This window comes from Hemiscyllium ocellatum, chromosome 25, assembly GCF_020745735.1.
Source record: "Hemiscyllium ocellatum isolate sHemOce1 chromosome 25, sHemOce1.pat.X.cur, whole genome shotgun sequence".
NCBI lineage: Eukaryota > Metazoa > Chordata > Chondrichthyes > Orectolobiformes > Hemiscylliidae > Hemiscyllium > Hemiscyllium ocellatum.
Window position 1 is genome coordinate 33,198,419 of NC_083425.1, and position 72,089 is coordinate 33,270,507.

Below are 72,089 nucleotides of genomic sequence, written 5' to 3' on the forward strand. Positions count from 1 at the left end.
GAGGTTTACAAAATTATGAGGGACTTGGATAGGATAAATAGACAAAGTCTTTTCCCTGGGGTTGGGGAGTCCAGAACTAGAGGGTGTAGGTTTAGGGTGAGAGGGGAAAGATATAAAAGAGACCTAAGGGGCAACTTTTTCATACAGATGGTGGTACATGTATGCAATGAGCTGCCAGAGGATGTGGTGGAGGCTGGTACAATTGCAACATTTAAGAGGCATTTGGATGGGTAGATGAATAGGAAGGGTTTGGAGGGATACGGGCCGGGTGCTGGCAGGTGGGACTAGATTGAATTGGGATATCTGGTTGGCATGGACAGGTTGGACCGAAAGGGTCTGTTTCCATGCTGTACATCTCTATGACTTTATGACTCTTCCATCACTTTGCTGATGATCAAGAGTCGTGGTCAGTAGAACACATTTGATCTGTCATGTTTGGGAATATGACATACCAAGGCACTTTTCCACATTATCAGGTAATGCCAGGATTATAGTTTCAGTGGAACAAGTTGGTTAGGGGTGTGTTTAGTTCTGGAGGACAAGTATTCAGTGCTATTGCCAGAGTATTGCCAGGGCCATAGACTTTGCAGTATCCAGTTCCTTCACCTCTTTCTTCATGTCTTATGAAGGGAATTAAATGGGTTAAAGATGCAGCATCTATGATGTTGGACCTCAGAAGGAATCCCAAAATCCCACACAGCACTACTGGCTGAAGACGGATGAAAATATTCCAGCCTTGTCTTTGGAATGCATGCCCTGGTTTCTCCAATCCTCTATCTTCTCTTTGGGTTTAATATTCTGCCACTATTCACGGCTGGTTGTGGGATCATTTAGCCTTGTCTAATTCTGCCGACCCAGTTCAGTTTCAGTTTCAATGACTACTCCACAGGATGTTGATAGTGGGGGATTCACAAGGTCACACTAGTTGTTGATAGTGTCACATGTTGGGACTCCATAATCACCATCAATCTGACATTTGATGCTGAAACAAATATTTACATTGCAAAATCTGTAGTTATGTTCAAGCCGCATAATAGTGAAACAGTGACAAACTGACTAAGATCAGAATGTGGGTTTACTGAACCATAATCCTCAGCGTTACCCTCACAATGGCATTATTGAGACAACACTTGTTGGTGGGAGAAAAACTGCATTGTATTCTCCTGCACAGTCTCAACTATCCTCAGCATGTCTTGACAGTACAAGATCATCAACTCAGAGGTCATGGAGCATGCCAATTTCATCAGGGTAGATGAATTACTCAACCAATGATTGACTCAGCCACATTCATGATGATAGCCATATAACCAAACGCCTTCTGTACAATGGGAAAGCGAGGTCTGCAGATGCTGGAGATCAGAGCTGAAAATGTGTTGCTGGAAACACAAAGTGCCTGCTGCGCTTTTCCAGCAACACATTTTCAGCCTTCTGTACAATGAACGGAACACTAAGTCACAACCAGCTCAGCAAACATTCCTACAAGAAAACCTGCAAGTGAGATATTAAGATGCTGGACATTGGTACAGAAAACTAGAAAGCAGTTGTCAAAAGAATGATGCTGCTGCTCCTTTAACAAGTTTAGGTTGTGCTTAGTTTGTTTTTTTCAAGAGGTCCTAAAGACCCAGACTCTGGAACGTCTGGGTTTGATGTACTTGAGAATGCTTTCAAGTTTAAAAAAAACACTTGTACAATGAAAGGTGAGTGGCCAGTTTTTCTTTGGTTTGGTTTGTTTGTTTTTAGCAGATTACTGAAAGAAACACAAAAAAAAGAGAAAAGAATATAGATTAATCTAACCTGTCTGAAAACCCAACAGATTTTCGCAGTTTAATGATGCTGTTCTAAATACTTGCAACAATCCCCATAAGCAGTCATTGGCACAAAAGTTTGCCAAATAATACGCTTGCATAAGAAGTGCACACACACTAATAGCTTTCATGTGTTAAGAAAATACTGGTTTGGCTAGAAATCATACTTTCTCTCGCCAATAATGAAAACAAACAAATGACGGAAAATTCAATCAGTCAGGTAGCTTTGTTGAAAGTTGTTTAAACTGATAAGTACTAAAACAAGCTCAAAATCTAGCTATTAAAAGGTTATGGACCATTGCAGGGTTTAAAAATAAAGTAAAAATGCTGCAAGGAAAGCATGTGGGTCTTGGGGAAGAAATAATAAAGATTGCTTAAATCATAAAATCCCTACAGTGTGGACACAGGACATTCGGCCCAATAAATCCGCACCAAATCTCAGAACAGCTTCCCACCCAAACTCACCTCCCTATCCTATCCCGCTAACTCTGCATTCCCCAAGGCTGATCCACCTAACCTGCACATCCCTGCACACTGGGCAATTTAGCATGGCCAATTCACCTGACCTACACATCTTTGGGCAGTGGGAGGAAACCGGAGCACCCAGAGGTTTTCCACAGTAGACACAGCAGCATGTGCAAACTCCACACAGATAGTCACCAGAAGATGGAATTGAACCCAGGTCCCTGGCACTGTGAGGCGGCAGTGATAATATGGAAGGCAGGAGTCGTTAAAAGACAAAGTGTGATTCTGAAAATAAGTGAAAGGGGCCATGGGACAAAAGGATGTCCAGTGATGAAGTCAATAGCAAAATTCCAAACTGTATTAGCTGTTTAAAAAAAATAGGAACTGTGTTTGGCTGTGAAGGTACAAAATGTGATGTCGAGACTGAAAGATTATCTTGTCACACTTCTGTGCTGCATTATCAGGCCCAGAAACTGAACCAGTTTTGAGGGAGGGTTGGGCCTGGGATGAGGTGGGGGAGATTTGGAAGCTGTTGAATTCTATGTTAAGGCCGTATGGTAATAAGCTCCCATGGTAGAAGGTGAAGTGTTCTTTCTCCAGTTTGCATGTGACCTTGTGTTGATGATGGAGGAGGCCCAGGATAGACATAACATCAGGGGAGTGGGAGGGGGAGTTGCAATGTATGGCCGTTGGAAGGTGGGGTCAATTGGAGCATACAGACCATAAATGGTCCCTGAACCGGTTCCCGAATTTGCACTCTGTCTCTCCCATGTGGAGGAAACCACATTGGGAGCAACAGATGCAATAAATCGGTTTAAAGGATATGCTCGTGAATCTCTGCCAGACTTGGAATGATTCTTTGGGGTCTTGTATGAAGGTGAGGGGGGTGCTGTGGGGGCAGGTTTTGTACTTCCTGCAGCCACCGGGGAAGGTGCCAGGTGTGGAGGAGAGGGTTGGTGGGGAGTATGGACCTAGCAGAGGAGTCACAGGGGGGAATGGTCCTTGCAAAAAGCAGCAGAGATGGGGAGGGAAATATCATTTTGGTGGTGAAATCAGCCTACAGATAGCAGAATGGTACAGAGAATGATCTCTGTCTTATCAACTGCATGTCAGCCCTTTCTGAACAATTCAGTTTATCCCATCCTCCAGTATTTTCTCACATAAGCCCTTTTGAATTGAATTTGATGTCAGAAAATCCATTAATGTAATATATAAGGAAGAACTGCGGATTCTGGAAATCTGAAACAAAGACTGAAATTGCTTCCAAAACTCAACAGGTCTGGCAGTATTTGTGAAGAGAAAGCAGGCTTAATGCTTCAAGTTCAGTGACCCTTCTTCAAAACTTTAGTTCTGAAAATATTGATGGGTGTAAGGCATTGGGGTGGAAAGTGCTCTTCCAAGGTCATGGTTACAATGTACATTCACAATTAACAAACATAGTTTAAATTTTATTCAGCATCCTAAAGGTAATAAAACATGCCAAATCACTTGAAAGGAGAATTATTAAACAATATTTGACAAGCAGTCCTGTAAGGTAATGTATCAAATGATTGAAGACTGAATCAAAGAGTTCGGGTTTCATGGGAGGCAGAGATGCTTAGGGGGCGAACTCTCAGCTCCCAGACACCAAGATAAGAACAATTCAATTTGGAGATGCTCCAGAGGTCAGAATTAGTTAATTGTTGGCTTGTAGACTTCAAAATGATTATAAATATGAAAGTGCAAGATCATGAAAAGGTTTGAAAACAGGGAACAGAACCTTAAAAACAAAATATTGCTTGGTCCAGAGACAATGTAGGTCATTAAGCAGTCTAGGGGAATAGAACCTGTGACTGACATAAACAGTAAGCATTACTTGGCTATGTTCCAACAGCTACGGTTCCAATAACCAGTCAAATACTTCAACTGCCTTTCCCATCATATGAGAATATGCATAATAAAATTGTAGTTTTACTTCTTCAGGCGAATGCAGACTTGTTTTCATGACATCTTAACAAAGAGAATGAGCTACTTTCAGAATTCACACACACTTACTGGCCACACACACTTGGAGATTTTTGATGGAATAGGATCTTTCACTGAATCCAAAATGTCATTGATCAAAATATAAATTTACCTTTTACAGTCCACCGTACCAAAATTTGACACTTCAGCTTATAAGTAAGGTCCATCCTCCTCATTCCACCATTATTTCTGATTTACAAGCTTCCATTTGTATCATTTCCTTCCCTCACTACAACACTTCCTCCACGCCTTGCTCATTTCTGTTTCTCTAGAGCTGACAACTGGAGGGACAGTGGTTGAAAAGCCATAAAAAAGAATTGATGTTTAAAAGAGCACCCATCCACCAGCTCAGATACAGAATTGGTGGGTGACATAGATAGCAGTCAGACTGCAGTCACCTGCATCAAAATGGTCAGTCTGAAGCTCGCCCTGCTGAACCTACAGCTACTCAGGGGCACTCTCCAGAGCTAAATGTAATCTCACCACCCCCCCACCACTGCCCATTAAAGCTGGCAGCCTGTCACCAACCATGCTGCAGTCTTTGGGTTCGCTTGGCACTGGAGCACTGAGACCCAGAAAGGCAAATGGAAGATAGCCACTGAACACACAGGAGTGATTAAGTTCTGTTTGTAAGGAATATGGCACGTTGAAGTTTATAAATTTAATTAGGAGTGTCTATTTTGAGATGTATTTTAGTTTTGCATGGTGGCCACGCAGATTCTGTGATGGTCAATGACAGAAAGGGAAGGTTGCAGATGGGAAGAGGGAATACAGATTGAGTTCATTGCTTTCATGGTTTGATAAGTTCTTCACAGTTGGATGTGTCAGGGTTGCAGCATTTAGAACCTATTCAAATACGATGAGATGAATTTTCCCATCTTCTGGCAAAGTGGTTTTTTCAAGGCAGATTCATGGCATCAGATTTGCCATAGTCCATGATGACATTTCTCATTGAATCTTCTGCTCTTTGTTTCATCAAATAATGTGACAATGCTGTCACTTTAACAAGATTAATTTGTCCTTGGGATTTTTTAAGTGAGGTCATAAAGGCAGAGGTGCTGAGCGATCTGTAAAGAGACGGATTTAACAATGGCAGTGGAGTAGCCAGTTCTCCCAGTTCAGTTTGTTTAGCTGTAACAGTGAGAGGCTGCTTCATCTTGGGATGAAGGGTTTGTCATAGAGAATGATTACGATGGAGATTAGAGGGATGAAAGGAGATTAGATTAGATTCTCTACAGTGTGGAAACAGGGTCTTTGGCCCAACAAGTCTACATTGACCCTCCAAAGAGTAACCCACCCAGACCCATTCTGCTCTGACTAATGCACCCAACATTATGGGCAATTTAGCATGGCCAATTCACCTGACCCGCACATCTTTGGACTGGAGGAAACTAATGCAGACACGCGGAGAACGTGCAAACTCCACACAGACAGGTGCCCGAAGCTGGAATTGAACCTGGGACTCTGGTGCTGTGAGGCAGCAGTGCTAACCACTGAGCCGCCATGCCACCAAAAACAGATCTCTGAAATTTACAGAATATGAGAGGTCTGGATAGAGTGGACATGGAGAAGGTGTTTCCACTAGTACGACAGACTAGGACATGAGGGCCCAACCTCAGAGTGAAGGCACAACCCTTGAGAACTGAGATGAGGAGGAATTTCTTCAGCCAGGGGTGATGAATCTGGAACTTATTGGCACAGATGGTTGAGGAGACCAAGTTATTGAGTGTGCTTAAGACAGGGACAGATAGGTTATTGATTATTGAGGGGATCAACAGTAACGGGAGAAGGCAGGAGAATGGGATTGAGAAACATATCAGCCATGATCGAATGGAGAGCAGCTTCAATAAGCTGCATGGCCTAATTCTGCTCCGATATCTTATGATCTATTTTCTACACTTTTATTTTATTGGAGCCATCCTCTGAAATGGTCTTGCATGCCCGTCAGTTCAAGGAGAATTATAGATAGATAACAAATTCTGGCCTTGTCAGTGATGCTCATGTAGGGATTAAAAATAATATTTCCAGAAATTGCTTTGCTTTGCATAGGAGAAATGTATCACCGAAAAAAAGTAACTGGGCAACCAAAGCACAGATTGAACAAATCCGCAGGCTGTAAGTCCACAGAGAAATTAGACAGCTGCGTATTCTGGAAAGATAGGTCTGGTGGATGGAGCTAGTAGCCACTGGATGTTTGGGCACTGAAGAAAGATTGGAAGGATCTTGAGAAGGTCATTATATGATTCTGTGGTAGTAATTCTTGTCAGGATTTGAACATTAAGAGGAATATATTGAGTCCTTAGAAGACACTCACTTAAGATTATCCAAAAGTTCAAATACAGGGGAAGTAAAATTGTATACTTTGGTATGCATCCAGAAGGGAAGGACACAAGGTCATGGACATAACTGACAATGTGAATAAATAACTGACTGCATGACATTAAAACAAAAGTGATATTTCTTTATAACGCAAGGAACATTTACAGGAAAACTGTGCTGTTATATGAAAATAGAATACAAAGCAGACAGGTAGGTTTTAAGAGGGTTTTTTTATGGGAGGAGTGAACAGTGATGAGACAGAGGGACTATGGAGAGAATGTTGATGCATGTAGGCAAAGCAGGTAAAGGCATGACTGTTAATAATGAAGCAAGAATACTTTGGGACAATGTAAACACATCAAAAAGGGGAGACAAGTTAAAATATTTGTAGTGATTTTAACAAGATCAGACAGGTCATAGAATGTGAGTTCCATAGTTGAGGCTATTAACCTGATCCAGTCAGGAAGCCTTGGCTGACAAAATAAACAGGATTGTCAGAGGTTCTGTTCAGTCTGAGGTCAGTTTTGAGAAAACCAGACCAGTGTCAGGTACTATTAACATATAAAAAAATGGTGCCTTGGTGACCAGATACCAGTCTCTGTGGAGTTATTTCAGTATCAAATAACATTGAAGCAGGAAGTGAACTTTTTCAGTTCAAGTTTTAGCAGAGGTGTCATGAGAACCAGACAAATGGCATGGTTTGGCAATTTGAATCTTTTAAGGAAACCATGTGCCTTCACTAACAGGGTTCTTGCTTTTAAATCACTTTATCTTGGTGACTGTAGTGTTTTTTAACAAGGTCAGCCAACTGGATCTTGGAATATGAGTTCCCTAACTGGGGCTGTTAATCTGGTCCAATCAGGAAGCCCTCACTGACAGATAAAAAGGTCAGTGTCAGAGATGCCCTCACTCTGGCACATGGCTCTGTACGAGGCAGTGCTATTGTGAAGGACTGCTCATGTGTAAACAAAAGGTGACTAGGTGATAGGATACAGCTGCTGTGCAGATATTTCTGTGTCCCAGGGCTCAATCAGCTGAATGGATGAGAAGGGATGATTCTATCTAAAAGGTCAATTTCAACACTGTTTCATAGGAGGAGAATGATGAACGTTAGCAGCCAGCTCAACAAGCTAAAGTGTTGGTTTCTTAAATATTAAGCAGAGCTTGATCGTTCCAATGATGCAGTGTTGACATGTAGATGATCCCTCTGAGAACTAACATTGTGCTATATAATTGGGAATCTTACCATCTGATAATGTTAGATTCCAACTGAAGAAGATCTTTTGTTGGAACTCTTGCTGAGGTTGGATCCACACATAAACAGAATTACCCTTCCAATAAATTTCTGACTTCCCCACACATTCCTGGCCATTGAGCCCGTCTATGTTGATCACTATAAATCTGACATCAGCATACATCCTAAAAACCCTGCATCTGATCCACTGATCTCTCCATGAATACCATCTGTGCATCTGATCTCTCCCAGAACACCACCAGTTCATCTAACTGCACCAATATCCACCTCTACTCTGGTGTTTTTGTCCCCCCAGCACTATCAAACATAACTGTTCCTTGGCAGGAGGCTTCTCTACAGCAATATTCCTGATGAAGAGCTTATGCCCAAAACGTTGACTCTCCTGCTCCTCAGATGCTACCTGACCTGCTGTGCTTTTCCAGCACCACACTTTTCAACTACAGCAATAGGGAGCCAAGTCTATCATTCAAACTAATGTTTCAAGTCCGGATGACTTATTTATCAGAGCCCTCTCTCCGTGGGTGCTACCTGACCTGCTGTGATTTCCAGCATTTTATGTTTTTGATACAGATTCCAGCATCTGCAGTAATTTACTCCTATCCTCTGCCAATCAAACTAGCTTCTGGGGAGAAAGGTGCTGTTAACCTTTCTTGAAATCACACACAACGCACAGGAAAAATTCAGGGGAGCCCAAAAATCTGGACTGTTGACCATAACTCAGACCCACCCATCCCATTTGGAAATCCTACCGCAGTAAATAATAGGCCCTTTATGCTTCACCATATATCTCACATAAAAATCTCTTTGATCGAAACTGAAGTCAAATACTAATTCTTCACCTCAGCCGCACCTCACCCACATCAATCCTACTCACATTGTGTATTTCAGTTTTTATTTCAAAACGCTTTTTGACAGCTTGCTGTATGAACAGCATCTTAAGAGATAATGGATAGCTACACTTATGCCTTTGCTGAAATTTTAATCAATTATTGACCTGTATAGTAACACTTTAGAAATCAAAGTTTAGCAGGGAAAGTCAACAAGGATAGTAATTGGCTGTTTGTTCCATTTCTTTCATTTTCAGTCATTGGCTCTATGATTACTTGCCTTAATACCCAACGGCAATAGGCTGGGCAATAAATACTGGCCTTGTCTGAGATGAAAGAATGAAAAGATAATTCAATCAGCCCGAAACAGCTTCAAAGTAAGACTGGATCTGCAAGTTTAACTGGATAATCTGGGAAAGTCCAGATAAATGAATATTTGTGCAGTGGTAAAGAGTAAGATGCTTTTTTTTGATCAATGATATAAACAGTTTAGTCTGAATACTATTCCAAAACATGGAAAGTCCCTATAGCTTTTAGAGTCAATGTGAATGAGTAGATTATCCTGGAAAATTAAGATTTAAAGGTTTAATAAGTTGTGTAATATCAGCAAGAAAACCAACTAAATCTGATAGCTCCCAAAAGCAGGTGAAGGGTATGAAGGGCTTATGCTCGAAACGTCGAATTCTCTATTCCTGAGATGCTGCCTGGCCTGCTGTGCTTTGACCAGCAACACATTTGCAGCTGTGATCTCCAGCATCTGCAGACCTCATTTTTTACTCGAAGGGTATGAATACTCCACTCTATTCACTGATACAGGCAGCTTGGAGATTCCTTCCTGAACCTGATTATTACCAAGCTTGCATCATACAGTAATGCTACTCAGCCTGTTGAGTGACTGCACAGATGCTCTAAAACCATGCCATATGTTTCAACAAACCTAAAGAGCTAAATATGGTGCTGCAAAAGTTTAATGACATCCCACAATTAGTTAAGGACAGGGAATTCAACTAAAAATTCCAAATCCCACCAAAAGCACGATTAACTTCAGGCATTATTGAATGCAGCACACTTCAGACAGTCAAAGATCTGTCACTCGCAATTATGGGTATACTTCACCTATACATGCTTAGCACCATTGCAAGCATTCCAACCACACCAGCCTGCTCACCACAAAAATCATTCCTTTTGACAGTCAGTATGGAAACCGCAAAGACTCATGCCACCTCTGACACAGGTCCCTGCTCCTCAGCTCCCAAGCTGAGCTGAGTGGCCCTTTTCCAGACGTACACCAATGGCTTTGTTCCCTGACTTGAGCAGAGAGGTTGCACCCCAAAATGAGAAGACTGATCCCCCAGAGCCCAATTGTCCAAGTAATAAAAGCCTGATATGACTCCACCTTGAGCCATGTTGACAGCCTTATCAACTGAATGTGTGGCATTGTATGGACTGACATACTTTCTTCTAACTTATAGGACATGCTGAACTCTGATAGGGGGCAGCAGGAGCTACCTGTAAGGGACAGGTACACTTGCATGTGCTAAGCCCTATTGATTCGATGCGATGGGACTTGGTGATCAAGGAGGTGGTCATAGCCTGCAGCAGGACTGAAAGCTCTGAACATGACAAAGTGCTTATAAGAAAGGTCCATCCTCCTCATTCCACCATTATTTCTGATTTACAAGCTTCCATTTGTACCATTTCCTTCCCTCACTACAACACTTCTACCAGGCCTTGCTCATTTTTGTTTCTCTAGAGCTGACAACTGGAGGGACAGTGGTAGAAAAGCCATAACAAAGGATTGATGTTAAAAAGAGCACCCATCCACCAGCTCAGATATAGAATTGGTGGGTGACATAGATAGCAGTCAAACTGCAGCCACCTGCATCAAAATGGTCAGTCTGAAGCTCGCCCTGCTGAACCTACAGCTACTCAGGGGCCCAGAGCTAAATGTAATCTCACCACCCCCCCACCACTGCCCATTAAAGCTGACAGCCTGTCACCAACCATGCTGCAGTCTTTGGCTTAGCTTGGCAATGAAGCACTAAGACCCATAAAGGCAAATGGAAGATAGCCACTGAACACATAAGAGTGATTAAGTTCTGTTTGTAAGGAATATGGCACATTGAAGTCTGTAAATTTAATTAGGAGTGTCCATTTTGAGGTGTATTTTAGTTTTGCATTGTTGCCACACAGATTCTGTGATGGTCAGTGACAGAAAGGGAAGGCTGCAAATGGGAAGAGGGAATTCAGATTGAGTTCATTGCTTTCATGGTCTGATAAGTTCTTCACAGTTGGATGTGTCAGAAAGACAGTGTCTAGACTACTTACTTCCTTTATCCTCTGGCCCCTCCTCTCTCTGCCTGTCAACCGATTATCGTAAAGCTGCTTGTCAGGACAGTGGCACAATGAGGGTGAGGTTAGAACATAGAACAATGCAACGCAGAACAGGCTCTTCGGCCGTCAATGTTGCACCGACCTGTGAACTATTCTCAGCTCATCCCCCTACACTACCCCATCATCATCCATGTGATAATCCAAGGATTGTTTAAATCTACCTAATGTCGCTGAGTTAACTACATTGGCAGGTAGGGCATTCCATGCCCTTACCACTCTCTGAATAAAGAACCTGCTTCTGACATCTGTCTTAAATCTATCACCTCTCAACTTGTAGTTATGCCCCTCATACAAGCTGATATTGTCATCCTAGGAAAAAGACTTTCACTGTCTACCCTATCTAATCCTCTGATCATCTTGTATGTCTCAATCAAATCCCCTCTTAGCCTTCTTCTTTCCAATGAGAACAGACCCAAGTCTCTCAACCTTTCTATGCAGTGTGCAGCATATCCTGACATCAGATATTGCAGGGCTCCACTAGAGAGGTTCAGGCAGTGGATGTTTCAATTCAGCGTGCCAATGTTCTCTCTGCTCCATCACATCTCATGTGACAATATATGTTTCATTGAATGCTTTCTGCCTACATGTGCATGGATTCCACATTGGAATCATCAGTAATGCCATCAGTGAATAGATCTTTCTGCCAAATTACCACTTATCAATTTGCAATGGTGGCTCAAGTCTTGATGACATGGTGTCTGATGCACTGAGTATGATCCATCGCTGGCCGGGCTTTGGGGGATTGGAATCTCATTCAGTTATGATACATGCAACACATACAAAGTAAAATGTGAGCAGACACTGAAATTCTGCCAGTGTAAGGAAGTTGGCAATTCTTTTAAAACCCTATCATAATGGAATTAAATCTTGTTTGCCCTCTTCAGATAGTAACTTTCCTTACATAACCGTGGACAGCAAACTGCGACATGTTCCAACTCTGTACTGGTCCTGCACTGAAAAAGGCCAACACATAAAAAATCATGGCCACTGTGACTTCAACAAAGTGGCAGTCTCTATGTTCTGAGTTTGCCTGTTTGTTTGCAGTATGTGATTGATTTCAGTGAGGGCTTATTTACTGAAGTGCAAAAATGCTAAAAGTAAAATCCCACACATGGTTTGTCACTGGAGTTCTGGAGTGATTGGGATGAGGTCAGCCAGGTGGACTTCATAGAATATGTGTTCCCTGATTGGGACTGTTAATCTGGTCCAATCAGGGAGCCCTTTCTGACAGATAAGAACAGGAGTGTCAGGCTGGCATGGTGGCTCAGTGGTTAGCACTGCTGTCTCATAGTGCCACGGATCCAGCTTTGATTTCAGCCTCGGGTGACTCTCCGTGTATAGTTTGCACATTCTCCCTGTGTCTGTATGGGTTTCTTCTGGGTGCTACATTTTCCTCCCACAATCCAAAGATGTACAGGTCAGGTGATTTGGCCACCCTAAGTTACCTACAGTGTTATGTGCATTAGTCAGGGGTAAATATAGGGTAGGGGAATGGGACTCGGTGGGTCGGTATGGCCTTGTTGGGCCAAATGGCCTGTTTCCATACTGTAAGGAATATGAAAAATATATATAAAATGATCACACAGCATTGCCTTTTGTGAAGTGCACTGCTTGTCACTGGCCACTCAGGTGTTTCCTTTCTTCCTGGTGGTGGAAATTGAATAAAGATTTGTGCACCTTGTGTCTTTCACTGTGTCTCACACCTGCACACACACAACATGGGTGCTGGGGAAAAAAATAAGCACTATCGCAGTTGGGCGGTAGTGTGGGGGTTAATATTTAAAAAAACAGAAAAAAAAACAGGAATGTCAAGCATCCTTTTCACTCTGAGAGCTGGTTGTCAAGGACTTCCATTTGTAAATAAATAGTGACTTAGTGATGGGATACCGGCCTCTGTGGAATTTTGTCAGGTTCAGTTAGATGAATTCCTTCTTGAATGCCCAGCTGAATATAGTGTCCTGGAGAGAGCCCTTCTCCAATACTCTTCCTTTGTTTCTGCATGTTTATTTTTAGCAGATTGTTCTGCTCTGCATGAGTTCTCCTAATCATACTGATGGTCTCAGTCATGCTGTATTCCAGACAAACATTTACTTCTGCATTCAGGCCTGGAAGAACTCAATTGTGTAGAATCCTTAAAGTCAGCACCAAGTGTTACAATACCTGCCATTCCACTCATTGTACTTACTTACTCACTCATTGCAACAGTGAATAGCAATCACTCAGCAAGTGAATTGGAGGTGGCTGAAGATATGTTTAAATAGTGCTGGAGACAGAGGTTTAAGTGCAAATATTACAACTTGCAGTTGTCCTCTGCCTGAATTTAAGAGAGAATATTAACAGAATTCTAAACTACCAGCACCAAATTCAAAGTCAGAATTACATGCTGCTGGGTTTTTACAAAGCCTGAGAACACCTTCATTAATGCAGTGTCCACAGTGACTCACACCAGAAGTGTGTTCCATGGGCACCACTTTGGATCTTTAGAAGTACCAACAGCACCCAGAAAGGAGATGTTACACATCCAAAGTTTGTACCTGAAGTATTTTCACATGCTGTTTTTGTACTAGGTCATGAGTCTAGAATGATTAATGCTCGAGATTGTATTGGGCTCAATGAATTTATTAGTGTCACATGGTGCTGGGTAGAGAATCAAGGAGTCGAGCTAAAGATCCCAATCTAACCATTCTGATTGCTAACATATAATAGTCTATATTTTATTGAACAGGCAAATGTCTCGACTTGTTAAGATTCACAGTTGTGTCATCCTCTACAGATGATAAACAAACTGGTCCTTAGATTCAATATTATTGAAGCCCTGATTAATCTTTCATTAGTTTTATTTTATTCTTTCATCAATTTTGATTTGGAGCTTTGAACTAGGAACTGACCTAAAGATGACTTTTGAACTGTGGGTAACAGTTTGTAATAAAATAATAACAGAACAGACAAGCTTTTGTTTATAGACAGTAAGGGGTAGGCCATTCTGCCCTTTGAGCCAGCACCACCATTCATTATGATCATGGCTGATCATCCTTAATCAGTATCCTGTTCCTGTCTTATCTTATCCATAACCCTTGATTCCACTATCCTTATGAGCTCTATCCAACTCTTTCTTGAAAGTATCCATAGACTTGGCCTCCACACTCATCTGGGGCAGAGCATTCCAAACACCCACCACTCCCTGGATGAAGAAGTTTCTCCTCAACTCTGTTCTAAATGGCCTACCCCTTATTTTTAAACTGTGTCCTCTGGTTTGAGACTCACCCATCAGCGGATCGCCCATTCATGATGCCAGGCCAGAAGTTAATTGTACATTGCCTACTGATCAAAAAGTACTTCAGGCACATTGTCACTGGGGAAGAGCATGATGTCAGAAGTTGACTATTGAAGAGGTCAGTACAAGGGAGTTACTTCCAACAAGTCTGGAGAAGCCCTTGTGCTCAAACAGATGGCAGATGTTGAATGAGAACTGGGGCCTCTGGAAGACATGGTCACATAGCCAGGCAGTGGTCAGAGTTTGAACTGGGTTTTGGACTGTGTTTCCAGAAAAATGGAATTTGGCTGTTGGTTCTACAGCATTAAGTTTGCTGCCTAACCTTCTAACAGAAGGTCAGAGAATTTAAAACTAAATAAATATACTGCCTTTATTTGATTGAACATCAAAGGTGACCTGAGTCAACATCTTCAGTAAATCAACCAGGAAACTATCATCTGCGCCTGTAGAACAACCCAATGTGTAATCACTTACATAATCTGGTCAGTCTTGTTATTTTCTTTTATTTATCCTTTAGTTATGTTTGTTTGTCTGTCAAATATGAAAACAAAGATTTCTGTTCTTATAGTATAGATCAATTAGCTTACTTTGTCATTTTACTTTGGTCTGCCATTGTATTGTTAATAAATTGCTAAGCATTTTGTTTAAGGTATTAACCCGTGTCTAAAACTGATTATTCACAAAGTCTAGGTTGGTTATTCAAAAGCCTGGGAATGAACTATTGGGGTCAATTTTGGGGGTCTTTGAAGTTTTAATTTTACTGTCCTGATTTGGTTTAGCTGCCTGTCTCCATGTGCTAACAATGTGGAAAGGAGAACATGTGGCAACCCTCTAATCGACATACTGTTCATACGATCACATACATTAGCCCATTTCCTTTTGGAGGCCTCACTGTGAATAGTTTGGTAATCTTAACTTCAACAAACAACGATGTCACAAACACTTGTGCAATAACATTACTGAGCATGGGAAATTCTAATATATTTTATCTCACTTGTGTCTTGTATTACAAATTCACAAACATTACATCATTAACTTAAAGGATTTATATCTTTGGGGGAAAATGGGATATTTGATAATTAGTTGAAATAAGATGATTGTTGAATATCTTCTTAACAATCGTTGGCCAGTTTAATTCGAGACAATTTGATGACTGCATTACTAAACATACAAAGTAACATTCCACGAACACATTAACCAATGCAAGTGGAATTACTGTGAAGTACTTTGTGAACAAAGCTGATTATTATGATAATTTATTGTGATAAACTGGATTAAAACAAGACAGATATTTTTGCATCAAATGGCAATGTTATTGGCTACAATTCAAGTCACATCAGCCAGAATCTTTTCATAATGTTATTAGTGTTATATTGGTTTAATCATTTCTGCAGCTACATCAATAAAATGAAGTCAACAATGGGCATGAATATTTTAAAATTGACTGAAGTCCTATTTCTTTTATATTTGTGACATGAAAATTGGCACTTCAAACTTAGTCACTTAATACTTAACTGGCCTGCATCTCCACATATTTATAAATTCCTATATTGCAAAGGATATGTTCCTTCATTATCACAGTCAACATCCAACTCCCAAAAATGGCAAAGTTCTCAAGAATTTATCTTGTAATGTCATGACTGGAATTTTGTGAGGCTTGCATGATGTGATCTGTATTGAGATTTGCAACATAATAATGTGGGAAGTCTATCGAAGCTGAAATAATTGCACAGAGGTCAATGTCCTGTCACCATGTCATCCCTTACATACGTGTACACAGTACATACATGCTGACCAAACAGCTCAAAGCCAATCCCTAGAATGAGGAGACCATTTCAATCTCAATCTGTCAGCCAGGGCTCCCTAATTGATCCAGCTTAACAATCCCAATCAAGAATCCCATTGTCAAAGAGATCCACCTGGCACTCATTCCAATCACTACAGAGACCTTCTCAATACTTGAAGCAACTTATTGCATCTTTCATGCCTTTGCCAGATATCAGATTTGACTTCTCACTAGGCAGTAGCAAGTTGTCTATTTAGGAGGATTATTATTTGTTAAAGGCCTTATCAATTGAACAGCTTGCTTCTATAACATTCAGTTTTCTACCTTCCAAACATATCCAACACACTAAACATCAAGAATTCTTGACATGAAGTCAGAATGGGTACATGGCAACTTCAATTTTCCATTGGCTGTGACTTAGTCTTCATGATGCTCAGCATGAATCAATATCTCAGGGCACATTCTATGGGCACCAATCACATGCATGTCTCATTCATGGACTTTAAACTCGACAGGCAGGAGGCTGGGAGAACACAACAAGCCAGGCAATATCAAGAGGTGGAGAAGTAAATATTTCGGGTGTAGCCCTTCTTTGGGACTGGGGGTGGATGTAGGCGGAGCTGCATTTGCTTTAGCATCCAGTAGTTGAGAACCTCCCAGGGTCATCATGGCACATCTCTGCTCCATTAGAAAACACAGAACTGCATTGTGAAGGGTAGCAGCAACTAGCATGGATGGCTGATGCCGTGACACTTTGGTCATAGGGACAGGTACCCAGCTCACCATTTAGACCAGGCTGCATCTCAGGGCTGCTCATTTGATTTCTTTGTGCTTACCCATCTACTGCCTACCTACATGCTTCTAGTATCCCTGCCTTGCCTTGTTAATCAGTACAGTCAAATAAACTGCCAACTTTCCTCACTAGGCAGCAGAAAATAGACTGTTTTCTAAACGGGGAAAGGCTTAAGAAATCTGAAACATGAAGGGAATTGAGAGTCTGGGTTCAGGATTATTTTAAAGCTAACATGCAGATTTAGTTGACAGTCAGGAAGGCGAATGCAATGTTAACAATCATTTCCAGAAAGCTAGTCTCCAAGAGCGGAGTTGTACTGCTGAGACTGTACAAAACTTTCTTCAGACCCCATTTGGAATATAGTCAGCAATTTTGGATCCTGGATCTAAGAGAGAATGCATTGGCCCTGGAAGGAGGTCCATAAGAGGTTTGCAAGAATGATCCTGGGTTTGAAGTGTTTGTCATATGAGGAGCGGAGGAGGACTCTGGGTTTATGCTCAACTGAGTTTGGAAGGATGAAGGGCCATCTCATTGAAACTTACAGAATGCCGAGAGTGGATGTGGAGAAGATGTTTCCACTATTCAGAGAGACTAAACTTGAAGGCACAAAATCAGATTGAAGGGATGACCCTTGTGAACTGAGAGGAGAAGGAATTTCTTCAGCCAGAGGGTGGCGAGTCTACGGAAATTATTGCCACAGAAGGCTCTGGAAGCCAAGTCATTGAGTGTATTTAAAATAGAGATATATAGGCTCTTGATTGGTAAAGGGATTTCTCCATAAAGGCAGTAGAATGAGGTTGAGAAGCCATGGTTGAATGGGGGAGTACACTTGGTGGGCCAAATGACCTAATTTTGCTCCTACATGTTATGGTTTAAAGAAAGTAAAACTCAGCTCTCTGTGGTTAAACTTTATTTGCTTATCACCCATTGTACGTATTGTTTATTTGCCTGCAATTTTAATCTATAATTATATGAGATTGTCACATACCCCCTGGAGATTTAGAGACCAGAAACAATTCTTATCGAAGGATACAGCTGTCATATCAGTTTCCTGCAGCCATTCTCTTGTGGGATCCATGGTTACTAGATTCATGCCCAAAGTTTTGATAATTAACTAACTTTTAGGTTTTGTTTTAGTTTTAGAATAGAATAGAATGCAGAACAGTCAATTACTTTCACTTGTATTTTTTACAAAAATATCATGAAAAGTGTTTAAGTTTTCATGCTCTGGCCTCTATATTGATAACAGAAGTCATATATTTAAAAAAAATTAAGACAATGTCCATCTTTATTTAAATCATGGCTCATGGGTTGCTAAGGTCAAGGTCAGTGTTACAACACTGCAGAGATCCAATATCAAAGCCTGCTGTATCTCGGGCCATCGGTATCCTGGGCAGGACCACCACGCTGCCAAAGACACCACATAGCCACCTCAGGACCCCACCTCATTACTGAAACTACTGCTGAAGTAACTGTTCAGAATTTTGTCTTATCAAACCTTTTAAACAGTTTAGTTTGAGTTTCTGTCAATGAGACAATAAAAACTGAAGTCTGCTGCTTACAGCAAAATGATTTTAATGACCTGAAGGATATATAAAACTGCTGGAAAACCTGTGTCAAAAATTGTATCTGGTTTGATTTGATATGCATAATTAAAAGTCAACTTGAACTCTACAAAGAAAAAAATTGAATTCAGCATCTCTAACTAAGTACCTCAACGATGTCTGACCCATTTCCTGCCTTCATCTCCTCTCTTCCCTCCCACAACAGCGATAGGTTTTGCCTCATCCTCACCTACCAGCCCACCATTAGCTGCCATTCTAAAGCACCATTAGCTGTCATTGCTGCGCCCTCCAGTCAATTCATTTAAGATGCGTCTGGACAGATGCATGAGTAGGTGGAGAGCAGAAGGGTACAGATGCATAGGAATTGGGCGACAAGTTTAGACAGTAGATTTGGATCGGCTCAAGCTTGGAGGGCTGAAGGGCCTGTTCCTGGACTGTAAATTTTCTTTGTTCTTCTTTGTTCTTTGTATCATGTTCTACATTTAGTTTTAAAGAGAGAAGAGTGTGTCTAAAGTTAGCATTTTAAACCTAAATAACGATAATTGTGTGAGCATGAAAAGTGAGCTGGCTGAATTAATTGGCTTAACAAGCGAGAGAATAGATCAACAGAGGAGCATGTAAAGGGATATTTCAAACTATTTGAAATGGATATATCTATATAAAGAAAGGTTTTAAGAGGAGCACACATTACATGAAATAACTCTACGAAAGTCGGTATCCCATCACTAAGTCACCTTTTCTTTATACATACATAGTACATGACACAGACCCAGCTGGCACAGTGCTGGCTCCTAGAGTGAGCAGAAGCCTTGATGCTTCTGTTTATATCTGTCAGCCAGGACTCCCTGATTGGGCCAGGTTAACAGAGTCATTCAGTGAGACCCACATGTTAGAGCTCAATCTAATTACTATACTACCCATGTTTAAACTAAAGAAGTTAAGAAAAGTGTGACTGGAGGCTGGTTTTCATTGGTGTACTATAGGGGCCAGTATTGGGTCCCTTGTTGTTTGTGATATATAGAAACTATATAGTAGGAAATGTGTGGGGAATGATGAGTTAGTCTGCAGATAACATGAAGATTGGCCATGTGATTGATGTGGAGGAAGAAGGTCTTAGATTACAGGAGGATATAAATGGATTGGTCAGATAGGCATGTCAGTGGTAGTTGGAATTTAACCCTTAAAAATGTGAGATGATGCACTTTGGAAGACGGAACAAGGAAAGGGAATATTCAACGAATGAGAGTACGCAAGAAAGCTTAGAAGAGCAAAGGGATTTTCAGGGGCTTGTCTGCAAATTCCTGACTTGAGCAGGACAGGTTAGTAGGGTAGTTAAGAAGGCATACAGGACTCCTGTCTTTATCAGATTATAAGAGCAGGGCGGATCTGTTGAAAGTGGTTAAGCCTCAGCTGGAGTACAGTGTGCAGTTCTGAACACTGCAATAGAGAAAGGATGTGATTGCACTGGAGAGGGTGCAGAGGAGAGGGCACCAGGATGTTACCTGAGATGGAGCAGTTTAGTTATGAAGAGATTATGGATAAGCTTGAGGTTTTGTTTCAGCACAGAGAAAGCTGAGCGGGGACCTGATGGAGGTGTATAAGATTATAAGAGGCATGGACATGATGAAAGAAATCAGCTGTTTCCCTTAGCTGAAGGCTCAATAACGAGCGGACAAAATATTCAGGTGAAAGGGAGGAGATTTAGAAGGGATGTGAAGAAATGAAAATTCACCAAGAGTGTGTGGGAACCTGGGAGTGTATTAAGGCGAGAAACCTCACAATCTTTAAAAAGTCCTTGGATGAGTGTGCAAAATATTCAAAGCTATGGGTCAAGTGCAGAAAAGTGGGACAAAAATTTATAATAAATTTAGTCAGAATGGTTGAAGGAACTCTGCTATGCTGTATAATTCTATGATTCTATGGAAGCATCAGATTTAAGGAAAAGGACATGTGGTAGGTCAAATGATTAATCAGAATGTAAAGAACTGAAGAGAAAGACTGGAAGATTAATCAGGAACTTGAAATTAGACTATGAGAGGAAGCTAGACATTGAAACATAAATAACAAGAATATCTACAGACATTTGAAAAAGGAAAAAGGTAAGTGAAGTTAGTATTAGTCCTCTTGAGAGTCTTAAAAAGGAGTTGACAGTGGGTAATAAGGAAATGGCAGATGAAATAAATAAATGATTTGTTTCCATCTTCACATGGCTGTGAAATTCACATGGACACGATAAGTACCCAGTAACCATTGTAAATGAGGAAGTTGAAGGGAGAAAGGAACTGGTGAAATTACAGTTATGAGGGTAGTGGTATTGGAAAATTGGTACAGCTGTGGTCTATCAAGTGTCTGGACTCTGATGGTCTCCATCCCAAGGCCTTGAAACAGGTTACTAATAAAGTAGTAGACATGTTGAAGTTGACTTTTTCAATGTTTGTTCATTGCAGCAGACTGCAAGGCAACAAATGTAACTCCTCTGTTCAGAACGTGGCTAACTGTCAATTTTAGTGAGTTTCTCTGTGTTGACACTCTAAGAGGTTACCTCATGTTTCCAGCCTAGACTTGCCTCATTACCAAGGCACCACACTACAAGATGTCCACATGTTATATCCTCTCACCCGTTGCAGGTGAGGATACTTACCACTGCTAGGACCTCCTTGGCTTCGGAGTGCTTCTGTAAAGCCCAGCTGTGCACCAGGTTAGCTGCTGTCAGGCCAGAGTTGCCCTGCATGATTCCTGTCAACTGACCTCGATACATCAGACATAAGGAGGTTGGCATTCAGCTTTGTTGAAAAGGACCAGGATGTCAAGATAGTTGGGAAGATGAGAGGATGCTGTCCGCTTGCCTCAGGACTGGCAAAGGAGACCATGTCACCAGGTGATGCCAGGTGATGTCATCTGGTATGAAGTTGCCACCCAGATAGGTGTTGTTTCCTTGGTCAGGAGGAATGCCCAGCAGTACAGGGACAAGGTCAATGACCTTCCTTGTTCTGCAAGGGAAGGTAATACTATTCTTGTTTTCTGTCACCTCGCACTTACTCTAAATCTTCTACTACACACACACCTCCCACCAAGGCTTATGTTCTACTGGTCTCACGTGCAACATCTTCCCTCACCCACTCTCAGCCACCCCAACAACTAAAACCACCTTTCCCCAGCAAAAACAGTAACCCTGCGCAGCCCCTACACTGCCTGAGAACTGCTCCTCTTAAACACTGGGGCGTGGACATTTGGTTAAAACAAATGGAATGTGTTTGCTACAAAAGCCTCTACCCTCATGGTGTAAAAATGAGATTAATGTAGCATAATGTTGTACAACAACATGTCCACCCCTTTGACTGATCACTGCTGACCCCATGACAAGCTGCCTCACGGTGTGTCTGCCATTAAAGACAAGACAGACACCCTCTGAGCCTTTAAACAGTGGTTGAGGGGCAGGAAACAAAAGGGCAAGACAAGGCAGGACAAGGTAGAGATGCTGTGAGTATCTGAACAGGTGGAAAGTAAGTGAGCACCAAGAAAGCAAGTGAGGCTCCCTGAGATGTAGCATGGTTCAATCTTTCAGTTCCAATCTGGTCCTGATGCCCAAAGGGTCTTGACAGTAGCTTTGCAATGAAATAGGTGCCACTGCATTGCAAAGTACAGCATTGAAATACAGCATTTTGTTGTAAGTAGATCAGAAATGTGGCATAAGAACGCAAGGAAGCTCACGTGTGTCCAATATCAAGGCACATGGAGGTAAGGTTTATGACATACCTGCCCTTGGAGCATGCCCTGAGATGTTGGTGACTGGTGTCCAGGATGGAAGCCAGGAGAAGCAAACACCAAGTTTGGACTTTGATATCTTTTCTTTGACTCACCTGCCTATGAATTGCAGAGCTTGCTTTTCAAGCAAGTTCAAACATTTTAGTCTGAATATTCCAGCAGCGGATGCATGCCATCTTTCTCTATGGGAGATGAGAAAGCATTGTTTTCGGATAATTATCTGAATTAAACTCCATCTGCCACTTCTCAGCCCATTTGCCCATCTGTTGTAATCTGAGGTAATCCTCTTCACTGTCCACTACACCCCCAATTTTGCTGTCATCTGCATACTTACTAACTATACCTCTTATGCTCACATCCAAATCATTTATGTAAATGGCAAAAAGTAGAGGACCCAGCACCGATCCTTGTAGCACTCCACTGGTCACAGGCCAGTTCTGTATCCAAATGGCTAGTTCTCCCTGTATTCCATGAGATCTAACCTTGCTAATCAGTCTCCCATGGGTAACCTTGTCAAACGCCTTACTGAAGTCCATACAGATCTTATCTACTGCTCTGCCCTCATCAATCTTCTTTGTTACTTCTTCAAAAAACTCAATCAAGTTTATGAGACATGATTTCTCACGGATAAAGCCATGTTGACTATCCATAATCACTCCTTGCCTTTCCAAATACATGTACATCTTGTCCCTCAGGATTCCCTCCAACAACTTGCCCACCACCAAGGTCAGGCTCACCGGTCTATAGTTCCCTGGCTTGTCTTTACTGCCCTTCTTAAACAGTGGCACCGCGTTTGCCAACCTCCAGTCTTCCAGCATCTCACCTGTGACTATCGATGATACAAATATCTCAGCAAGAGGCCAGCTTCCCACAGAGTTCTCGGGTACACCTGATCAGGTCCTGGGGATTTATCCACTTTTAACTGTTTCAAGACATCCAGCACTTCCTCCTCTGTAATCTGGACATTTTGCAAGATGTCACCATCTATTTCCCTACAGTCTACATCTTCCATATCCTTTTCCATAGTAAATACTGATGCAAAATATTCATTTAGTATCTCCTCCATTTCCTGTGGCTCCACACAAAGGCCACCTCGCTGACCTTTGAGGGGCCCTATTCTCTCCCTAGTTACCCTTTTGTCCTTAATATATTTGCAAAAACCCTTTGGATTCTCCTTAATTCTATTTGCCTAAGCTATCTCATGTCCCCTTTTTGCCCTCCTGATTTCCCTCTTAGGTATAGTCCTACTTCATTTATACTCTTCTAAGGGATTACTCAATCTATCCTGTCTATACCTGACATATGCTTCCTTCTTTTTCTTAACCAAACTCTCAATTTCTTTAGTCATCCAGCATTCCCTATACCTACCAGCCTTCCCTTTCTCCCTGAAAGGAATATACTTTCTCTGGATTCTTGTTATCTCATTTCTGAAGGCTTCCCATTTTCCAGCCGTCCTTTTACCTACGAACATCTACCTCCAATCAGCTTTCATAAGTTCTTGCCTAATACCGTCAAAATTGGCCTTTCTCCAATTTAGAACTTCAACTTTTAGATCAGGTCTATCCTTTTCCATCACGATTTAAAAACTAGTAGAATTATGGTCGCTGGCCCCAAAGTGCTCCCCCACTGACACCTCAGTCACCTGCCCTGCCTTATTTCCCAAGAGTAGGTCAAGTTTTGCATCTTCTCTAGTAGGTACGTCCACATACTGAATCAGAAAATTGTCTTGTACACACTTAACAAATTCCTCTCCATCTAAACCCTTAACACTATGGCAGTCCCAGTCGACGTTTGGAAAGTTAAAATCCCCGACCACAACTACCCTATTATTCTTACACATAGCTGAGATCTCCTGACAAGTTTGTTTCTCAATTTCCCTCTGACTATTGGGGGGTCTATAATACAATCCCAATCAGGTGATCATCCCTTTCTATTTGTAGATTGATCAAAACCTGGGCATAAACATAACACATGAATTCAACAATGAATTCAGGAGAAATAAACCTCTTTATCCAAAAACCTTGTTTATAAGTGGAATTTGACCCTACTTTGAGTAATTGCAGTAAATTGCTGTGGTCTTTAAACAGGAGTTGGATAAACATGATTGCAAAATGATTTGCAGAATATCCTCAGGTTAAAGTGCGAGCCATGTTGACTTATGTAACATGCAGAAGATAGTGATAAAAGCAGTTAATGTACTGTTTGTATTTTTGTATACTGTGGTAGAAATGACAATAAAGTAATTATACATGTTTACTGTGACACAGTCAGACAACTATCTGATGAAGAAGAATGCTTCGAAAGCTCGTGATTCCAAATAAACCTGTTGGACTATAACCTTGTGTTGTATGATTTTTAACATAAACAGACTAATAACTATCATATAAAAGCTAGACATGAGATAGCAGGACAATTTCTGCTGAAACAGCAAAGGTAAGAAGAGATTTACTGGAAATTGTTTTGAAATTATGACTGCCTTTAATATTGTGAATAGGAAAAAGAAAGATTCTATTTGTTGAAACATAAGAGTACATCAATTTAAAATTATGATGAAAAAATTAAGGAGATGGGGTTGCAGAAAATTTTCAGGGCTGGAAGGATTAGTTGAGAACAGAAAGAGTGGAATTTCACCGTGCAGGTCAAACTTTCAACTTAGAAAAGAAACCTGCAAAGTTTAGCATGTCCACATGCAGTAAAATGTTGTAAACAAATCCTTTTGCGCAATAGCAGGCAATGGATTAGCTCGAGGTGTGGAGTACGTGGTGTTATTTTATCCTGGGATTGACTCAGGGAACCTCCTACTTTGTTTTCTCCACCAGTCACTTGTGACTGTGTTCCTGTCTTGGTTTCAATGGCAAGTTGCAGGGATCACGTCTTCCATTAAACATGAAAATGAAATCTGTGCCAATGTTGCTCTGTGCTATTAACAAGTTGGAACTAACTTTCTACTACCTGCCAATTTCAGTGGCTGCGACCCGCCAGTTCCCATTCACTCCCAAACTCACAGGCTTCTCTGTTAATATCTCCATTTCCATCAGGGAGGAAACACAAATTCAGCAACATGCACAAGTGAGTTGTAAAACAACAGCTATTGTAACACGGGCAAACTTCCATCACAAATTTGTATTTGGTAAAGGTGTTTCTGTTTGGAAACAAAGAACTGGCTGTTATTTGCATCATTAGAATATTATTTGCAAATGATTTAATCATACATTACAATAATGGTAAACGTGGCCTATTGATATTCAACTTCCAACATCTGATTTTAGCATGTCAGGTCCTGGTGGATTAAAAATGTGTTTTGAAATGGAGCAAGTACTTACCTAAAATGGCTGTTACGCGCACGTGAACACAGACTGAGACAGGTCCATGTGAAATAACCAAAACCAGACTGATTTCAGATTATCACTTTGTCTCAAAACTAAAAACAGCTGATTAAATCAGTGAATTCATAGTTTGATGACATTAGAGGTCAAAGGGCTGCCTGATCTGATAACTCAGAAGGACAATGGAGCAGATTCAGGAAAACAAAAATGGACCGATATCAAAGAAGTTGTTTGAAGTAAAAAAGGCAGAGAAGGAAAGAAATAACAGCAAAGACATTACAAGTTCTTCTTTCCCTGTCTGTCTCCAGCTCAGGAACCAGTGTCCAGCAAAAAAGCAACTTGGGAAACAGCCATTCATTGAGATCTCAAGGACATCTGCAAACTTTGTCACTGCTGAGGAAACAAGACAACAGCAAAACAATTGTGGTGTCAAGTTTCACTCTCATAATTCAAGAACTTTAAAATGCTATTTATTTTACCTGTGTTTTTGTGTGCGTATCACATAATGTTTTTACTATTTTGATTGAGGGGATTGTGAGTAATAGATTTTCCTTTCACCAAGAAACCTTGCATTTTTGGCTAGTTCATTTTAAACTGATTAGAACATAGAACAGTACAGCAGAGGAACAGGCTCTTTAGTCCACCATTGCTGTGCTGACCATGATGCCATTCTAAACTGATCCCATCTGCCAGGACATGGCCTATATCCCTTTATACCCTTTATACCCCGTCTGTTCATGGGTTTGTCTAAATGGCTCCTAAACATTGCTATCATATTTGCTTCTACCATCTCCCCTGATAGTGCGTTCCAAGCACCTACCACCTTCTGTGCAAAATTTTCACCACACATATCTCCTTTAAACTTTCACCTTTTTACCTTAAAGTTATGCCCCCTAGGATTTGACATTTCCACCCGGGGTAAAATACTCAAACTATCCACTCGATCCATGCCTATCATAATTTTTGTATACTATCAGTTCATCCATGAGCCCCAATGCTCCAGCAAAAACAATGCAAGCTTGTCTAATCTCTCCTTCTAGCTAAGTCATTCTAATCAAAGCAACGACCTGGTAAACCTCTTTTGCATTATCTACAAAGTTTCCACATCTTTCCTTTAGGGTAACATCAAAAAATGTAATACTCTAAATGTGGTTTACCTAAAGTCTTATGCAGCTGTGGCATGTTGTGCCAACTTTCACATTCATTGCCCTAACTGGTGAAGGCAGGCATGCCATATGCCTTCTTTGTCACCTTATGCACTTGTGTTGCCACTTTCAGGGTGCTATGGACATTGCACCCCAAGATTCCTCAATATATCAAATGTTCCTCATGGTCCTGCCATTTATTGTATAGTTACCTGTTACATTTCACTTCCCTAAATGCATCATCCCAACTTGTCCAGATTAAACTCCATCTCCCATTTCTCTATCCAACTTTCCAACTGATTTATATCCTGTCTTGAAGAATCCAGATGAACGTGAGTTAGCCAGATAGGAAGAGCCAGTAAAATCTTGTCTGCTCATTTCCAAATATTAATGGTGTTTCTCCTCTAGACTGCAATGTAAGTGTTGCAATGTTACATGTTGTTGGATGTATGCTGTAGATGTATTAAATAGCTTGCCTAGGACTGTTGCTAATTTTGGAGTACAAGTCTTCAGTATTGTTGCCAGAAACTTGTCGGGACTCAGAGCCTTTGTTGTATCTTGCATTTTCAGGCATTTTGTATGTCATGAAATAAATTCAGTTGTCTAAAGGTTAGCATCGGCTGTGAAACTTAGGGTAAGACTGATTGAATTGTGCTGTCAGTTCTTCTGGTTGAATTTGATAACAAATGCTTCAACTTTGGCATTTACACTGATGTTCTGCGCTCCCCCAAATTAATAATGGACATGTCGGTGGGAGTGGCTCATCAGCAAGGAGTTTCTTTGCCAGAAACTTGCTCTGTTTGCTTGTCTCTGCCATGGAAATTTGAGTTTTGGCAAAACCCTTGCAATATTGAATTAATTGTGCAATGTTTCTGACATTTTTAAAAAAGTGAATATTTTCACAGCTGAGTCATCTCTTAGCCATCAATGACTAATCATTCCTGACGAATATCTTAATTCACTGGAAAGATTAGCTTCAGAAACTGTAGAAGCTGCCTTTGGATAAAGGTCACGGCATTTCCTTGTAATTTCATGTACTGTACAACAAAGACATAACTAACATATAAAATCATATTTCTAGTATGTAATTTTCCCACTTTCTTTTTAAGTATATTTGTCAAATGAAATTTGTGGCCCCAAACACCATGACTTGGAGCAACTTTTCCCAGGCAGTCTTCAGTTCTTCACATCACTTTTTACCCAATTGGGGTCTTGGGTGACTTTTTTGGGGACTGGTGTGGCCTGAGAGATGGATGGAGAGCCACCTGCACCATAGCTAAAGCCCAGCTACACACCAATTCAGGACAACTGCAAGCCACAATTTGGTCCTTATATTGTATCACATGAGGAGGATATTGTCTAGAGGAAGGGACATTACACTCCCACTTCACTGTGAGAGATCTCAAGCTGTTGATTGATGGCAGAGACAAAGGCAGTCCTTTTTCCTGCACACCACCACAGAAAGCCACACCATGAGATCAAGCCAAGCTGAACTCAAACTGAAGGCCAGGTCAGTGTTCTGTCCCAGGAGAAGCAGGATGCACAAATGCACAGGAAGAATTTCAATGATCTCTTGCTCACTGTAAGGGTAAGTGCCACAATCTTCTCTCTGCTACCACGCTCTCACAACACCAACATACATGCATCTCCACAAGAATCATGGACATCAACTCTCATTATTCCATGCAGCATTTTCACTTGATGGCTCTCACTGTACCGTACTCTCAAAAGTCCAACCTTTTCTGGAGTCTCACTTCCTATGCAGTCTTTGCAGAAACCATACCATCTCTCTGCTCCCACATCATCCATCTCCTTCTATTATACTCACTGCCTCCCATTGTCTTATTGCAGGAATGATTGATCCACTTCCCTGACTAATGTCTCCATTTGACTGACGTATTGATTATCCCGTGGAAATGACGGTAGAAATCTGGACTCTGGTAGGTCTAAGTGCCCGATTGATCATGTTAACCCCTCACTGACTGTAGTTGCTTTGACCCTACTAAGGACCAGTTCCCTTTGACTATCTGCTTGAAGTACATGTAATGTGTTTGTTATGCAAGGTGTGAGCACAAGCTCAGTTACATATCTAACCTCTTGTTTGTTCAGTGCTCCCCAATGTGATACATTTCCTGCCACTCCCTCTGCAATGTAAAGCAATGCAAGCTATAGAGGCTGGCAGCCTGTAACAGAGTACCAAAGACCTTATACACTAAGGAAACAGTGAGAGCCTTGTAGAGGTTGGAAGCCTGTCCATTAATCAGTTTGTGTGCACTAAAAAGCAGTGTGGACTACATAGCAGTTAGCAGCTTCTAAATAAGTGCTAAGTGTGTGAGCATGATGGAAACAAGCTAAAAGCCATACATGCCACATATATCCATGTGTAGATGCATGAGATATGTGTGTGTCTCTGAGTGCAAACTGACCTGGCTGAAACATGTAAGGCATGGGTATGCCTGAACTGCCAGATAAGTGTTGTAGGGTTGGTCCAAGAGCAGGAATGATGATATGGTGAGACTGGTAGCTTGCCAATGCTGACGAGTGTAGCTAAAGGCTGAAGGAATCTGGTGCGTGTTGTAGGTAAGGGCATTGTTTGAAGACACGGTTAGATAATGGCCAGGAGCTGCAGCTACCAGGTACCCATTCTGATTTACATATCAGGAATTTTCACCCTCTAGATTCTCAGGAAAAGAGGCTAACTTGTAAGTGATGTATACATAATGCGAAAGGGGACTTTAATGAGATACAAATGGAAAGAATGGGAATGTTATCAATAGCTGGATTCTGAATTCATCAATTCACATTTTTTGGAGAAAATTTGCAAGACTTTGCTCAATGCCAAGTTTTGAATTACACAACAAAAAAACAATAAAGTCTGCATCTAATTGTGTTAGGCTCAAGTCATCACAAGTATTTCCAGGCTTTCAATAGCCAACCCCACGCCCAGTTCCTCTCTACATCCTTAAAATATCAAGGATAATATCCCCTTGAGTCCTCAAGCTAGGCAGCGGACTGTGGTCCCTTCAATTCTACTTGCAGTTACTTCTCCTCACTTTTGATTCAGCATGCTCTCTCTTCTACTAAATTACCTTTCTTGAGTGTATTGTGCTTGCCACTGAAAGCTAAGATGCAACTGGTTACTGTGGTGAGCGTGGAACCTGGAATCATTCAGCTTTCACTCTTTTCTACCTTGTACATGAGAAGAAAACATGTTTCAGAATCCTGATAATGATGCATGTCAGAAGGTGACAAAGTGCTTCACAGGCAATTGAATATTTTTTCCAAGTCTAATCATGAAAAATAGTGGGCAATTTATCTTACATCTAGCTTAGGTATGTAGGAAATCTGCTTCATATAGTGCCAGGTAATTTTTGATGTCCGCTTAGGGGAAGGTCTAATGTCCCACCAGATTTTAGGACAAGTGTGCTCCTGTACGTGACACACCTTATATCAGTTTGATTTTAGTAGTTTTCCAGGTAAACATTCCAAATGGAAGAAACCACAACCTACTCTTGAAGACATTAATGCAATGCAGACTGAACTACGGAAATTTCAGAGAACAATTACTCACACTTTCTTCCAGAGCAGTAACATATTTATAGTTGTTTTAAATGAAAAGGTTAATATGTTTATAAATTGTGCATTGAAAATTAGCTTGTAATTCCACAAGGAAAGTAATGGTGATAGGACAACGCAAAATGTTTCCTCAAGGTCATAAATGTTTCAGGTGAAAGTAACATTTTATATCCCCTTTGTGCTTTTAGTTGCCTAAAATCATGACAATAAGATATGGATTATTAATCTTTAAAAAATCTCAACGAATGTAAAATTCTTGAATTTTCATTTGAGAAAAAAAAGTTGCAAATGAAATGGACCGCATTAAAATGGCCACCAAAGTCACCTGACCTGAAAGAAGCCACATTTATAGGGATTTACAAAGAATTTTCTAAATAGATCAGCTGAACTTCATACCTCAAACTCAGAACCATAAACTCATTATATCTTCTGAATTTATATCCTTGATCCATAAGAGGGTTTTGCATTTTTGCTTATTTTTCTTGAAACCAGATTATCTCTGCAGAGCTGTTTTGTCTTCTTTTTCTGTGTAATAATAGGTGTGTTTGAGACTGAGGAATATAGCTCATTTCATATCCAGTTCTTCCACTTGTTTAAAAAAGTATGTCGGTTTACATAAATAAGTTGGCTTTGAGTTTATTGAAGAAATGTGGTTTAAATCTCTTTTGTTGCAGATAATGGTAATAAAGAGAAAACCATTGAGCACCTTTATTCGTTGTTCCTACAATACCTATACTCAAGGAGTCTCCTCCCTGGTGGCATTTGGAGGTGTCATTGTGAGTTGTGCATTCCATAAGACAAATTCTAATGTCAAGGTAATTACCTAATGTCAAGGTGGATAGCTTTATTGAAGTATGAGGTTAGCTGAGCTGTTTAGAAATTCCTTTGCAAATCCCTATAAATGTGGCTTCTATCAGGACAGGTGACTTTGGTGGCCACTTCCTTCAATTGCTTAGTTGCAAGATTAAATTGCTGATGGTTACAGAAGGATGGGAGATCTTTAGGTCAGATTTCAGATTCTGTTGGGAAACAGGAGTCCCAATATTTTGAAACATTTAATCGTATTTTCAAGTTGCTTCATTGTGAGAGAGAGCTATGGGTTCTTCTTTAAAGTAAGTCTGTTACTTACAAGAGAAATTTGCTTTCTGTGGCTACCACCTTCAGCAATTTACTTCTCAACTCTGTGAAAACATAAGGCAATTTGGGGGTGACACAGGTGACTCAGTGGTTAGCATTGCTGCCTCACAGTGCCAGGGAGCTGCATTTGATTCCAGCCTTAGACGACTTTGTGGAGTTTGCACATTCTCCCCCTGTCTGTGTGGGTTTCTTCTTCAGTTGCCCCCCCCATAGAACAAAGATGTAGAATTAGCCATGTTAAATTGCCCATAGTGTCCAGGGATGTGCAGGCCAGATGGATTAGCCATGGAAAATGCAGGGATGGGTGAGTCTGGATGGAATGTTGTTTGGAGAGTTGGTTTGGACTTGATGAGCCAGACGGCTTGCTTCCACACTGTAGGGATTCTATGATTCTAATTTGCCCTCTGAGGCTGTTGCTTAGCAATATAAAAGTCCTAGAATTTTTCCAAAGCTGTTTGTTCAGCAATTCAGGAGCATAAAATTCACCTTTTATCTCTCTCTTAGGCTCAGTTGGGACCTTATTTTTCTCAAAAGTACTTGTGAGTCAGGGGAAGGGAAAGGGAAAGCAACAGGGAATATGGAGTCAAATAGAAAGATAAGCAGCAGGTTAGCATGTGTGCAGGGTTTAAGTTCGAGGCAGACTAGGAATGAAACAAAAAGGAAGGATAACTTAGGTAGAGGAGATGGAAATCATGAGGATAAGAAAATTATCATTAAGGTGCTTTATCTGAATGCTCAAAGCATTCAAAACAAAGTGGATAAATTAAAAAGCATAAATCATTGTAAATGATTGTGATGTGGTAGGCATCACAGAGACATGGTTGCAGATGGTTCAGGACTGGCAGTTAAATATCCAAGGATTTACAACCTATCAAAAAGTCAGGGTGATGGGCAGAGTGGGCAGGGTTGCCCTGTTAGTAAGAATTAAGTTAAATCTATGGCATTAAATGATATAAGGTCAAATGATGTGGAGTCTGTGTGGGTCGAGTTGAGAAACCACAAAGGCAAAAAAAACTATGATGGGAATTATGTACAGACCTCCCAGTGGTGGTCAGGACCAGGGGCGCAAGATGTACCAGGAAATGGATAGGGCATGTCAGAAAGGCAAATTTCAATATGCAAATGCACTGAGTGAATTATGTTGCCGATGGATTCAAAGAAAGGGAATTCATGGAATGCTTACAGGATAGCTTTTTGGAACAGCTTGTGATGGAGCCCACAAGGGAGCAGGCTATTCTGGACTTAGTGCTATATAACGAACCAGACTTTATAAAAAATCTTAAATCAGGGAACACTTAGGAGGCAGCGATCCTAATATGGTAGAGTTTAGTCTGCAATTCGAAGAGAGAAGGCAAAATCGGATGCAATGGTGTTACATTTAAATTAAGGTAACTACAGGGGCATGAGAGAGGAACTGATGAAAATTGACTGGAAGCAGAGCCTAGTGGGTAAGACAGTAGAGCAACAATGGCAAGAATTTCTGCATATAACTGAGGACACCGTGCAGAGGTTCATCCCAAAGAAAAAAAATTATCTGGGTTTGGGGTGGGTGGGGGTGGGGTATGGGGGGGGGTGGGGTGTGGTGCAGCAGGTGGGATTAGACAACCACGAATGATGAAGGAAGTCAGGAAATGTATCACAGAAAAAGAGAAAGCCTATAAAGTGGCCAAGAGCACTGGGAAATCAGAGGTCGGGAAGAGTACAAAAACAGAGGATAACAAAGAGAAAAATAAGGAAGAAGAGGATCAAGTATGAAGGTAAGCTAGCCAGTAATATTAGGAATTATAGTAAAAGTTTCTTCCAATGCATAAGAAACAAACAAAAGGCAAAAGTGAGATTGGGCTGCTCCAAATTGATACAGGAAGGCTAGTGATGGGAGATAATGAAATAACTGAAGAACTTAATAAATACTTTGTGTCAGTCTTCACAGGGAAAGACATGAGTAATATCCCAACAATTAAGGAGAGTTAAGGGGCAGAGTTGAGTATGGTGGCTATTACAAAGGAGAAAGTACTTGATAAGCGAAAAGGTCTAAAAATTGATAAATCTTCTGGCCCCGATGGGCTACATCCTAGAATTCTAAGGAAGCTGGATGAAGAAATAGTGGAAGCATTGGTTACAATATTTCAAAGGTCACTGGAGTCAAGAAAATGATTGGAAAATCGCTGTTGTAACCCCCTTGTTCAAAAACGAATCAAGACAAAAGATGGAAAATTATAGGCCGATTAGCCTAACCTCGGTTGGAGGTAAAATTCTAGAATCCATCGTTAAGAATGAGATTTCTAAATTTTTGGAAGCACAGAGTCGGGTGGAACAAGTCAGCATGGATTTACCAAGGGGAGGTTGTGCCTGACAAACCTGACAGAATTCTTTGAAACCCAGTGGATGTTATCTACTTAGATTTCCAAAAGGCCTTTGATAACGTGCCTCACGGGAGGCTACTGAGTAAGTTGAGAGCCCATGTTGTTTGAGGTGAGCTACTGGCATGGATTGAGGATTGGCTGTCTGACAGAAGGCAGAGAGTTGGGATAAAAGGTTCTTTTTCAAAATGGCAGTTAGTGATGAGTGGTGTCCCGTAGGGTTCAATGTTGGGGCCGCAGAGTTCACTTTATATATAAATGATCTGGATGAAGAGACTGGAGGCATTCTGGTGAAGTTCGCCAATGATACGAAATTAGGTGGACAGGCAAGTTGTTCTGAAGAAGTGGGGATGCGAAAAAAAATCTAGACAGTTTAGGAGAATGGTTCAAGAAATGGCTGATGCAATTCAATGTGAGCAAATGTGAGGTCTTGCATTTTGGAAAAAAGAACACAGGCATGGACTATTTCATAAACGGTGAGAAAATTCATAAGGCCAAAGTATAAAGGGATCTGGGAGTGCTAGTCCAGGATTCTATAAAGTTTGACTTGCAGGTTGAGTCTGTGGTTAAGAAAGCAAATGTAATGTTGTCATTTATTTCAAGAGTGTTGAAATGTAAAAGTGGTAAGGTGCTACTGAGACTTTATAAAGCTCTGGTTAGGTCCCATTTAGAATACTATGTCCAGTTTTGGGCCCCGCACCTCAGGAAGGACATACTGGCACTGGATATGATGAATGGATGAAGATCCTGGGATTGTATTTGTTAGAGTTCAGAAGGTTGAGGGAAGACCTAATAGAAACTTCAAGATAATGCATGGCTTAGAAAGGGTGGACGCTGGGAAATTGTTTCTGTCAGGTGATGGTATTAGGTCTCTTGGGCACAGCCTTAGAATTAGAAGGGGTCAATTTCGAATGGAAATGAGGAGATATTTTTTCAGCCAGAGAGCTGTGGGCCTGTGGAATTCATTGCCACGGAGCGCTGTGGAGGTCAGGATGTTAAATGTCTTCAAGGCAGAGATTGATAGATTCTTAATCTCGCAAGCAATTAGGGGCTACGGGGAGAGTGCAGGTAAGTGGCATTGAAATGCCCATTAGCCATGAATGAATGGCGGAGTGCACATAATGGGCTGAATGGTCTTACATCCACTCCTAATTCTTATGGTCTTGTGCTTTTCCAATCATCAGCAGAGAATCTCAGGTCCTCTTTGACCTCTTGACTTTTGTTTCCAAGGACTCACACAATGAAGCTTCTTCATTCCAAAAATGTCCAAAAAGTTCCATCGATCAGTTTCTCATTGCCAATGGATAGAAATATACAGCTAACAGTATATCACAGAATTCAGTTCAGGCTATGCCATTTAAGTACATTCGCTACATCATTTGAGTTAGTATCAATAAACTCACTCCTTAATTCTGATTAACTCAAGGAGATATGTCTGGAACATTTTTCAGATTTTTATTGCCTGTTCAAGTATCTCATGAACTGGGGAATAACACTATTCTTGGAAATGTCACAGCACTGTAATACTCACCGAAGAGAGAAATCTACTTACTTTTTTAGGCTTTGTTGTAACACAAGACAGTAATTACAAGTTAGTTCTTCAGAAATACTTTCATGCATTAATATAAAATAATTTGCAAAGTTGCTGTGTTCAGTTGTTGCCAAAATAGTCTCATATGAAAGAACACATTTTAAAAGCAATCAATTTTCCAGAAAGCAAAAGTCCGAGATATACATGAGAGTCAGAAAATTGGTTTAAGTTGTGATCATTTAGCAAATAGACTTTGTCTGGCCTATCAAAATCTTGCTTGGCTGAGGTTGCAATGAAAGCCTTGCCTTCTCAGTCTTGCCTCCTGCCTAACCCTAACCTTCACTCAAAGCCTAATTCCAATCCTTCTAACTCTAATCCTCACCTCAATCCTCCTAATTTAAAGCCTAACCCCAATCCTCCTAACTCAAAGCCTAACACCAATCTTACTAACACAAACCCCCTCCCAATCCTCTGAACTCTAATCCTAACTTGAAGACTAGTCCTAATCCTAAAGTCAAGACTAATCCTAACCCTATCATGGTAACCCTCATGGTAAACTTGTTAGCAATATCCTATCTCTAATGAGAAAATAGCCTATATTGTCATCTGTGACTGTGGAGATCTTCATTTTCACTTTGCTGACATTATAAATGTTGCTCAATTTCTATATTCCGTGAACTCTAACTTGATTCTACATTATTGTCATAAGAAGACACTCTCATGAGAATATCTAATGTGTGTCATATTCATCAAAAAGGTTAAAATCCTTTTTCTCAATTTTGAGAATTTTTTTTGAAAACGGCAATAAAGCATAGTGGTTCTTCAGCTCTCTCCTGTTAGATTTTCTCACCCTATTACACACTCTCAATGCCCCATCGAGGTCCGTCCATGCCTCCTCATGCCTTCCATTTGTGCCATGTTTCTCCTCCTACCTTCTATAACACCCCATACACATTCACAAACCCCTCAAACTCTCATTCACTCTATCCACACTGCATAATCTATCAAGCCTCTGTCAGTATTTGTCCCTCTACCACCGTCTCATGGTTCTACATAACTCCTCTTCTCACCCATGTCTCCTATGTACCTACCTTTTTCCTTGCACTTACAATGCCAACTCATCCTATAACGCCATTAAGACCCAGAGTGAGATGAAATAAAATAAAATTTTAAGTTTCTATTTCAAATATATTAGCAAAACACTCATCAAGAAAACACATTCATTACATTCCTCCAAATGCATTTTCATTTATTAAAGCAAACATTTCATTCAGGTCTGTACCTTCATTAGAAATTAAACATTGGAATTCATTATAATATTAAATGAGTCTGTAGCCACTTGGAGCTGACAATCAGACTGAAATGTGGTAGGCATCCCACTGTGATAATGGAAGATTATTCCAATGGAAGATGTAGGGCGGCACGGTGGCACAGTGGTTAGCACTGCTGCCTCACAGCGCCAGGGACCTGGGTTCAATTCCCACCTCAGGCGACTGACTGTGTGGAGTTTGTACGTTCTCCCCGTGTCTGCGTGGGTTTCCTCCGGGTGCTCCGGTTTCCTCCCACAGTCCAAAAATGTGCGGGTCAGGTGAATTGGCCATGCTAAATTGCCCATAGTGTTAGGTAAGGGGTATATGTAGGGGTAGGGGTATGGGTGGGTTGCGCTTCGGCGGGTCGGTGTGGACTTGTTGGGCCGAAGGGCCTGTTTCCACACTGTAAGTAATCTAATCTAATTATGAAATCAGTCCAGCAGCACCAACTCAGTCAGGCTAGCACTCAGGATTTTATCAACAGAATATCATTCATTATTTTACTCTCACACCACAGACAGTTTTTTTTCAAAAATATTTAGCAGGCAGGAGTTTTAAATGCTTTGATAAATTAATAGTTAGGTTTGAACATATGTTCATGAAGAAAAAGATCAGGAGTAGGCTATTTACTCCCATTAGCCTGATCTGCAATTCAATTTGATTGTGGTTCCAAGTTCACATTCCCACCAATACCTGATAATCTTTGACTTACTTGTTAGTCAAGAATCTATCTATTTTTGTTTTAAAAATATTTAATAATACTTTATCCACCACTCTGGCAAACAGAATTCTGAAGACAGACAAGCCTCTTTGAGAAAAAATATTCTCCTAGTTTCTATCTCAAATGGGAGATTCCTTGTTGTTACATTATGTTAGTTTCTCGTGTAAGGGATCCACCCTGTTGGATCTGATATGATGTTCAACTTTTCAACTGTCCAACTGATAGATTACAGTACTTGGAAGCTATTACGCATTTTGAGGTTTCTGGTAGTCTGAGAAAACTGATGATTAAGAAATTGTTTATTTTTTTCATGACGTAGAATTGCAAAGACAGTTCATTGAATATACAGTTTAATGTCAAATTTTTATGCGTGTCCCTTCCCCTTATATATTCAGTCTAAATGAACAGAACTTTGCCTCTAAACATAAAGATTTCTTTTCTAAGTTGCAGACACTTGATGTACATGTTTACTTTTTCTATTTTTAAAAAATAATGTTTAATACAATTATTCAAAGTTTTGAGAAGTTTGAATAAGGTAACTCAGAAAAAAGGTTTCCATTGGTCAATTAATCAACCGACAAAGTGATATAATGAGACTCTTCTTTCTCTCATTTGATGCAAAGGGTTGTTAGAGTATCAACTGTCTTCTGAGAAAATCAAAACATACAGCCTTCTTTTAAAAGAAAACTTGTAAATATTTTAGAAAATAATAGAATTCAAAAAGGAATGAGGTGGATAACTCCATCAGTTATTCTATGATCAGTTAGATGATCTCTTTTTGTGAAATAAAGTTCCGTGATTCTCTGAAGCGTATAGTATGGAAACAATGAATTGTAGATCACTTCTTCTTTATTCCTCATTTGTTCCTCATCTAAAACTTGTAGCCTCTCCCTGATAATAACCAGGTTAATAAAGTATCAATGCCATGGGCCATACAAATCTACATACATTCTCTGCAGTCTACTTCTCCTCACTTATAATGTGAATATATTTCCAAATAAGACAAAAAGATTTAAGTGTCATGACCATGCTTTCCTCTAATCCTTCCACTGGATCTTTTCCTCCTACTTCATAATTTTCCTTTGTGTTTCACTTAGTTATTTCTATCTTTGATTATGATCATATTTGTTAATTTCAACTCTAATTTTGTTCTTTAGTTAATCAAGTAAAACCAAATAAGAAGGTCACCTCATGGTTTCAGATGAAGCATGCTGCCCTCTCTACTCCACAATCTTCATTCATTTCTCACCACTTTAAAAATTGCCGTATAATTTCAAATGAATCCTTCAGTTCGTGATTCTTTCTTCTTCAGCTTAATGTCCAATATGTATGTATCTGTGGTGTCCTGAGGAAAGGTCACTGAACCTGAGATGTTAACTTCCTCTCCACAGATGATGCCAGACCTGCTGAGCCTTTTCAGCAATTTCTGTTTTTGTTTGTAATTATTTCTGGTCAAGATTTGTAATGTGGTCCTTCTCAGGCAGATGCTGTCTAATTCTACTTTTTTTCAATGAATCTTTAATCAAGATTCTTGTTAATTATACTATGCTTAAAATAAGCTGTTAACTTATGTTGTATGCAAGAAATTAAATATTTCTGTTCCAATGTGTGTCTCTTCTGTTGAAGACTTCCTAATGATTAATTCATCGTCACTTATAAATGGAAAGGCTCATGGACTAGTACAATAAATAGATTGGTGACAACATATCTACCAAAAGGAGATCCATGTAGAGCATAGTACCAACTACAGGCATCCCTGACAATACCGTGTCTGTATAGGTTTGAGGTTCCTTCTCTAGGTTTCTTGACACTAAAGCTTGAGGCAGCTGCCACCAAGCACAGTAAGGAAAGACCACTGTCTGAAGTCTTGCTGCTGAAGTTAAGCTGGTGTCTGTTCAGTTATTGGACCCACCCAGTGCCTAAATGCATGTAAATGTTGTACCACTTTTTAAGAAAGGTGGGAGAGAGAAAGCAGGAAATTATGGACCAGTTAGTCTGACCTCAGTGGTGGGAAAGATGTTGGAGTCGATTATAAAGGGTGAAATTACGACACATCTGGATAGTAGTAACAGGATAGGTCAGAGTCAGCATGGATTTATGAAGGGGAAATCATGCTTGACTAATCTTCTGGAATTTTTTGAGGATGTAACTCTGAAATGGACGAGGGAGATCCAGTAGATGTAGTGTACCTGGACTTTCAGAAAATTTTTGATAAAGTCCCTCATAGGAGGTTAGTGAGCAAACTTAGGGTGCATGGTACTGGGGGCAAAGTACTAACTTGGATTGAAAGTTGTTTGGCTGATAGGAATAAAGAGTCGTGATAAATGGCTCCATTTTGGAATGGCAGACAGTGACCAGTGGGGTACCGCAGAGATCAGTGCTGGGACCGCAGCTCTTTACAATATAAGTTAATGATATAGAAGATGGTATTAGTAATAACATTAGCAAATTTGCTGATGATACTAAGCTGGGTGGCAGGGTGAAATGTGAGGAGGATGTTAGGAGATTACAGGGTGACCTGGATAGGTTAGGTGAGTGGAGAGGTAGGTGCAGTTTAATGTGGATAAATGTATGGTTATCCACATTGGTGGCAAGAACAGGAAGGCAGATTACTACCTAAATGGAATCAATTTAGGTAACAGGACAGTACAAAGAGATCTGGGTGTTCTTGTACACCATGCAATGAAGGTAAGCATGCAGGTACAGCAGGTAGTGAAGAAGGCTAATAGCATGCTGGCGTTCATAACAAGAGGGATTGAGTATAGAAGCAAAGAGGTTCTTCTGCAGCTGTACAGGGCCCTGGTGAGACCACACCTGGAGTACTGTGTGCAGTTCTGGTCTCCAACTTTGAGGAAAGACATTCTGGCTATTGAGGGAGTGCAGCATAGGTTCACGAGGTCAATTCCTGGAATGGCGGGACTACCTTACACTGAAAGACTGGAGTGACTGGGCTTGTATACCTTTGAGTTTAGCAGACTGAGTGGGGATCTGATTGAGACATATAAGATTATTAAAGGATTGGACACTCTGGAGGCAGAAAACATGTTTCCGCTGATGGGTGAGTGCCGAACCAGAGGACACAGCTCAAAAATACGGGGTAGACCATTTAGGACAGAGATGAGGAGAAACGTCTTCACCTAGAGAGTGGTGGGTGTGTGGAATGCTCTGCCCCAGAGGGCAGTGGAGGCCCAGTCTCTGGATTCATTTAAGAAAGAGTTGGATAGAGCTCTCAAAGATAGTGGAATCAAGGGTTATGGAGATAAGGCAGGAACAGGATACTGATTAAGGTTGATCAGCCATGATCATATTGAATGGTGGTGCAGGCTTGAAGGGCAGAATAGCCTACTACTGCAATTGTCTATTGTGTAAATATAATCTTGTACAATTAAGAAATACCTTTGGTTTGTTTGCTGGATAGAGCCAAACTCCAATGTTCGTTTTGTTCATATAGTACTGTACAGAACCAAACTGTTTCTATGACTATGTGTGTATATAAAGATATTTTTATAAATAAAGTATATTGTTGAAATAAAAAAGAATCTAGACTGATTGACAACTTTGTTGTCATTCATATGCGAATGCCTGTCGCACTACCCTATAGTTGGAGGAGGACATGGTTTGATACTGTTGGAATGGGTGTGGAAGGGTCACAGAAGGAAGTGGGAGTTTGGGGGAGTGAAGTGCTGTTTGCCATGATGATAACACCATAACCAAGTGTAATTTGTTTCGTTTGGTTATACCCTATGTTTAAGTCATAAATTTGACTAAGTTTAAATAACTGCTTTTCAGTTGTTGCAGTTTTCAATCTTCCTCTTTTCAGACGCGTTGGTTAAAAAATTGATAGTTTCCATTTTAATTGTGAGGTTGTAAGCAGTGCAAAAAACTTGTCTTGTTGTGGTAATAAAACACAAATTTTGTGCTACCTTCTCAATTGAATAATTGCAGCATCTATCTGAGCACAACCCTCCTTTTTCTGGTGAGCTGAATGCTCAGCAACGAGCCGAGCATAGCGCTGGGCTGACATTTGTTTCAGCTGCTGCCAATTTTGAAGGCAGTGTGTTCCTCTGAAAGGGGAATTGTACTCATTCGAAGAAAGCTGCTGTGCATGATCTGTAATGAAAACATCTGCAAGGGAGGATGTGAATAAGGAAATAGGGAGTGCTCCAACATTCAAAGGTGAAGTACAGGAAAGTATTGTGTTGGAAATTGGCAGTATGAGAACAGTCTCTTTTTATTTCAAAACTATACTTTATTCATAAAATTATTTAGATATCTATACAATTGGTGATGTCATACACACATCTACATTCCATTTCTTTACATACAGAGATCAGAATTAATCATTTCTATGTACAAATCTGTACATTGACTATCCAGATATTTAGCTGAGGCATCAGTGGAGCCCAGTTACTGAGTGGGCCCCCTGTTCTTCTTAGACAGGCAGATGTTACACGGTGGTCTTTCCCCACCACGCCTTGGCAGCAGCTGCCTAAAGCTTCAGTGCATCCCTCAACACGTAGTCCTGGACCTTGGAATGTGCCAGTCCGCGACACTCAGTCGGGGCCAACTCCTTTAGCTGGAAGATCAACAGGTTTCGGGCAGACCAAAGAGTGTCTTTCATCGAGTTTATGATCCTCCAGGCAGATAATGTTCATCTCGGCGTGCGTCCCGGGGAACAGGCAGTGTGAGAGCAGCCTTTTTTTAAATTCAAAAATATACGTTATTCATAAAAATATTTTGATGATCTGGACAATTGGTGGTGCCATTCATAGGTGCACCTTGCATTTCTTTACATACATAGATTGGATTCGTATATACAGGTCTGTACGTTTACCATCCATATATTCTGCTGAGGCATCAGCAGAGCCCACTTACTGCGTGGGCCCCCTGTTCTTCATCAGCAGGCAGGTGTTACACAATGGTCTTTCCCCACCGCGCCTTGGTGGCAGCTGCCCCAAGCTTCAGCGCGTCCCTAAACACATAGCCCTGGACCTTGGAATGTGCCAGTCAGGGTCAACTCCTTCAGCTGGAAGATCAACAGGTTTCAACCGCCCAGAGAGCGTCCTTCACCGAGTTGATTATCCTCCAGACACAGTTGATGCTCGTCTCGGTGTGCGTCCCGGGAAACAGACCATAGAGCATGGAGTCTCGCGTCACGGCGCTGCTCGAGACGAATTTTGACAAACACCACTGCATACCTCTCCAGACATTTTCTGCATAGGCACATTCCAGGAGGAGGTGTGTGACAGTCGCGTATCCCCGCAACCGTTTTGAGGGCAGCGTGTGGTGTGGGGGAGAGTCCAGATGTGCATAAAGGATCTCACAGGCAGAGCCCTTCTCACCACCAGCCAAGCCATGTTTTGGTGCTTTTTGGAGAGTTCTGGTGATGAGGTATTCTGCCAAATGGCTTTGACAGTCTGCTCAGGGAACAGCTCGATAGGATCCGCCCTGTCCTTTTCCCGAAGGGTCTCAAGGACACTACAAACTGACTACTTCCTGATGGACTTGTGGTCAAAGGTGTTTTTCTTCCTAGACTTCTTCAAGAAGGACTGGTGATAAGGAACGGTCCAACTACTCGGAATGTTCCGCGGTAGCGAGGCCAGGCCCATTCTTCGCAACACCGGGGACAGGTAGAACCTCAGTACGTAATGACACTTGGTGTTTGCATACCAGGGATCAACACACAGCTTGATGCAGCCACACACAAAGGTGGCCATCAGGGTGAGGGTGACATTGGGTGTATTTTCTCCCCCACTGCCCAGATCTTAATACATCGAGTCCCTTCAGATCCGGTCCATCATTGATCTCCATATAAAATGGAAGATGGCCCAGGTGACTGCGACAGCACAGGTTCTAGGAATAGGCCAGACCTGTACCACATGTAACAGCAATGACAGTGCCTCACACCTGATGGCCAGATTCTTTCCTGCGATGGAGAGTGAGTTTTTTTTTAATTTCAAAAATATACTTTGTTCATAAAATATTTTGATGATCGGTACAATTGGTTATGCCATACATACGTAAACATTCCATTTCTTTACATACAGAGATCAGAATTAATCATTTGTAAATACAGGTCTGTACATTTACCATCCATATATTTAGCTGAGGCGTCAGCAGAGCCCACTTACTGCATGGGCCCCCTATTCTTCTTAGGCAGGCAGGTGTTACACGATGGTCTTTCCCCACCGCGCCTTGGTGGCAGCCACTGCAAGCTTCAGCGCATCCCTCAACATGTAATCCTGGACCTTGGAATGTGCCAGTCTGCAACACTCAGTCTGGGTAAGCTCCTTCAGCTGGAAGATCAACAGGTTTCGGACCACCCAGAGAGTGTCCTTCACTGAGTTGATGATCCTCCAGAAATAGTTGATGTTCATCTCGGTGTGCGTCCTGGGGAACAAACTGTAGAGCACGGAGTCCCACGTCACGGAGCTGCTTAGGAAGAATCTCGACAAGCACCACTGCATTCCTCTCCAGACTTCCTTTGCATAGGAACATTCCAGAAGGAGGTGTGCGACAGTCTTGTCCCCCCGCAGCCGCTTCGAGGGCAGTGTGCGGTGCGGCAGAGAGTCCCGGCGTACATCAAGGATCTCACAGGCAGAGTCCTTCTCACCACCATCCAAGCCATGTCTTGGTGCTTGATGGAAAGTTCTGGAGTTGAGGCATTCTGCCAAATGACCTTGACAGTCTGCTCAGGGAACCGCTCGACAAGATCCGCCCTCTCCTTTTCCCGACTGACAATGCCTCACATGTGATGACCAGGTTTTTACCCATGATGACGAGCAACCATGGCTTCCATCTGCCCAGTTTCTGCCTCACTTTGCTGATACGCTCCTCTCAAGACTTGGTGCACACCCCAGCCCCCCCAAACCAAATACCCAGCACCTTCAGGTGGTCGGTCCTGACGGTGAAGGGGATCGAGGATTGGTCGACCCAGTTCCTGAAGAGCATTGCCTCGCTCTTTCCTCGGTTTACCTTGGCACCCAAGGCCCATTTGAACTGGTCACATATGCACATGAGTTTGTGCTCGGACAGCAGATTCGAGCAGAAAATGGCGACGTCATCTATGTACAGGGAGGCCTTAACCTGCAGGCTCCCACTGCCAGGAATAGTCACCCCTCTCACGCTCGCATCCTTCCTGACGGACTCAGCAAATGGCTCCATGCAGCACACAACAAGGCAGGAGAGAGAGAGGGCAGCCCTGCCTGACTCCAGATCTGACTGGGAAGCTATCTGATTCCCACCCATTGATTGAGACTGCACTGACAATGTTGATGTACAGCAGTCTGATCCAATTACGGATTCCATCTCCTAAGCCTATTTTGGAGAGAACATCTCTCATAACATTTTCTTAGTATGTCCTACCTGTTTCTTTAAACAAGCCTGCCCTAAAGCTTAAGTTCCTTTGAAAGATTACACAATTGGCTAGTCAACAAACCGTCCTTTATTCACTGACATTTAGTTAATCATTTGAGCACCACAATGCCATGCAAATTAAGATATTAAACATATAAGTTGGAATACGATGCAGCACAAGCACAAAGATTAAACCCAGTCCATCCTTTTATTTATTTCAAAAATATACTTTATTCATAAAATATTTTGATGATCTGTACAATTGGTCATCCATAAACATTCCATTTCTTTGCATACAGAGACAGAGTAATCATTCATATATATAGGTCTGTACGATTACATTATTGTGTGGGCCTCCTGTTCTTCTTAGGCAGGCAGATGGTACACGGTGGTCTTCCCCCACCGCGCCTTGACTGCTGCTGCCCCAAGCTTCAGGGCGTCCCTCAACATGTAGTCCTGGACCTTGGAATGTGCCAGTCTGCAACACTCAGCCGGGGTCAACTCCTTCAGCTGGTAGATCAACAGGTTTCGGACCACCCAGAGAGTGTCCTTCACTGAGTTGATGATTCTCCAGGCACAGTTGATGTTCGTCTCGGTGTGTGTCCCAGGGAACAGTCCGTAGAGCATGGAGTCCCACGTCACGGCACTGCTCGGGACGGACCTCGACAAATTCCAGTTTTGATGCTAGTCAGATGACAGGTCCTGAAAATAGCAGCAGAGGGGAGATCCCTCATGCAGCTGAATGCATGTGCAGCTGTGTGCAATTAGCACATGAGTTCAATGGACCTGAACAGTCCAAGTTCCCTGAATATGAGTAAAATGAATTAGAACTGCCAATTGCTATGATAGTGCCCATAGCGAAAGCCACATGTACATGACACCCACAGGAGAGAGCACACTAAGCGGGTCACACTGAAAATGACCTGAAATGTCATGTATGCAATTTTCTGACATCAAGGTTTCCATGGCATAGGCAGCAATGACAAATTGAAGAGTTTAATTGCACTGCCTGTATTCCCATCATCTTCTGCTCTCATGTCAGATTTTCCATCACTTTTTAGCTTTCTCTGGCTATGTATGGATTCAATAATGTTAAGATGACACATTCAATAATCCAGCTGAGACCATTTCACTGAGAGTCTCCCCCATTTGAGATTGTCGTGTCTTTGTGCTTGTGCTGCATTCTATTCCAACTTATATGTTTAATACCTTAGTTTGCATGGCATTGTGGTGCTCAAATGATTAACTAAATGTCAGTGAATAAAGGAGGTTTTGTTGACTAGCCAATTGCGTAATCTTTCAAGGGAACTTAAGCTTTAGGGCAGGTTTGTTTAAAGAAATAGGTAGGACATACTAAGAAAATGTTATGATACTGCAGTGATTTAAAGTATTCGGAAATCTTTGTGCAACAGTGTAATGGTTTGAATGTGTGACATCTGTTTCTGTTTCACTTTTTTTAATTTCAAAAATATACTTTATTTATAAAATATTTTGATTGTCTGTACAATTCATCTGGCCATACATCCGTAAACATTCTATTTCTTTGCATACAGAGATCGAGTAATCATTCATACGTACAGGTCTGTATGTTTACTATGGGTTTTTTAAGCTGAGGCATCAGCAGAGCCAACTTACTGCATGGGCCCCTTATTCTTAGGCAGGCAGACCTTACATAATGGTCTTTCCCCACCACGCCCTGGTGACAGCTGCCTCAAGCTTCAGTGAATTCGTCAACACATCGTCCTGGACCTTGGAATGTGCCAGTTTGCAACACTCAGTCGGAGTCAGCTCCTTCACCTGGAAGATCAACAAGTTTTGGACAGACCAAAGAGCATCTTTCAATGCATTGATGCTCCTCCAGGTACAGCTGATGGTCGTCTTGGTGTGCGTCCCGGGGAACAGACCGTAGAGCACATAGTCCCGCGTCACGGAACTGCTTGGGATGAACCTCAACAAACACCACTGCATTCCTCTCCAGTCTTCCTTTGCATAGGCACATTCCAGAAGGAGGTGTGATAGTCTCATCCCCTCCACAGCCACTTCGAGAGCAGTGTGCAGTGCAGCAGAGAGTCCGGGCGTACATCAAGGATCTTACAGGCCAAGCCCTTCTCACCACCAGCCAAGCCATGTCTTGGTGCTGGTTGTAAAGTTCTGGTGATGAGGCATTCTGCGAAATGACTTTGACAGTCTGCCCAGGGAACCAATCAACAGATTCTGTCCTCTCCTTTGCTGGAAGGATCTCAAGGATACTGCATGCTGACCACTTCCTGATAGACTTGTGGTCAAAGGTGTTTTTCTTCATAAATTTCTCCACGAAGGTGATACGGGACGGTCCAATTACTTGGAGCGTTCCGCAGTAGCGAGGCCAGGCCCATCTTTCACAACACCAGGGACAGGTAGAACCTCAGTACGTAGTGACAGTTGGTGTTTGCGTACTGGGGATCCATGTACAGCTTGATGTAGCCACACACAAAGGTGGCCATCAGGGTGAGGGTGGCATCTGGTGTGTTTTTTCCCCCGTTGCCCAGATCTTTATACATAGAGTCCCTTCGGACCCTGAACATCTTGATCTCCATATAAAATGGAAGATGGCCGAAGTGACTGCGATGGCACAGGTTCTGGGAAGAGGCCAGACCTGTGACATCTGTTTCTGTTCACATCCAAAACAAGAATAACTTTAATCTATCTGTGGAATGAGGGTGTGCAAGTTGTTGCAGTGTATCAATCATTCTTCATCACACCCCTTTCAAAGGTGTAAGCTATTCAATTTAACTCAATGTCCATGACAACGTGGTCAGAAAATCTGGGCATATTTTTGTCCATCCAAAGCACAAAAATGTAGGTTTGGGGCCATTATGAATTGAAAATCGATGCCCACGCTTGTAAAGTCTGTGTTGCTATTTTCTATTCATTACTGAACCAATCCTATTAGTCTATAAATAATTGTACATAGACAAATACAAAAAAAATCTAAAAGAAACTTGACAGTTAATTCAAAAAGAAATATTTACCAGGTTATAGGGAATGAGAAGGTGAATGGGACAAATTAGATATTTTTAAATCTAGAATAATTTAACTATTGCAACAAAAGAGAAAAACTCATCATTTGATCAATTTCTCAAAATGAAACAATATTAAACTGAGATTCATATTCTTTTCATGGCAGGACAGCTCAGCCATGTGGGAAAAGGCACATACTGTGGCATGTCGGAAGTCATGGACTTTCTTCATTGTCGAGACAACAATACGTACAGGAAGTCTCACCGCCTGCAGAAACCTGAGCCCTGGCTTTCAAAATTCATGTGACGGCTGCAGTCACTGTAGTGCATACGAGAGGGAGAGAACTGCATGGATGGCACTTTTTGGAAGAACACAAGTTAAGACAGTGCAGGGTGTCGGGCACATTAAGACAGGCAATGGACGATGGAAAGACTGCATAACGGGATTGTTGGGGCAGAATGACAAAATGAATCACTTCACACCTAGGTGCATTTAATCAATTCAAAGGGCTTTATTGTTTACAATGCTGGGAAGAAAATGTTTGGGTCCAGAAGCTCCTTTACTAAACAAAGGGAAATATAGAGTTTTTATTCATTTGCTTTTAGCCCATTTTTAACTATTAGAGACCAATTGCATTATTTATCAATTACGTACACATCCAATCAGGTTAATTATGTGACTATGTGATTGGTCAATAGAGACCAATAAGTCTTCCCATGATCTGATGGTGTTTACCAGATACCCTTATCATTTATCTTTGGGCCTTCATAATGCATCTTATTCAATCACATTTTTGTCTTCAGCTCCTAAGCCAGTCGTTCAGTACTCCCTTGCCAATAGCAGCGGAGTTGCTATCTGCCTTAGACTGAATATCCGTGGGAGTGCAATTAAATCTTGCCTACTTAAAATTCCATTTTCTGTTGTATCACTGTGACTACAATTACCTGAGAATCTTAAATGATGTGGGTCAGTCCTTTCCCTCTTTATTGATTAATCTCCTGGTCCTGGAGACCTACACCACAGAATGTTAAAAGGGATGGCTATTGCGATAATGGATGCATTGGTGATCATCTTCCAATCTTCCAAAGGTTCTGCAAAGGCTCCTGTGAATTGGAAAGTAGGGAATGTAATCCCACTACATGAGGAAACAGAGGAAAAAGAGGAATTGCATACATGTTAGCCTGATAGTAGGGAAAGAGTCGAAGAGTGTGGAGCTGCAAAAGTACCACAGGTCGGGCAGCAACCATGGAGCAGGAGAGTTGATGTTTTGGGCATAAGCCCTTCAACATGAACCCTACTTTCTACTGATAATAGGGAAAGCACTAGACTCCATTAGAATAAATGTGATTACTGGACAGTTTGACAATAATGGTAAAATTGCTGAGTTAATATGAATTTTAGAAAGGGAAATCACATTTCAGACACTTTTTGGAGTAACAACAGATACAAAGAAAAAACAATGAATGTGACGTAATTGGATTTTTTGGAGATTTTTGATCACAACAACAACAGTGCAGGGAAAGCACCACATTGCTAATGTAAAGTTATAGCAATTAACTCAAATATATCAGGTTAGGTCTTTGCAACACATTATAGTTTGCTCTCCACTGACATATAAAGAAGGATATGGAGTCTCTATATTCAAAGATTCAACAGCAGTTCATTTTCTTCTTTTTAGTGATCAGCAGGTATAGTGATCGCACAGCTTGCTAGGAGTGTAGGCATTCATATGTTGCAAGTTAGTACTGAGACATTCTGTGACCGGCAAATATTCCATTTCCTCAGTGCCCAGATGATGTTTGACCATACACAGAGTATGTCGAAAATCTAATGCCTATATATTGTCAACATGCTCCCTGTCTTGTAGCCTCTGCTCAAGCTATCAGAATGCTTCAGTCAATTATCTGCTGTAGAAGTTTTTGAATTGTACATTCACTCACTTAGGCTTTCAACTTTTACCTGATCAGAAGACTGGTGATGCAAATCAACTGCCAGGTCTAGTAATAAAATTGTGGTTGGTCAGCTTGGATGGCCATTTTGTAATGCAGTGTGATGCCATGGGTTCAATTCCCACAACAGTGAAGATACTACTATAGGGAGGCATGGTGCCTCAGTGGTTAGCACTGCTGCCTCACAGCAGCAGGGTCCTGGGTTTGATTCCTGCCTCGGGTGACTGTGTGGAGTTTGCACATTCTCCCCATATCTGTGGGGGGTTTCCTCTGAGGTTCTCTGGTTTCCTTCCCAATCCAAAGATGTGCAGGCCAGGTGAATTGGCCATGCTAAATTGCCCATAGTGTTGGGTTTATTAGTCAGGGGTAAATATAGGGTAGGGGAATGGGTTTGGGTGGGTTACACTGGGGAGGGTCAGTGTGTACTTGTTGGGCCAAAGGACCTGTTTCCATACTGTAGGGAATCTAATCCTTCTCAATTTCTCTACTTGTCTGAAGTGTATTGACCCTTATGTTAAACAATTACCAGCGATCTCTCTCTAAGGAGAGAGCAGGACTATGGTGATTTTTTTAGTAAGGAAAAGTATTGTGTTTGATGGTCAATATGTCAGGATAGCTTTAAGAGATGTGCTCATTATATCTTAACCATATTATAGCTTGCGATCTGAGCATCTAAAGATCTCAAATTCCATTTTACCTCAGATTACTTGAAGCATGACACTCTAATGGACCAATGCGCCTCTGTTGTGATTGATAGTTTAATGTTAGCTCAGAACATATGTGTCTTATGAATGCAATGCTTATACATATTAGTTAGTTGCAATAAATTACTTTTGGATTCATCAATACTATGGTAATCCATATTCAGTTTCTCATATTGTGGAAGATAATATGCACTTTGATGCATCAGGTAAAACAGCTTTTTGGAGGCAAGCTCATACCCGTTTCTGTGTGAATATTTTTTTAATGCCTATTTCTGTGCCAGTGGGTTGATTTTAGAAAGTTGCTAATCTGCCACAGGAAATTGAAAGAGTAATCTAAACTCAGAACAAGCAGGTTTCAACTGAATAGCTTGTACATTAAGAAATAGTTGCAGAGCATGTGTGGGGAAAGGGGCCTAATGATTAAAACGTTCAAAGATTCAGCTGCATACTTGGGGAGAGCTTTCAGGAAATCCTCAACAGTCACCTCAATGCATGAGAATAATCAATCACAGGAGTTACTGGTAACTAGGATCAGTTATTGCTGATGATGTGGGAAGGAGATTGCCAGGAGCATGGAATGATGGGGGTGGGGTGAGTGAGGCTGGAGGCTGCGCTGATCCTCCTGACACCAATCAAAAGTCTTTCTCCCTTAACAAATAAAAAAGTTAATCTTGCTTTATTGCCACTGCTCGGAGGAACTGTTGAAAAGTAATGTGTGTGATAGGCCTGATCCCCTGTCTCGCTTATCAGTAGCAAACTATACACAAGGATATTTCAGCAAGCATTAGGCATACTTACATGGTCCACTGCTGATATTAAGTGGCTGCCTATGATTCCTAAGGATTCAGCAAAGTAGTATAGTTGTGTCTATGTATATGGGAAGCAGTCTGCCAGGTTAACACATTGGTGTTATGCACAGCCCTCAAGTACTGGGTGAAACGTATATGAACCTTGAAGCCAAAGGTTCCATGTTATTCTATTAATCAAACAAGAAGCAAAGCCAGTAGTCAGAACCGAAATTAGAAATATTGCAGCTTGAAGTGTTTCCCAGATGCAAAAGTCACGAGTAAAATTAGCCAGACTGCTCTGGCTGAAACTGGCCAGTTCCACTTGTTACAGCGTTCCTGTTCGGCAATGCTGCTTCTTAAATCTAAAGTTATACAGAGTACAACTGAAATGTTAAAGAAAGAAACTGAGCTGTAATATTGGTCCATATTATATTCAATGGTAATAAATTCAATCAGAACTCAGTAAGTAGCTAATAAGCTGACCTAAAGAATGGGAAGGGATTCAGGAAACATCTGTACCCTTTTCTCCCAGATAGAAAATTTCCCTGCTTTGTTAACAGCTTGCAAATATTCTAACCAGACTCAAAATATCACGGCTCCTGTGATACGTAACCACCAGTACACAAGAATTCAAGGAAGTATTGAACACGTCTGGAAATTTTGATCATTATGGAATTTTTATTCTGAGCTAATGAGGGAAAAAAAAATGTGATTTTCAGTTACGTCTCCCAGCTGACACCTTCCTGATTTTCCGATTGCCAAATTATTAGATTCTTGGCAGAAACTGAAGTCTGCTGAACTTTTCTTTTTGATGCAGGCATTTTGTATTAGCATTCAGCTTTGGAAATAACACATATTAGAGATATTACTGGAACCTTCTGATTTAAGGAATTAAGCTGGTTTTCCTGGAATGCATACTTTAGGAGGGTAACCATCCCTGCGCTCTATGTGTTTCAATCGTTGAAACTTGACTAATGCCTTAAACTGAAGCAGGTTCTTTACTCTGTGCTCTGTAAAGAATAATGAGCCCACTCTTTGATCAATGTGGGCTAAATATCTCCATGACAATGTTTGCTGCATACTTAGAAGTTAAAGTGGCAAGTGGGGAATGGGGGTGGGGGATGGGGGTGGGGGATGGGGGTGGGGATGGGGGTGGGGGGTGTGGTGGGGTGGTGAAAGCTCCATCAATGATGGACCTTATCAGATTCCAAGATCAAAATGTGTAGCAATCATGAAAGTGTATAGTTTGCATTATGATACGTGGGCAAACTTGTCTTGGGTTGTGACATTTTAATGTTGACATTCTCTTTTGCATTTATAGTGAAATAGTGGTAAGTTAAATTCAATAGACAGGATGTTAAATGCATAACCAGGAATGAAGATCAGAACTCAGATTTAGTTGTACAAACCTGTCTTGGCTTGAAACTATACAGCAGCCCAATTTGATGTGGTGGAGCAAATTCCTACCTGTAACTTAAACTGTTAACTTCATTAGTATTTTGTAGATGGGTTAATCCTGCTTATAAGCAGTTTGCAGACTGAACTTGACCAATGTCGTTTGCTGACAGTGGCCCAAATGCAAGTACAGGATGATGAGCAGATGGGGTCAAGAACATTGAATCAGATATAACTTGAGGGTTATTTCCAAAGTTAATACATATTGCAGGCAGTTAGCTGGGATAGCCAGAAATGGACCAGTCCAATTTAGCGGTGGACTGATCTCATGTGAGCTGTGCTTGCTACTATATTTGTCAGGATTGTGTCAGTGTTATGAATTAAAAATGGGTTCAATGCATGCCAAATTCTAGTCCATGTAATCACCCTAAATTTTCAGAGGCCATGAGGTAAACAAACATTTTCACACATTAAGATAGGATATACTGATACGACAGAAAAGCGGACAGTTACACCCTGGATGTTCTCAACAAGAAACATGTTTGATTGGCAGCCAAACAACTCCAGGCATTAAATGTGAGAAAATAATAGTCAAGAAATACATGGTGAAAGGCAATCTATGAGCTGTGACATCTTCTCCTCTCAGAATCATCACTGCTACCATGTTCTATCTTCTGGTTAGCAAACATTGGTTTGTGGCTAGGGTAGTTCATTATCACCAGTTCAACTCTCTTTGCTGAGTCTAAGGACCAATCTAGTTCTCAGTCTCTTACAAAGAAGAGGACCTTGTCCTACATAAAGAGGTTTAGTCTATTGCATGAGAGCAATAAATGCAATTTATGCTATTTAGGCATGTACAATGGCAAGTAACAGGCACCAGGTATGTCACATCTGGCTCCATTACAACCATGTGCAAGCCTAATTGTTTCTCTGACAAATGACTGTGCGATATCATTAGGTTGGTAGAGCTAAGAACATTAAAAACATAAGAACTTGAAGCAAGAATAAGCAAATCAGCCCCTTGAGAGTACTCTGTCAATTAATACAATCATGGCTGATGTCATTCTCAACCCATTCTCCATAATCCTTTTCCCATTACTAATTAAAAATCTCTCTATCTCTTCCCTAAGTTTAATCAGTGTCCCTGTGTCCACCAGTCTGCAGCGTATTGATTTCCACAATATTCACAACACTTTAAGAGAATCAACTTCTCCTCATCTCTGTAGTAAATCTGCTACACTTTATCCTAAAACTATGATCTCTTGTTCTAGATTTCCCCACATAATGAGACATCCTCCCTCTGTCTACTTTGCCAATTCCTTTAAAATCTTATATCCTTCAATTAGATCTTATTACATGCATCTGAATTCCAGCGATTATAGGCCTAAACTGCTCGTACTCTCTTCATATGATAAACCCCTTATCTCTGGAATCAATTTCGTGAAACTCCTCTGAACTGTCCCCAACACAAATACATCCCTCTTCGTATAAGGAGACCAAAATTGTTCACAGTACTCTAGGTGCCATCTCACTAATGCCTTGTATAGTTGCAGCAGCACTTCCCTACTTTAATACTCTATTCCTTTAGCAATAAATAAGGTAACATCAACATCAACTCTTTCAGAGCCATGATTCTAAACACCATTACTGTTTTCAGGGGTAAACAGTAAACAGTTTTCAGAGGTCATTCGAGTCAGAAGAGTAAAGTTTGTACAGTAACAGAAGAGTGTCACATGTTCCATTATTTTGTATGCTGACAGGGAACGAGGAGAGATACAGAATGGGTCTATACTGTCTGGAGTTTGTAAGAACAAGAGGAATTGAAACATAGCAAATTCTTAGTTAGCTTAGTAGAGTAGAACTGAAATGGTCCCCTAACAATACAGTGTAGAAGTAGGGTCAAAAAGTGTGGTGCTGGAAAATCAAACTAGGTCAGGCTATGTCTAAGGAGCAAAAGAGTTTCAGAAATGTTGACCCTCCTGCTCCTCGGATGCTGCCTGACCTGCTGTGATTTTCCAGTGTCACACTTTTTGACTCTAAGTCTCCAGCATCTGCAGTCCTCACTTTCTCCCAGTGTACAACCAGGGGCCATTGACTCAGGATAAGGATTTAGACATTTTTTCACCCAGTGAAAGTTCTGTTTTTTACCTATAAATATTCTAGAACATTCATGTCCATTGTGAAAATTAAATATGTGCAAATTACTAAAGTATTCTTCTTTGCTGGAAACAACATGAAATTAATTCTGCATTCTCCTGAAGAGGTGGAATTAATGTGCAATTATCATCATTATTTCATACTGTGGGAAAGTTAGCAGAAATACTTGACAGGTATTAGATGTCTGGCTGTTGCAATATGGCCAGCCCACAGCAATTACAGTGACAGGGGCTTTTCATGAACTTTAAATATATTTCATCACCACTTAATTGCAAGCTAAAGCACTTCAGGTTATTTTCCTACATTAAAAACTATGTGCAATGCTGGTTTCCCACATTCTATCCTTCATAAACATGAGGCAATCCAAAATCCCGCCAGTATTCTCAAAGATCCATTCCACCGCGGCAATGTTTTTCCATAACCTCTACCATCAGGGAGAAGATACAGAAGCCTGGATACACGCACCAGCCGGTTTCGAAACAATTTCTACCCTACTGTTGTTAGAATACTGAATGGACCCACAAACTCTTAACATTCCTCTGTCCTTGTGTTTTTGTTTTTGCTGCTGTTAACCTATTATTTACTTTCTATGCTACTGAAATATGTTATCTGCCTGTATTGCTCTCAAGACAAAGTTGTGTCTCACTGTACCTTGGTACACGTGACAATAAATTAAATTCAATCTTACTGTCTGTGTGCTAACGCTCACAAATCCTATTCTCTGGTCAGCCTGCCCTACATTTGGCTGTTGGTCAAGCAATGTTTCATTTCTAAGGTTTACATTCCTATTTGAAACCCTTTCATGGCCTTTCCACTCATTATCTTTAATCTTTCAGAGTTCTACAATCCACTAAGTTATCTACGCTCACTAATTTTGGCCCCTTCAGCTTCTCGGACTTTAATGCTCCACACTAGGTTCAGTGCCTCAGTTACTTAGGAACAAAGCTCTGGAATTTAGTGCTTATACCTCTCTCCCTCTTTTCATCTCCTTCTGGCTAAAGGCATTTGTTAAAACTGAGCTTTTTGACTTCAGGCTTTAATCATTCATCCTCATATCTTTGCATGTTATATTTTGGTTGATACTGCTCCTATTAAACATCTACGAAGGGTTTTAGTACATTAGAGTTACTGTATAAATAGAAGTTGTCATTTGTTTGATTTACCAGTTTTGTACATGTAATCATGACATAACATGAATAGTGGGGAATGGAAACCATGCAGCAGAAACTTGAAGTATTTTGTTTTATGCCAACCACAACTCTTGTAAGATGTTGGAAAGATTAATGCCATTGGTAATATCTTTGAAATAATGGATGTTTGAAGAGGTAATTTAAAATGGTGACAATGAACATTCATAATAAATTTGGGCAATTAGAACATATTCCAAAATTCAAAAGCATTTGGCAATTAAAGAGGCACAAAGTCAAGACAGTACAATTGTGGAGACAAAAGCTGATTTTCAGAAAATGTTAGAATTTAACCATATGCAAAACCTAATCAACTCATTGTCCATGGTTGCAAAATATTGAAAATGTTCTAAAGTACTGTTGCTGTGGAGAGGACGAGCTGAGCAGAGTCAAACCAGAGTGTAACCCAGCTGAAGAGTGGCTGTAATGTACACCAAGACAGAGGAGCTTCATTTACTTGCAGTCGGGGAGAAGAACAAATGACCAGCATCAGATTCTACTTGACAGGTGGGCTGAGTTTGAAAATAAAATCTAAGTGTGACACTACATGCATTTCATCTGTTGATACTGTTGATCTTCAGTTTGTATTAGGAATTAATGTATAAGACATAAGGTAAGGTGCCTGGTATATGTTCAATATTCTTTACACTAATGGAGTTAATGTGTTGGGATTAATTTAAGGATAAGTCATTGCAGAGTGGCTCAACCATGTGGAATGTTCCCTTCTGGTGCATTGCAGTGCAGCTACTCAAAATCCATGTTTCAGATCTGGAGCAGCAACTGGAGTTCGGTTGAAATATTTTCAAGTCTGATATCTTCATGAGTAATATTCAGAGCGAGATGGTCACACTACAAGTATAGGGTGCAAATGCAGAAGGAGATTGGGTGACCAACCAACTAACAGAGTGAAAGAATCAGACAGGCAGTGCAAGAGGCCCTCGAATCCATCTCCCTCTCTTACAGATTTTCTGTTTTGGATACTGCTGGAAGAGGTGTTTTCTCAGGGGAATATCTGCGGTATGACGAGTCGCTCAACTGCACAGAATGGGGAGGGAGTGAGGTGAAGAAGGAAGAGAGTAGCAAGGAATTCTATCATACGGGAACAAATAGACATTTCTGCAGTTATGATAGATATATTGCCTCTGCAGGGCAACAGTCAATACTGTCATAGAGCGGTACGGGATATTCTGGAAGGAGAAGGTGATCATCCAGAGGTCATGGCATATTTCAAACCAAAATCATAGGGCCAAAGAGAGATGAGGTCCTGCAAACAGAATATAGGGGAGCTAAGAAACAAATTACAAAACAGGACCACATAGATAGCAATCTCAACATTACTCCCAATGTCATGTATTAGTGAACTGAGGAACAGCGAATAAACTGGATGCATGTATAACTGATGAGATGGTGTGGTTGGGAGGGTATTAGATCCTGAAAGTATTGCGAGCAAATCTGGGGAAGATGGATCTTGCACATGTTAGAAAGATTGCATGCAAGCAGAACTGGGATCAGTATCCTTTCAGGATCTTTTGATGGTATGATGGCAAGGGTTTAAACTAGAGTGGCTGTGGAATAGGAACCTGCACAGGGAGATGCAGGGGTGGGAAATAGAACAAAAGTATAACAGGAAAAACAAGAAAGCAGGATGAACCGTGACTAACAACCTAATTTGAGAATAGTATTGGATTCAAAGAGGAGTTGTGAAAACCTGCTAGAAAAAATAACAAATCCAAGGATTGTGAACAGTTTAGATTTCAGCGCAGGAGACCTTGAGATTGATCAAGAGGGGAAAACAGTACAAAAGTAAACTTGCAAGAAACATAAAAGTATAATACAAATGCATCTGTTCGCAGGTGAAAAGAAATAAAAGATTAGTGAGGACAGATGTAGACATTTCAACAATGCCTTGAGTTCTGCCTTCATGGAAGAAGACGCTAATAACTTGCCTGAAATGCAAGGGATCCATGGATTGGTAAGAAGAGTAATTGAATTAAATTAATATTACTACCAAAAAATAGTGCTGGAGATATTAATGGGATTGAAATACGATAAATGCTCAGGGCCTGATAATTTACATCCCAGGGGAATAATGGTGTGGGCCAAGAAAATAATAGATTTGCCAGTTGTCACCTTCCAAGGTAAATTCTGAAGCAGTCCCAGTAAATGGAAAGATGGTAAATGGAACACCACTATTTCAAGAGGGAGGGTAGGAGAAAAGACAGGGAATTACAGATGAGTTAGACTAATATCAGTAATAGAGAAAAGGTTCTAATCTAATACAAAATATGTAATGAGCGAACAGCTAGAAAATGTAAATAGAATTAGACAAAGTCAGCATGAATTAATGGAAGGGAAATCATTTTTGACAAACCTAGTGGAGTTTTCTTAGCCCAGTAGAATAGATAAGGGACTGCCAGTGGCTGTGGTTCATATGGATTTTTAGAAACGTTTAGAATAATATTTCATAAAGAGGTTTATATGTTAAACAAAAACGCATAGGATTGGAGTTAATGTATTGGCATGGATTGAGAACTGGTTAACATACAGTAGTAATATATGGGTCCTTTTTTAGAGGAGAAGATGGTGATAAGTAGCGTACCAAGAGAATCCCAGATGTTCATAGTATGTACGAACAATGTCGATGACAAAATTAAATATAATACTTCCTAGTTTTTGACAACACAAAACTACATGGAAGTGTGAGTGGTGAGGAGTATATCAAATGCCTTCGTGGTAAATAGGCAAGCTGATTGGATTGGTAAACCCTTGCACATAATATGGTTAAGTATAAAATTGTACACCACAATGGGAAAAAACCAGAATAGCAAAGCATTATTTAAACAGTAATAGATTGAGAAATATTGATTTAAAAAAAGGCTTGGGCTTTCTTGTACACTAATTACTGAAAACAAGCATCCACTTGCAGTTAGTAGACAGGAAGACAAATGGTGTGTTGATCTTTGTTGAAAGAAAATTTTATACACAGGCATCAGAGAATAAGAAAGTTCAATGATGGTTCACCAGTTTAATTCTTATGAAGGCAGGTTTGTCTTAAGGTGAGTGATTAGGTTGACTAGGCATACCTTTCCTACAGTTGAATCCTATAAAATTACGACAGGTATGGGCAGACTGAATGCAGTAATGATGTTTCCCTGTATCTGGGAAATCTAGAATAAGGGGCTACAGTGTCAAAGTACAGGGTAAGCCATTTGGACTGAGATAAGGAGATGGTTCCTTACTCAGAGGGTAACAAACCTAAAGGTGTCAAGGGATATGGAGAGAGAAGTTGTATGGTGAAAAATCAACAGAGTAAAGAAACTGCAGATGCTGGAATCCAAGGTAGACACGCTGGAGGCTGGAAGAGCGCAGCAAGCCAGGCAGCATCAGGAGGTGGAGAAGTCAACATTTTGGGTGTAACCCTTCATCAGGGCTCGGGGTGGGTGTAAGAGGAACTGCAGATAAAGGGTGGGGTGGGGTGGGGGCGTTTAAAAGAGATCGAGGATCAACCATGGTCATATTGAACAGCAGATTAAGCTCAATGGACTGAATGGTCTTGACCTGTTCCTTTTTTATATAGATCTATATTCCTATATAAAAACTGCTTGTAAGTATTAAAGGGAAATCATATAAATAGAGCACTTGTAATTTTAGAAAGGAATGTGAAGACTGAAAGTTAAAATCTAACTACACTAAAATGAAAAGTGCAAAGTCAAATACTGTAGAGGCAAGAAATCTAATATGGAATGTGAAACACTGAAAATACTAAGAATGTTAGGCAACATCTCTGGTGAGAAACAGAATTTAGCAAAGTTCGAGGTTTGTGACATTTCCTCAGAACTCCCAAGTTAAAATACATTTTGAATATGAAAGCTATAAAATAGTTATGGAAAAGGATAGACCTGATCTGAAAATTAATGTTCTAAATTGGAGGAAAGACAATTTTGATGGTATTAGGCAAGAACTTTCAAAGGTTGGTTGGGGGAGGCTATTCACAAGTAATGGAATGACTGGAAATTGGGAGGCATTCAAAAACGAGATAACAAGAGCCCAGAAATAATATGTCCCAATGGGCTGAGAAGTGGCAGATGGGGTTTAATTCAGATAAATGCGAGGTGCTGCATTTTTTTTTAGATTACTAGATTACTTACAGTGTGGAAACAGGCCCTTCGGCCCAACAAGTCCACACCGACCCGCCGAAGCGCAACCCACCCACACCCCTACATATACCCCTTACCGAACACTACTGGCAATTTAGCATGGCCAATTCACCTGACCCACACATCTTTGGACTGTGGGAGGAAACCGGAGCACCCGGAGGAAACCCACACAGACACGGGGAGAACGTGCAAACTCCACACAGTCAGTCACCTGAGGCGGGAATTGAACCCAGGTCCCTGGCGCTGTGAGACAGCAGTGCTAACCACTGTGCCACCGTGCTGCCCGTGCTGCCTTTGGGAAAGCAAATCTGAGCAGGACTTGTACATTTAATGGTAAGGTCCGAGGGAGTGTTGGTGAACAAAGATACTTTGCAGTGCAGGTTCATAGTTCCTTGAATTTGGAATTGCAGGTAGATAGGATAGTGAAGAAGGCGTTTGGTATGCTTTCCTTTATTGAGTGTATTGAGTACAGGAGTTGGGAGGTCATGTTGCGGCTGTACAGGACATTGGTTAGGCCACCGTTGGAATATTGCGTGCACTTCTGGTCTCCTTCCTATCGGAAAGATGTTGTGAAACTTGAAAGGGTTCAGAAAAGATTTACAAGGATGTTGCCAGGGTTGGAGGATTTGAGCTTTAGGGAGAGGCTGAACAGGCTGGGGCTGTTTTCCCTGGAGCATCGGAGGCTGAGGAGTGACCTTATAGAGATTTACAAAATCATGAGGGGCATGGATAGGATAAGTAGGCAAAGTGTTTCCCCTGGGGTCGGGGAGTCAAGAACTAGAGGGCATAGGTTTAGGGTGAGAAGGGAAAGATATAAAAGAGATCTATGGGGCAACTTTGTCCCACAGAGTGTGGTATGTGTATGGAATGAGCTGCCAGAGGATGTGGTAGAGGCTGGTAGAATTGCAACATTTAAGAGGCATTTGGATGGGTATATGAATAGGAAGGGTTTGGAGGGTTATGGGCCGGGTCCTGGCAGGTGATACTAGACTGGGTTGGGATATCTGGTCGGCATGGACGAGTTGGACCAAAGGGTCTGTTTCCATGCTGTTCATCTCTATGACTTTATGACTCTAAGTAAACAGCAAGATAGAGTAATAGATTCATAGAAATGTACTGCATGGAAACAGACCCTTCGGTCCAACCGTCCATGCTGACCAGATATCCCAATCCAATCTAGTCCCACCTGCCAGGACCCGGCCCATAACCCTCCAAACCCTTCCTATTCATATACCCATCCAAATGCCACTTAAATGTTGCAATTGTACCAGCCTCTACCACATCCTCTAGCAGCTCAATCCATACCCATCTTGAAAAGTGTCCATATATAGAGGAGGAGGTGCAGGATGTCTTCAAATGCATAGAGATGGATACATCCCTCGGACTCTATCAGGTGTACCCCAGAACTTTATGGGAAGCTAGGGAAGTGATTGCTGGGCTCCTTGCTGAGATATTTGTCTCATTGATAGCCACAGGTGAGGTGCCAGCAGGCTGAACATTAGCTAATATGGTGCCATTATGTAAGGAAAATCGTAATAAAAAGCTAGAGAACTGCAGACAGGTGACTTTGACATTAATGGTGGGTAAGTTGCTTGGGCAGGGGGGAGGGATTCTGAGGGATCAGATTTACTTATATTTGGAAAGACAAGGAAGGATTAAGGAAAGTCACCATAGCTTTGTACATGGGAAATTGTGTCTCACTAATTTGAGGTTTTTGAAGAAGCAATAAAGAAGATTAATGAAGGCAGGGCAGTGGATGTTGTCTACATAGAGTTTAGCAAGGCAAACAGCTTAGCAAGATTAGATCACTTTGAATACAGGGAGACTAGCCATTTGGATACAAAATTGGCTTAAAGATAGGAGACAGAGGGTGGTGGTAGAAGGTTGCTTTCAGGACTGGAAGCCTGTGATCAGTGGTGTGCCACAAGGATCAGTGTTGGGTCCACGGTTTTTTGACATTTATATAAATGCTTCAGATGTGAATATAGGAGGAATGGTTAATGCATTTGCAGTTGACTCAAACATTGGTGGTGTAGCGGACAGCGAAGAGAGTTATCTTAGAATATAATGGGACCTTCATGAGATGGGCCGATGAGCTGAGGATTCACAATTGATTCATATAAATGTGAGGTGTTGTGTTTTGGAAAGGCAAACCAGGACAGGACTTATGCAATTAATAGTGAGGTCCTAGAGAGTGTTGACAAACAAAGATACCTTCAGGTGCAAGTTCATTGTTTCTTGAAAGTGGAGTCACAAGTAGATAGGGTCATGAAGAAGGCGTTGGATACAATTGCTTTTATTGGTCAGTGTAGGGAGTATAAGAGCTGGGAGGTAATGTTATGGCTGTACATGATATTAGTTAAGCCACTTTTGGAATATTATGTTCAATTCTGGTCTCCCTGCTATAAGAAAGATGTGGTGAAATGTGAAAGGATTCAAAAGCCATTTACAAGGATGCTGCCAGGATTGGAGGGTTTGATAGGGAGAGACTGAATAGGGGTTATTTTTCCTGAAGCGTAAGAGACTGAGGGGTGGACTTATAAAAGCTTATAAAATCATGAAGGGCATCGGACAAATAGCTAAGGTAGAGGAGTTCAAAACTAGAGGGCATAGGTTTAAGATGAGGGGGGAAAGATTTAAAAGGGACCAGAGGGAAAGATTTTTCTGCAGAGTAATAGAATCGTAGAGATGTGCAGCATGGAAACAGACCCTTCGGTCCAACCCATCCATGCCGACCAGATATCCCAACCTAATCTCGTCTCACCTGTCAGCACCCGGTCCATATCCCTCCAAACCCTTCCTATTCATATACCCATCCAAATGCCTCTTAAATGCTGCAATTGTACCAGCCTCCACCACTTCCTCTGGCAGCTCATTCCATACACATGCCACACTCTGTGGGAAAAAGTTGCCCCGTAGGTCTCTTTTATATCTTTCCCCTCTCACCCTAAACCTATGCCCTCTAGTTCTAGACTCCCTGACCCCAGAGAAAAGACTTTGCATATTTACACTATCCATGCCCCTCATAATTTTGTAAACCTCTATAAGGTCACCCCCCAGCCTCCGACGCTCCAGGGAAAACAACCCCAGCCTTTTCAGCCTCTTCCTATAGCTTAACTCCTCCGGGGTGGTGCCAGTATAGAATGAGTTGCTAGAGTTGGTGGTGGAGACTGGTACAAAGACAATACTTATAAGGCATCTGGATGGTTACATAAATAGGTAGGGTTTAGAGGGGTATGGGCTAAATGATGGCAAATGGGACTAGATTAATTTAGGATATCTGGTTAGTATGGACTAGTTGGAATGATGGTCTGTTTCTGTGCTGTGCATCTCTATGACTCTATGACTCTATGCATATCATTTAATAAAGGTAAAGTCATCATAATTATTCTGAACCACAGAATTGGTCTCTCATTACAGAGAGACAATTGGTAGTGGCGTAACCTGAGGGTCACTATTTCTCAGTGGGAGAAGAAGTTGAGAAGGAGAGTACTTACTTGTTGACATCAAATATTTAAATATATTTAGATAGAAAAGTAATTGAAGGTTGTCCGAGAGCTATGGTTAGTTGGGAGGGCTGTTAGCTTTGAGTCTATAGATCCAAGTACCACTCCGGCAAAAATCATGGCTGATATTCCATTGAGAGCTGTGCATTTTTAGAGATGCTGTCTTTCAAATGAAATGTACATTTAGATTGCACCTGTTTGCTCAGGTGAGTGCTAAAGATTACAAGGAATGACAAGAGGGTAATCCTTGATATCATGGACAATCTCTCAATCTCTCACAAAACAGATTATTTGGTAATTATCAATTGCAGTTTGTGGGAGTTTACTGATTGCAAATTGGCTGCATTACCTATGTTATAACAATATCTTCACTTCAAATGCATTTCATGGGCTTTAAGTTGCTTTGAGACATCCGGTGATCATGAAAAGCAATTTATAAATGACAAGCTTGCTTTCTTTCTTCCTGAAAGTAGTTTTGAAAGAGAAAAGAATGAGTTGCATTTATTTTTCACCACTGAACTTTTCACCGTTGTTATAATCTGATTTCAAGTGAGAATTTCCAAGTTATTACCATTTCAGATTGAATACTCTAAAATACTAAGCTTCTGGATGAAGGTGGATGAACTGTCGGCCCTAATTTATTCAGCCATCTCCTCATTTGGTTCATTTACATAGAACTCTCTCCCTTTTAGATATCGTTCTCCCAGAGCAAATAGTTCTATGCTTTAAGAAGAGTCAATTTAACCAAGTTTTCTTGAGTTAACAAATGAGTAAGTTCATTAATTATTCAACGTGAAAAGAAATAATAATGCAACAAATGGACACAGATAAGGAATGAGGAGTTAGTCAAACTATCAGTGTATCTGTCTCAGTTGTGGTGAATAAATGGTAAAACATTAACTGTTCAAGAGTTGATTTTAGTATTCTTCCCTTTGCATTTTAACTGAAATACTTTTGTGTTGTTTCATTTGAATGGTCATTGGCTGGCAGCACTTGGATTGAGAGTATTGTCTTTTTCTTATTTTGACTAGCTTGTTGACAAGCTGGTTTATGGACTCATAGTGAAAGAGCCACTTATCTGCAACACAAGGAAGACGAGCGAATGATCCTTCAGCTTTGACCTTCACAGCAGCCAAGTTCACCTCAGTTCACCAACACACCTTCTTCTTTGAGACAAGTTGCAAGTGTTTAGATAAAGTAAATAAAGAGAAACTGTTTCCAATGGCTGAAGAATCAATAATGTGAAAATCCAAGTTAAAGGTGATTTATAACAGAGCCAGGACAACATAAGGAAAATTATTTCACATTATGAATGATTAGAATTTAGAATGCACACAGATTCAAAAGTGGCCAGCAAAAGTTATTTAGGAAGAGGAAAACCTAGTGAGTTTTGAGGAAAACTACAGAAATATCGACAGGGCAGGTACAAGGACCTGGGGTGAGCTTGCAAAGCTGCACAAAACCCTCTTCCACTGTGTCTACTGCAGCAATGGCAAGTCACAAAACAAGCAAGCACATATCCACAAACAGACACAATCAGAACAACATAAAAATTCTTCCATAACAAAAATGTAAATCATGGCGCATTTGCAATTCCTCCATAATCATGATTGTGGCTGTGTGGAGTTTGCACATTCTCTCCATGTCTGCGTTGGTTTCCTCCCACTGTCCAAAGATGTACAGATTAGGTGGATTGGCCATGCTAAATTACCCCATAACATTCAGGTATGTGTGGGTTAGTGGGAAACGTAGGGTCACAGGGATAAGATAGGGGCTGTGTATAGGTGGGATGCTCTTTGAATTTATTTAAGACAGAGATAGATATGTTCTTGATTGCAAAGGGAATGAAAGGTTAAGGGAAGAAAGCAGAAAAATGGGGCTGAAAAGCCTGACAACCATGATTAAATGGTGGAACAGACTCGATGGGCTGAATGGCCTATTTTCTGCTCCTATGTCTTATAGTCTTGTAAACCTATGAAGCAAATCCACATAATAAAGATAATCACTGACCAGCAGGGAATTGGATATTGTCCAGTGAACATTGATGAAAGAAAATGTTAATCTTCATTTGAAACTAAATGGAGCAAATTTATAGATTCAGATTTCTAAAACACTCTTCCATTGTGCTGTATTGGCAAATTACAACATGCAGATTAAAGGCCGATCGTCTTAGCAGACTACAAACACAGTTTAAAGCTATGTAAATGTTGCCTTTAGTTTTAACCGTGGCCCCTAGTTTCTGCTGCTGAGTTTGGAGCAACTCTACCTCCACATTTCAGGCAGAGTCTGAATTTGGTTCTGGGGATGGGGTAGCTGGTGACTGGAGTTAGGACTACCATCCAGGGAAAGAGGCAACCACCAGGACCAGCAAATGCAGAGGCGGCATTTTAACAGGTTAGCTTTGTTGCTGTCTGGTGATGCTTTATTCCAACATTTAAATAACAGTGAAACATGAAGCAACCCTCCAGACCTCACTCTACACATTCCTTTATCCTCCACACAAACATGGTATGCCTCATCCAAGTCAGTAAATGCCACCTACACATTCCATTACACTTCATATTCTCCATGCCACAATGATCTAATACCCACTCCACATGGCCCTCTATGCCAGCTTTTGCCCTTCCAACCATTCAGCAAGGCTTCTCATGCACTCCAAGTCAATGTATGTTTGTGTATGATCAACCTATCTTTCATGGTCATCGTTATCTTCATGTCAAGCTGTGCCCCTCCACTCATTTTCATGCCACTTTGTAGCCCCTGTGCCATCACACACGACCATTTGGCTTGAGAAAATCCATGCCATGTCTTTCATTATCCTTCATGAGCAGACCTCAGGACTCATGCTGAGATTATGTAAAGCTCTTAAGATTCAATGAGAGAATTTGCTTACAACAGTGATGGCACAGTGCCTCAGTAGTTAGCACCGAGGTTCGATTCCGACTTCAGGTGATTGTCTATGTGGAATTTGCACATTCTCCCTATGTCTGTGTGGGTTTCTTCCAGTGTTCTGGTTTCCTCCCACAGTCCAATGATGTACAGGATAGGCTGACTGGCCATGCTAAATTGCCCCACAATGTTCAGGTATGTGTGGGTTAGTGAAAAATGCAAGGTTACAGAGATAGAGTAGGGATTGGGTGTAAGGGGGATGCTCTTTGGTGGGGGGGGGGGGGGGGGGGGGGGGATGTCAATGTGGACTCAAAGAGCCAAATGGCCTGCTTCTACAGTGCAGGGATTCTGTGAAAATAGTGAATTTGCAATTGAGTTAAACAAAAATGTTTGCTGCATTTTGCATCATAAAACCTGATTCACACTGGAGGGGAAATGGCAGAGACTGCATCTAATGTGGGACTTCTAGACTTGAGTCACTGGCACCTGTTATCATTAAAATGGAGAACCTTGTTGTCTGGAACATAAAATTGAGCCAGCTCATCCCACATCTTTTCCCAAACCACTCCAATTTTTACCCCTTCAGGTAACTATTTCAATTCCCTTTGCAAATCACAATTGATCCTGCATTACTTCACGGTTAGGCTGTCCATCTTTGAACCTACCTACTCACTGCATGAAAACTTTTTCCCAGGTGTTACTTTAGATTCTTTTACCAATCTGTTCTTCATACTTTGGATTTTCTCCCCATCTACACTGCCGAGGCTCCTCCTGAATTTGAGCATCTCTGACAAATCATCTCCCAACATCCTCTTCTTGAAAGAAAACAAAAAAGCTTCAACAATAGGTCCACGTAATTGTAGCATCTGATTCCCCACTCTCATAAATCATTTCCTTGTCATCTCCAATACCTTCACATCCTTCCTAAAGTTCGTAGCAATTCCCATAGATACTGAACTACGTTTTCTAAAGTTCACTGTGATGTCCTTGCTTTTACACTCTATACCTCTATAAAGTCCAGTATTATATCAATCATCACATGACTTTCACAAACTTCTCCCTCATCTTCAATATTGTATATGTTTACACCCAAATCCTTCTGACTCTCTTTTGAATTTTATCCTTTATTTTACTTGTCTTTCCCCATTTTTCTAATGGAATTGTATCATTTCAGACTTCTCTAATTAATTTCATCTGCTACATGTCTGCTGATTCTACCAGTTGACAGTTCACAATAGTTCAATGTTTTGTGTCTTTCTGAAAGTTATGACGTTGCATCCTCAGAACGTTATGAAGTCTGTGTCACTCATGTGGATCAAATAAAACAGGCGTCCTGGTATTACCCCCCAGGAAACTACCACCACATAATCACCTTCCAGTGGAAGAGCAACTCTGGAGCAGGTGGGACTTGAATCCAGGCCTGTTGGTCTAGGGGCAGGAACATTACCACCACTCCACAAGAGGGTCCTCAATAGGTAGGGTTTCTTTTGTATATATAAGGCTAAATGGTGCTTTTAATTTCTTTCTTTTCCTCAAATCACCCATGTAAATATATTTTTTATATATTATGAGACAGAAGAAAATGATGCTGCTGTGAGTAGATTTTATAAAGTATATGTTTCTACCACCATATCTGTGTGGCCAATTGTATATTAATAAGCAAAGCCTGTTAAGGGCAGTGCTGACATAAAAATGTGAGGGGGATTGGGGGAGAAGGAGGGGACTAAATCAAAATGGAGGTAGAGTGGAAAAAAATTCCATTCTCAAGAACTGAGTTCTTAAAAATTAATTTTTAATTTAAGTAATTAAACTTTCTAATCATCCTTTTCAGAAGTGTTATTACACACCTCTGGTGCAGGTGGCATTTGAATCCAGGCCTCCCTGGTTCCTGGCAGGGACACTACCACTGCACCATAAGAGTTTTGCATTCTCTTTTATATTAGCTGGTGGTCTCTTTTTATTTGCTTTCATTGCTGCTCCTCATTCATTCTTCAATCCTCTGAGCCTTTTACATTAAGCTGGCTTTCACTCCAATCATTAAGCTGATATCTGTCATATGCAACATTTTCTCAAGACCAGTTACGGTTGCCAATAAATGAGGCTTCAGTGGCAATACACACACACTAAGAATAAATCAGAAAATGAAACCTTATTATAATCCCTCTAATTCTAGTCCCACCTTATTCCTTATTCTAGTGCTACTTTTCTTTCCCAATTCTTTTTGTACATTATTTCACCTCCCTAATGTTACTGCTGTGCTCCCATTTCTCTTGCTAGGTTAGATTAAATTTGCCCCAACTGGACTAGCAAACCATCTGGCTGAAATATTGTACAGGGTTTTATTCTAGTGCAACTTTTCCGGTGAATATGGTTACTAGCTCCCTCAGAACCAATTCGAGCGTCCCAGGAATCTAAATCCTGTACCATCACTTCAGCCACACATTCCAACTTCGTAATTTGTGTCGTACTGGGGTTCTTCCAGAGACTACTATCTCTGGGACCTTACTACTTTCTTTCCCAGCTCACTAAAATCAATCAACAAGATTTTATCCCTTTTACTTACCTCTGTCATTTATGGACCATGACTTGTTCTAACTACATAGATACATGAAATGGGGATAGAAGTAGACCAGTTGGCCTCTATTAACTAAGATCCAGTACAGCAATCTGTAGCTTCATGCATTTGCTTTTCTGTGTTGCTGCTACCATTAACTCTGATGATGGCAGGAAGATAAAATTAGCAATGCAGCTCCTCTGAAACTCATTGAAGTAGGTATTTTCTCAGGAATCCTACAGCAATATTTTGTTATTGCTCGTGTGGAAGAAATTAACAGTGCCGCATTTGCTGTTTAGACCTGATGCTGTTAACCACAGCATCCTGGTTCAAATTAAGGCTCAGTGTTATGGGCTGCTTTGTCCTCTTGAGGTATCAATTGATAGCAACATCATCTCTGTATCAGATGATTCTGGGTCTGAATTTTGCTTCAGGATATGACCCAGAAATTATGTTGACTTGTAAGTGCAAAACTGAAGAAATGTTGCAATGTTGATTGTGTCATACTATAATAAATATTAAACTAATGTTTCATCAACTCTCTTAGATGAATGCAAAAGGTCATGTGAAACTATTTCAATGAAAAGCAGGAGCAGAATCCTGAATGATGTTTATTTCCTTATTTACAGGAAAACAGATGATCTGGTTATTTTCACTCCAGTTCATGAAGATTTTCTGCGTACGAAGTTGTCACATTACAACAGCAATTCAGAAAGTACCTTATAAACTGCAAATCACTGTAGAATTTCCAGTGGTTGTGAAAGGTGCATTCTAACACCATACTTCGTTTCTCTTTACTCTTTATGTGAGAGCCTTAGCAGCCTCCTGCTTTTGAAATCAGTCATTTGCATAACTATGAAATTATTTCAGTACATGACCTGGTTAAAAAATGCTGGGCTGGACTTTCAGAGGAGAAGCAAGCACAATCAGATTGCTACTCTACTTGTACCATTTGCCATTAAGCGAGAGCTTTTCCGTTTTGGTTACAGATTCCTATAACAACTTCTTCAGAAATGAAAAGGGTACTTGACATCGAACAAGTAGGGCAGGATAGTCAGGGAAGTCAACGATGTTCCTCACTTCACAGCTCTATGTTCTGGTATTCAAAGATCCAGAGTCGTTGCATGACTGATAACATGAATTGTTGTATTTGTAGTAGCAGTGTAATCCTGCAATATCACATTAGTAAATTGGAAAAGAGGAAATCCAGTCTACAGGAAAGCTATTATTTTTGTGCTTTTAAGAGCTGCTTGAAAGTTCAAGATTAGATTGCAAGTAGGAAGATAAATATAGCTTCAGCTTTAGTTGCACAACATTTGCAGCAACAAGTGTAGCAGTATGGAGATTTTGTGATTTGGTTAATAATTCAGAAGGTTGGACTAATGATCTGACTTGACAGGGTAGATGTGGAAAGGTTATTACGTCTTGTGAGACAGTATAGGAACAGAGGGAATAATCTCCGAATAAGGGGTTACATTTAAGATTAAGATGAGGAATTTCTTCTGAAGGCAGTGAATCTGTGGAATTCTTTCACTGCAGAGGCCTGTTGAGGCTGGGTCAGGAAGTGTCTCAAGGTTGAGATAGACTGATTTTCTTTTGAATCAGTAAGGGAATCAAAGGTGTGGGGGGAAAGGCAAGAAAGTGGAATTAAAGATTATCCGATCAAGTATGATCTCATTGCAGAGAGAGCAGAGCAGACTCGATAAGCTGATTAGCCAACTTTTCTTATTTTATGGTCTTAGTTTCTAACCTATTTGCAGATACACAGCAAGAACAGTGCTCTGAAATAACCTTGTAAACGATGGCAAAGTACTTAAGTATAAAACAAGACTGTCTTCCTGATGTCATCTGAGCACTTGACTCTGACATTACAAAGTCACACCAAGCAAAGGTCAATCTGTAAAGTCCTGCTTGTGAGCATGTGGGCATTTGTAATAAAATTAAGAAGCTGACATAATCATGCTCATGGAATAATACCTTTCTGCCAATGTCCAAGACTCCTTCATCCCCATCTCTGGATATATTCTCTCCAACTACCAGGATAAAACCACCAGTGATGGCAACACTGTGTTAATGGAGTACTGGACACTGACTCCCATGCCATAAAGTCTCAGCATTTGGTTAAACAGGAACAAAGAAACTTCCTGCTAATTGCCACCTATTGCGGCCTCACTTGCTGAATCGGTACTTCTAAACATTGCCACTCGCAAGTGCACAGAAATACACTCTGATTAATGGACATTGAATTCCAATACTTAAATATGGCTGGCTGGTGTCTCTATTAACCTAGCTGTCTGTGTACTGAAGGACATAGCTACAAGACTGAGCTTGCCAAGAATTTGACAACCCACCAGTGATCTCAGCAAGGACAGGACAAGGGCAGTAGGTATTTTAAAAGACCATCACACTTCAAAGTCAAGAACCATCTTGACTTGGAAATATATTATTGTTCATTCATTGCTGCTATGTCAAAATTCTGGATTTCCCCATCTTCACAGTGACATGCAACAGTTTATGCAGGTGCAGAACCTCACATTCTCTTGGACATGAGGGTAGGCATTGGCCTGCTGCCATTATTACTGCACTTTTAATCTGAGGACCTTGGTTGGAATCCCATCATGGCAGGTGGTGAAGTTTGAATTCAATAAAAATCTGGAACTAAAATCTATTGGTGACCATTGTTGATTGTTGGAGAGACGTATTTGGTTTACTCATGTCCTTTGGGGAAGGAAACTGCCATCCTTACCCAGTCTGACATACATGTGACTCCAGATGCACAGCAATATCCTGTGGATATTGTCTCATCTTGTGAATGAATTAAAAAAAAGTGGACAATAAGTTGTGACATCCATATCCGATGAACAAATTTTGAAAACACATGCTAAACTAACACTTTTACCATATAGAAATTTAGTGCAAAATGAATCCGAGGTTTGTATATTTAAGCATCATGGTCAAAACAAATTGACAGACCACCAGGATAAGGACAGACTACAGCAGTGTTGACATTGATGGTGGTACTTTTGACTCGGGGAGAGGGATGAAGTCTGACTCCTTTTTGTGGCCCTTTTTGGAAGAGATTTTCTGCC